A 72,089-nucleotide genomic window follows, 5' to 3' on the forward strand; every position below is an offset into this window, starting at 1 on the left:
GTTTGTTTAAGGATTCTTCGAAAGTATTTCGTTAGAGTTGGTTTATATAGAAAAAAAAATAAACAACTTTAACTACTACTTCCGGGTACCATTGATGGGGAAACTGGACTGGGATACATTCCATGCTTTTGTGCTGTCGTATAATTTCGCGACCGCAAACACGCGTCAGACGTTCCGCATTATATAGTTTACTCAGTTCAAACACATCAGGACGGAAACAAGAAAATTTATCCGTGCACTGTACCTCCTTTATCTGTAGTTCATAAATGGCTTCTTCGTTCCCTTTTTTTTTTTCATGTTTGTCCAATAGAAGGTACACACTCATGTTTCGCAGTTGAAAATCTCACGAGGCTTTCTGTACATCCGCTGATTACACGGCACGGCGAAACTTTACTTAAGGAAAGAGAAAAAATTCATGTCGCTCACTTTTATGAAAATAAAAATAAAATGAAAATAGCCAGAGCTTTTCCCCCAAGCGACCGACCACGTACGGTCTTGTATCGGACCACACAAACTGTTGTTGCGCCTCCTTCGATCGCTAGGAGGTATCCCGCCAGCTTTATTTTTTTTTAGCTCCCGTCTTCCCTCCTTCATTTCTATCTTCCTCTCGCTACCTTACCGCCGCCTCATGTCTCCTCTCTCGCGCGCTCCAGCATTTTCAGCCGCAGTGGCGCCATCTACATTCTCCCTATTGTGGCGTCAGTGTCGGGAAGGCGCTTGCTTAGTATGTGTCCCGTTCGTTGACGCGAGCAGAGTGTGCGCGGAGTGGTCGCTGTGGGTTCCCCGAAGGAAAAAAAAAGAAAAAGAAGTGGCGCCCACTGTTGCGGTGACTCCCCGGTATTGCGCTGATTTCGACCGTGATTTCAAAGAGCGTGTTGAATTGAAAGCAACGACAAGCATCTGTAGACTCCACGGCTCCGTCGGACTTTGGTGCACCACGTTGCGTGGGGACTGCCAAGTTCGAAAACAGAGGGGTGCACTCTGCGTGCAGTGAAAACTGTGTTGATTTTGACAAATCGAAAGTGTAGCAAAACTTGTCGCCCGTGTTCTCTGTTCTTGTGACTTATAATTGTGAGGCGTTGTCTCAGAACTTTCTCTCGGATATAGTTCCTTGTGAGTTTGACGATCCGTTCATTCTTGGCGAATTCGAAGTGACACGTGGTTTGAACTCTGTGCTACAAAGAAATGAGTGGCGCAGCCGTCCTCTGCTAGCCCGTGATTTGTGAAACACACCAGGTGAGATTTGTTGTCTTGTCGTGCATAATGGAAGCGTGAATATTCCGCAGGTTGCTTCAGACGGCCGTGCATCTGCATACGCGAGCTCAACATAACCTATTCCGGGGCCATACATAACGTCCAAAGTTTCAGCGATTGCTGCGTATTTGCAGTTAATACTCTCGCGGTATCTGTTTCTCTTGAGGCTCTACTGAGGGTTGGTATAACTGTGACTAAAATGTGTTGGGACGTTCAGTCCTTGTTGGCGAATTTCTGAAGAAACCGCAGATTGCGAAATTCAGAATTTTCGCGAAAGATTTCTGAAATAGAAACGCCATGTTTTCTTTGTATAATGTTGACATTCAGATTCCAGTTCAAATATTTTAAATTATCTAAGAATGCATAATGTTATCACCCCACGTTACTGCGGTACTTTATATATACGGTCGCTTTGCGTCTAATCGTTCGTAGAGACATGTCAAGAAATATCGGAACGCCCTACAAGGGCCCCCAAATTTATTGCACCGATGGGCATTGAAAATATTGAAAACCGTTCAAATACTAGCGTGTAAGCGTAAATGAATTCATGCGTGAATTTATAGGGGCACTCAAAAATTATCGATGGTCAAGCTAGCACAAAATGCGTAATGAAATATCTGAATAAATATCAATAAATTAGAAAATCAAAAATATAAAGGCTATCATGATCCCATAGCTAACAGCGCAAAAGAACGCATCTTATCAAATAATCAGCTCTGTGTTACTGGGGTAGCATGTCAGGCGAACAGCCAGGCAAACATCTCCAGCTTGATTAAAATGTTTATCTCTCTTTCTCTCTCTCATAAGAGAAGTAAACCTTTATGAAGCTTCCCCAATACCTGTAAACAATGTCAAAAACATTCTGATGCCATTGATGAAAGTGCCAAGGCGTCATTTTTGGGGGGGAGGGGGTAGTGACATTTGTGAGTAGTGTTTACTAAGCTACATCATGTGCGTGCACGGTACTAGTGTACGTTTGTGTCAAACATTAGCGGACACTATTAAGCGAGAACTTTTGAACTCAGCGAACTGAATACATTTTGTTAGCATTTTTTAATTTTGCCTTTGTATATTAACGAAGCAAATAAGGGTAGCCATAGCCAGGAAATGGGAACTTCATCATTTATTTTTATCTGATTAAAAAAGAAGCAGCTATATTATAAAGTTACTTACATTTTTCTTATTTCAGACGTGCCAATAATTTACGCCAAGAAGCAGCCTTTTTCCTAACTGGAAATGATATTAATCATCTCAGAGATGTGCATGGTTAGACACGTTTTCGCGGTAGGCCGGTCGTTTGCCCAATAGCGTAATTTAAAGCGGCACTATAGAGAAAAACAAATATTTTTCACGCATTACTAAGTTACTCTTTCGCAATTCTAAAGTCAGAGCGCTTACCGTGAGAAGACGCTTGATAACCTAGAAAATGCACAAAAAGAAAATCCTAACGGCAGCGCCACCTTGAAATCGCTGCACCAAATGCTGTGACGTCATAGATTTTGACGGCGTCCACTACGTCACGCGAAGTTCCTAATAAGTAAAAATGAAGTACAGTCACATCTGAGGGGTCATAAACTTAACATACCAAGTTTTAGAATATTTCGTTGAGCCAATGTTGCCAAAATACGAAAAATATGCTGCGAAGTTCGTGGCGTCACACGTGGAGATTTCGGCGTGAAATTTAAAAATGAAACATTGACTTTGATTTTCTCTTCTATTCATGAAGCTAGGCTCGCCAAACTAACGACATTGTATTATCAAAGCCCAATTTATCAATCAAAACCAATTCGTTGTTTCACTTTATGTGTCTCTTTAAAAATAATTGCTATCGCAATAAAATGCCTGTGCCCTTTGCGACGTTTTCCTCCAATATAGGACAGTGAATGTCACATGGCTTGCTTGCCTTTCCTTTCTCGAAAGCTCTGCCCATGCTACTTTCCCGGGAAGAATAAAAACATGGAGGATCCTTGAGCTTCGCCAGCAACAGCAGGACGCGATAGCGTGATTGGGCCCCGTGCGGATCGCCTTCGCAATCGCTAATGTGGCTTCTCTCCTACGTGGACACCTCAATCGCGCCGCAAGGCAAGGAACGTGAAAATTGGCGGTTTTAAATGTCCTAGAATTCCCTCTGCAAATTACAGTTGCGAAGTTCCCACTATGCCATAATTCTTTCTTTTTGCGATTTCAAGAAGTAGCCTACGCACTACGCGTCCGTAAGGCGACACGCGCACTCGCGCAGCTGTACACTTTGTTGATGCCGTTGCCGATAAGGACGATTAATTATGCTTGTGCTCTTTGTAAATGGTGGGCAGTTAAACCAACCACGTATTGCGCAGTACACGTATTTCGACGCCTGGTGAGATTTTACGCTTCTGTCACGCAATGTTACATGCTAAGGACAGTCGTCGGTCTGCATCACATTCGTATAGGTCTTTTTTTTTTCTAGAAACGTTCCAAGCACGGGCGTGGCTCAGTGATAGAACACCTGCTTACCAAGCAGAAGCCTTGGGTTTGATTCTCACTCGAAGGGAAGATTTTATCATTTTTAGATGCGAAGCAGCTTTTGCGCTGGGCTCTGTCCGTAGTTCCATTAGCGACCGTGCGCTTTCTACCACCTAGCATAGCCATCTGAGCGCGCGCTCGCGCCAAGGAGAAGTATTCTTCCTCTTGTTCTTCGAACGCCTTGATGATGATACGGGCAGAGCACTTTAGTGGCCCGGGCTGCCGTATGCTGTCCTAGCTTGGCGTAACGCAGACAAAACCATGCCTGCTGGCACGCGCTAGCGCGTTTGGGCCTGTGTAAGGGGATGGGTAAGACGCTGTGGCCTCTCCCTCTTACACTCTCTCAGCAATCACGTGATGGCGTCGCGGAACGAGATTCTGCAGACGCGCGATCAACCCGCGTGGCGTGCTCCAACAAGAGTTCGGGACGAGTAACAAAAACAGCAACTACCGCGAATTTATGGTGCGCTCAACTTGCAAGGACGCGTTAAAATTGGTGAAGCTGCCCGTGAGTAACAGAATTTTAAGTCGACTCATGCGCTGCTTCGCATCCCCACATGGTTCCCTTTAGTGGGAGATGGTGTAATTGATTTTTTATTTGCATCTATCTCGATTTTTACTTGACCGACAACGCTGACTTTTAGCTCACAACGAACGGCACTGACGCTGACACCGACAGCAGAATTTCTGCGAAATGAGCTGTTTAATGCTATGGCGTTAATATGTCCGTTTATGGCACAAAAGCTGTTCGTGACCTGCCGGTATATTGCACACACTCCGCTGAAAGTATAGATACGCAAGTCCGGTAGCAGTTATTTCTGTACATTTGTGGATTAAATACGTACGGAAAAGGAAGGGTGTCACTCTTTTCATAAACCTAAGAATGAGCACGAAAAGATTCTGAAAAGTTGCAGGCGATAAATTTGCGTATATAAAACAAAAACAAACATACACTGAAACCAGACCATTCAGCATACATGTTTGCAAGTCAGACAGCAAAAACAATCTGTACACATCAAAAACAACTTGTACGTTAGTCTAAATGCATGTGTGACTTTTATCGCGAGGATAATCATGTGGGAACATTTAGTTTAAATATGTTCTATTGATGTTCCGCCACAAATTATATGGTCGTTTTGCAAGTTTGGGCCAATGTTTGAAGAATGTCGGGTATTATGTCTAGCGAAGGAAATGAGAGAAACAGGAAGAGTTACCATTTTATCTCTTCATTGGGACTGAAATACATGGCGTGAAGAAAAAATTGTAGATAACCGCACACCACTTTTGGTAGTTTTCCGCTCACAAACCCTTCGAAACTGTGCAGGCCTGCGTGAAACTGATTTACAGAGCTCTCTTGAGCATTCAGTAACTATAGAGTAAGTGCCATACCTTCATTAAGCAATGTGCATTGTAAAAAAAAGTAAGACTATACATATACTGCATATGTCAACGAGCGAAACGAGATGCAGAGATAAAGTGCAATAAAATGAATAACCTATTACGGCAACTTGGTAGATTTCTTGAATAATGATGAAGTGCGCACACGAATTTATCAAGTAATATACATTCATTGCCTGCTTTCAATAAACAGATCTGACACAATTTTATGTGCCAAAGCCGAAAGCACGAAAAAATGACATTTACTAATTACAACCAGATATTGCATCTACAAATATTTTTTTTTTCTGTTCGTGCTGTGAATGTTACATTTGCACGAATTAGCGTGAGTCAGACAGCAAGCCCCGCGCCAAAAAACCTCTCCTGCCGTACGCTTCGGCACATAGTAAACTTGTTAAGAGGGGAATCATCCAAGCATGCTTGCACAACGCCCTTGTCAAGTCCTGCCATCACTCCATCCACGACAGCTTCTTCTCGCAGATAGGTAGATTGAAGGCAGCCGGCTATCCTCGCCACCTTCTCGTCTCTGTTGCTGATAAGCTGCGGGAAAGGTTCAAGCTGTCGAGCAGGTCTCCTGATCTTCAGGCACCAGCGAGAAATAAGGTGGCGGTTATCCCGTATAAGCATGCCATTTCTCATAAGCTAAAAAAGATAGGTGAATAGGCGGGTATCTCAGTCGTATTTTCGGCACCGCACAAGCTGTCCGAGCTGAGTGTCAGGACTAACCCTCTAAAACGGGATGAAAGCGCATGCAAAATTAACCACAAGAATAAATTCGTTGACTGCTCTAGTAGCGTTGTTTATAGCATTCCACTCTCATGCGGACAGACTTATATCGGCCAGACGGGCAGGTGCCTTAATGTACGTTTGCAGGAGCATAACCAAAAGGTACGCAGAGGGACAGAAGGTTTTCTTGCAATCCACTGTTCACAATGCGGGTGCACTCCAGCATTTGATAACACACAGATTTTAGCTAGGCATCGCCAGGACAGCACGCGCATAATCATTGAAGCTGCAGCCATCGCTAAAGGCAATTGTATCAGCAAACCTTCAATCGCCCTCACTGAAAAAGAAATAGATTAGCTAAGTTCATCCGGCCAGATAACCTAGACATACTCCGTTTGCTTCTCCTGACGTCCATTCGCGGTTTTGTGGTTTTTGCTTATTAATTGTTTGTTTCTTGGTTCACTCTCCATGCCTGCCGTCATGCGCAATTCAAATGAGGGGTGATCACGTGTGCCTACTTGTTCTCGTTTTTCTATGTTTGTGTTAATAAATTTCAGTTGGAAGTCAGCGCTAGTCCTCGTCGTTTCTTCGTCCTTGTGTATCCCACGCGCTGTTCACGTCAATATGGAATACCAACTAGCCCGGTCACACACCTTGCTTTAGCGTGAGCACCGTCGAAAGGGCGGTGTCTAGAATGAACAAAACAACCCCGCTTCTTGCTTAGGAAGATGGACTTACTATAATTGCGTTGTTTTGTGCAGAGGAAGCATGGCAAGGGGAGAACGAGTGCTGTTTCTCCTCTGCCTTGTTGCTAAAATGATTTAGTACGCTTCCCAAAACACAGGTACAAGCAACTGCCGTGTCGATGTTGCTTCCACCATTATATAACTTAGTGTCATTGATGAAGCGTGCTTTGTAGTCAGTAAAAGCATAGAACATTATTTGATTTTGGAAAATCCTAATGTACTTTACAGCCTGTCTGTAAGTGTATTTGCATGCTTGCGAGTTTCATTAAACGATGGCTGACTTTTAAGCGTCCGTCAGTGGTAGTATGTCCTAATATTTCAGCATATCGGAACGGTCTGCGCAGAGTTTTATGCACACAAAATTACAACAATAAATTGCGCATAAAAAGCCGAACCCGGCGGGAGTCTATCAGAGTGCACCTTGGCTGCTACGAGACCGTATTTCTAAATGTAGAAAAAAAATCCTATGTGGGTTAAAAAAGTTATGCTGTTATAACGTACAAACATCATTATTCCTCCAGTTTCACTAAAACTTTATCGTTTTGAGAGACTCCACGTGACAAGATTCAATAAAGTGTTTTCTTTTTAACTTCGCTTGCTAGCCGCGCTTCAACTTTGATACAAAGAACTACTATCGCTTTCCACAGAAGGTGTATAAATTTGAGAGTATTAACGGAAGCGCAGTGTAAGCTATAAATTTACCATCAAAATTTCTGTTCTGAAAACATTAGGAGAGAAGGAAAAGTTTTGAGGGCAAGCATTCTCATGTTTCGTCTTTGACGCGGAAAACTTTTAATGAAGTTGGGCCGAGAACTAAGTCTTTACACCAGCGCTTGCGCAATGTTAAAAATCGCAGGGACGGGAATGAAACCTTGTTGCTGACAGTTTCGCACGTGCAAGGTTTCATTACCTAGGTGACTCTGTGCCTTTTTCTTCTTGAAGCGATTTCCTTGATAAAGCGTGATTAAAAGATGTCTCCCTAGTTTCGCCTGCTATGTTTGAAGTAAACGCAGAAACTACAGTGCACGCGCGAAATTAAAGAGATATTGGAGTCAATTAAGTTGATCTGGAGTAAAAAAGATTCACTTCAAACACTTGAGGAAAGGTTTTTCCTAAAAAATGTACTATGCAGTTGAGTATGTCGAAAAGGTCTTCTTTAGGATAGCCGTCATCAGCCTGCGATTTTCGTTTTCGTTGTGTTACTCTACTTTTTTCGACCTTTAACATGGGGATGAGCATTTCGGTTGACACGTTGAGCACATGAACTACCGATGCACGTGGATTTCTCAACGCCTCTTCTTCTACTGACGCCTATTTTATTGCTAATATTGCGCTGATTCTGTAATGTCTGGGTAGTACCACACAAAGCTATCAGTTCTTTTTGCCAGACTTACACATTTTTCATGTATTTGTTGTGACAACAAGCACCTGATATTCATTATACGCAGGTGTTGTGTGTGCCAAACAGGCGACATTGAAGAATACAGAATAGTCGCCTCACGTGCAATAAAAGCGAGGAAATTCACAAGAACAAATAGAGTACATTTCATGGAATGAAATCAGAAGTCTTGCGACTGGTTGCGAATGGCAGAATAACCCCGCTGATGCGTTCTTGAAGGGTCCGTAGGAAATAACAGCCGGGAAACGCAACAGCTGAAGGACGGGAAAAACGAAGAAATATTTAGTGGCACAGAGTTTTATTTCAATACTTACGCTTGAAAAAAACCATGCAGCATTTACTGGTGCATTTAATCACGCCCAAACAGCACGAAAAGTTTTTCGAGCACCTGCAGTGTCACATCCTTCGAAAAAATATAGTGCCACCACGGCCGATACCTGGGCAGCGATCACTTTTGGCCATACTTTCGCGGGATTGTCATCGGATGCGTTGCCGTCTTCGAACAACAATGTAGCGTTGTTCGCATAGTGTAGGACCGCCGTGGCTCTCCGCATACAGTCGAACGCCTCGCGAAAGTTAAAGTACTCCCGAAAGCGATCGTCTAAGAAAGTGACCCTTGTTCCACCAATGTCTAGCTTCGTCACTGGTGCACTCAATGCCGCACTCAACCACGATCTAGTCGACGGATTGAACGGTGGAGCTGAGAACAGCGTGATCCACAGAAATGCAATCAACGTGTTTGATTATCTTGGTACCAAGAGTTGCAGGCGTCAAAGAACTAAGCACATCCAACGCGACCAGCGCGAACAGCCTGACCGCCAATTGTACGAGCTCCTCCGGCAAATAACGATGATGATGAGTCCACGCCAACGCCACGGCGGAAACCATAACAAATGCCACACTCAAATGCCTTACCTTCGTGAGCGCTAAAAACAAGTCTCAAGCCCATTCATCATAGACGCCTTCTTTGCAATACGAATTTCGAAGGTTATGCTTCTGTTCGGGGCGACCGAACGTACGTTAGGCGTGTTGCGCCACTCATGCGGCTAATATTACGGCCAAGCCAAGCCAAGCCAAGCCGCATGAAAAGTCAACATAGCCGCTCTCTTCCGCGGTTGCTCGGATGGATCAGAGCGCACTTCGCGACGTATGATACGGGAACGGTCCCGCATTTGCGACGTAACAGCGGGGTTGCCAATACATTATATCCTATGGGAGCTCTCACTGCAAGAACCGGACGTAACAGCCGGGAAAACGCAACAGTGAGGGACGTAACAGCAGGATTCTTCTCTACTATTCGAATCTCTTCTGTTCTACGTTCGTGATTGGCCCTCCGCAATTTGTAAATATTTTCGTGTGATGCCTACACTGCTTATATCTCTCTGTCATCCCAGTAACGTTAACTCCTTTGCTCTCTACTTGGAGCACAAGCAGAAAGAGATGCAGTGCGCTTAGCCTGTAGAAACACGACTGAAAACAACAGTATCGTCGGGCCCCTTCACTGGTAGTACCAATTTGCGGGTCTTCGGACAGCACCAACACCACCTTTCTGCAACGTGACGTCACACAATGACAAAACTTCACCCCGTAACAAGACGTTGCACACTGTTGCCATATGAAGCCTAAGTTTTAGGCACTACGGATAAGAATATGACTGCTTGTCGATGTGTGTCATGTTGGCTAGTCGTAAATGCAGGACAGATTGGACCAGTTTTTGCATGAGTGCTTTTCTTGCATTACAACGTGCCCGAAACCTTTCAGTGCGTCTGTGACACCATTCTCCCAACTGCCCTTCGCTAAGGATCAATAATATTTACAATCTGGTGCATGCTACTACACCGCCCACGAGCCGCCTTAATGCAAGAGGAAGCGGCGGACGAATCAGCGACGCCTGCGCAGATATTCCATCCTGGCGTTCCGCTTTCACTCCGTCGTATTTTCGCAACTAAACCAGTCTCCATTACACGAGTTCAGCGCTTCTTGTCAGTCTTTGAGATAACGGTAACCTGTCAGAGCAAAGGACGTAATTACTATTTGTCATGGAGGAATACATTGTGAAGCTCTTGCAAACGAGAATGCCGGCTCACTGGACCGTTCAGGAGATGAGGATTTTTGCGCATGCTTGCGTTGAAAGAAGCTGTAAACAAGGTATTGAGAGATTGGAATAAAATTATGGTGGCATTGTCGCAATTTTTACGCTCCAATACATCTCGTCTAATTGCAAATCAGTTCTGCGGAATCCCGCAAGGTGGCGGAAGGGTTAAGAAAGAGAAAATAGACAACCACCCGTTTGTAGCACGAAGCCACAAGGAAATCCATACGGATTTCCTTGTGGCTTCGTTACAGTGTACTAGAAGAGTGTTCTAGTACACTCTAGCTTCGTGCTACAAACGGGTGGTTTTCTATTTTCCCTTTCTTAACATCTCGTCTAAGTCGAGAGAAATCGCGATGTCTAAAGCGCACAGGAAACAATCAGTTCGTTGCTTCTGAAATAAGTGAAAAGCACTGCATTGAAAAACAACAAGAATTACGCCAGTTCTCAGGCCGTCAAAAATAGATTAGTATACAGATCCAAGTTATTAGCGGCACGATCGAGTCAGCTGTGACTAACAAAAGTTTGTTGTAGATAGCACAAATTGGTTGTGCTACTGACACATGAAATACCAGTTATTCTGTGAAAAAAGTGAATTACATCGAAAAATAGCTTTGTAAAACATGGTTGTGTATAGCTCTAACAATGCTAATGAACTCCATATTACATGAATTACCCGTTGTTTTATGAACGTTCACCAGAAAATAGCGATTTGCGTAAGAAACAACAGCGCTCTAAGATTAGTATTGTAAAAAAACTTGGGTGAGCTAGTAATGCATGTTGAACCACAGCGCACTCACTCAGACATAGTGAAGCTAATAACAAAGCCCGGATCAATAACGGTCAATGGCTTGGTTTCATGTTTTGCTGACTTATCATGCGTTTTTTTTTTATTTCTTCTTCAATGCCGCTTACATATGCGCGTTTGCGAAGAAAATAATCCTAGTCGTAAGTCAGCGCCTTGTTCGTTCATCTTCTTATTGTCCTCGTCTCGCTAGCTGCACTGTGGTTCACAGGTACTATAAGAATGGTGCTTGTTTGATGTACACGTAAATGAAGCCCTGCTAAGCACATATACGTGTATAAGAAAATCCATAATCTAAATTTCACATGTACTCTTCACGATTCCAATGCTACGAAATTTACAGAGGGCAATTCGAGTGAGACTACTTTCGATCTCCATAGCTTTGTTTTCGTTATAATTGTAACGTCGTAGCCTTTCATAACAAAATGATTTAGCAAGAACTGTGTTCTCTCTTGGGTATTTACTCTACCAGGACTTTGCACGCGCTATAGCAAGTTACTTATAAAAAAGGTAATAAAAATTCAGCTTTCTGCGGAAAGCGTCATCAAGCCTTCCTGCTGGGCCCTTAGCCTGGCGACAAAATGTTTGTGCCGTGAAAGCCACTAATGCTGTGCAGCGACTAATCATGTGCGTGACATTACTAACAGTTTTTTTTTTTTTAGTTTTGGTAGGGGGCGTTCCTTTCATGCGGGTTGTCAGGAGCCTTTAAACAGATGTTCAAGGGCTGAACGAGGCACTAGAATGTGTAAGGCATCTCCCCGGAAAATACCCCGCAGTGTTCCCAGCTGGTGATTAATGTTATTTGGTGCGAACACAAACGCAGGGCTGTAGAGAGGGGGAAGACGCAAGAGGTCCAGCCACTTTCACAGGAACGGGCATGACGGCTTCCTGTTTCGGAAAAAAGGATGGGACAAAAGCACGGAAGTTTATTACCGAACAAAAAAGTATTGAATAGGAAACATAAAAAGAGATGACAAATTTTAAAGGCGCGTGTAAATCAAGGAAAAAGTCTCTGTATGGGGTGTGCAGCCGTAAGGTATCTGACATGCGCCCTTCCTCACGGCTACATCTTTTAGCGTTTTATCGTTTTAGTTAGCGTTCGGTGACAGCGTTTGGTTTCATCTAGCGCTTGCTGCACAGGGATTCGTGTGTACGCTCTAAGAAAAACTGTCGTTTAACTTTTTTTTTCACGTCCTGACATGCCACGTGTATGACTCTCTTTCAAGAGACACTTGAATTCTTTTTGCGTGTCATTATACTGTCGTCGGAGAGTCGTGGTACCAAGAGAGAGTTCAAGTGTCTCCTTAATGAGAGCAATATACGTGTCCAGTCAGGACACGCCGAAAATATTAACACATAATCTTTTCTCCTTAGAGAGTATCACAGCAGCACGCCAACAAAAGCCATCCATTACAAACCCTGTCCAGTATTAGGCCAACGATAGTTTGCAATATATTAGCCAATAGCATCCAATCTAGCCAATATTATCTTCCTTGAAGCTATTTAATGGCCCTTGCAAGTCTTATGCTTCAAGCGTAAATCCGTGGAATGAATGAATGAATGAAAACAACTTTTATTCGGCTCCGTGGAGGGAACTTTTCAAATATATCTTTGTGTGAAAAAAAAAATAAATTCTACATTTTGTTTTGCGGCAGAACCTTGGCATGTTTTGAGAAGGCGAGGCAGACTTTGGATATATGTTACTCATATGGGTACTTGGAAAAGTAACCTTTGTCCACTGCTTTTATTGCAGGTGCGCTTTCTTGCGGACGTTCGATGCCGCTGAGCAACTTTCCATTTCGCCACCATGGCGTGCGTCGGACACACCACACCAGACTCGACCAACCAATCGATGCGGTCGTTTATGTCAGCGTATGTGTGTTCCCTGATATCATGCATGTATTACTGCTGACAACACACGCTGCTGCTATTCATTCGCGTGCTTTTAAGCAAAATAGCGGAACGCCAAAATAATATTAGGACGTTTTATGTACAGATTCCCGCTAGCTCCTGGGTACTTGCAAGTTGCTAGCCAGGAAACTTAAAAACAGTGTGTTAGAACTTTGCCCTGAACTTATGAAGTATATCATGGATCAGTGTGAATCTAATTTGCCAGGACGGATCTAAAGGCGTCCTGCATTTTACATTTAGCAGCTCGGTGGAGTGTACTTAGGCGGTTTTATCTTTTAAGTTTGCCTAATATTATTAAACCACATGCAGTGTTATAATACATATTTGCAGCAATCGCGTAATTTTCTTCTTTAATAATAATAATATCTTGGGTTTAACGTCCCAAAACCACACTATGATTATGAGAGACGCCGTAGTGGAGGGCTCCGGAAATTTCGACCACCTGGGGTTCTTTAACGTGCACCTAAAGCTAAGTACACGGGCCTCAAACATTTTCGCCTCCATCGAAAATGCAGCCGCTGCGGCCGGGATTCGATCTCGCGACCTTGGGGTCAGCAGCCGAGTGCCATAGCCACTAGACCACCGTGGCGGGGCGTAATTTTCTTCTTTGTAAAATAGCAGCGAGCTCAGAAGAAAAAATTTCTTTTCGCATGGAACACGATGAATGTATTACTGTTAGTGACACTCGCTGCTGTTATTTCTTTTGCATGCTTTTGAATAACATAGCGGAAAGCACTAACAATATGAGGATCTTTATCTAGACAAATTCCCAAAGACTCCTAGGTACTGTGTCATAAAGCGAGCTTAAGAATAGTGTGCCGAAATCACGCCGTCATGTTATGATGCACAAGTATAAACCTATATTGCCATCTCGGAGCGAAGGGCGCCCTGCACTTTACATTTAGGAGCAGGAATGAATGCATAAGTTTAAGGCAGTCTTAACTATTGATATTGCCTCTAATTAAAAAGCCACATCTAACGTTGTAATTCGCACTGTTAGAGACCATCTAATTTCCTTCACGTGGGAAGTACCAGGCAGCTGAGAAGGAAAAACGTTCTGTTTACATGAAAGTCACAATTTCTGCTTCAGGACAATACTACAGGTGCTAAAATGGGGTTCGTACATACTGAAAATACTGAAAAATTCCTGCCTACGCAACTGAAATCACTGTGAAAAGACAGGAGATTGAGGGGAGAGTCACTTTAAGGCAGAATGATCCAGTTTCCCGGGAAATATTTTTGTAAACGAAACATGTACAACGCGTTCAGTCAATGATGCACGCCTGCGGCATTATGACAAGAAATGAATGCGAAAAACGCTACTGAAGCGCGAAGTTTTGGCACTTTAGATGGCATCACGGAGGAATAGTTGGTTGATCTTTTCTTTTTAATGTTGTTTACATACATGATGGCTTACTTGAGTACCACTAAATAATGTTAAAGTGTCGCACAATACCTATACTCTCGTGTATTATTACGGTACATTTGTACGCAAAATGTCCACTGCACCTTCCTGATAGCTTGCTCAATCGGGTGCCACCGCTAATATTAGGTAGGGAGTTGTTCTTTTGTATTTTATAATCACATTTCTGGCGTATATCTAATTTAAAATCACACATTTTATTGCTGGAGGAAGAAGTGAAGTGGCCGATCACTGCATAGGTCTCTAAACCGCACATTTTTGCCTGTTTAAGTTTTGTTTGGTTTTTAATAAGCTTGGTTAATGCAAGCTGGTAGAGATGATACTATATGGGAATTAATATTCTGCGTTTGAGTGTGCATTTCTCCAAACCCGCCATAGGCCAACAAATAAGTCCACTTTCTTAAGCTATTGTACCGTAGGAACGATGGCATGAGTGAGATGTGACGACGCATGGACCTTCGTGCTTCCCCTGTTGGGATCATAATGTGTTCGTTCGTTAACAGGTTGTGTTCGTGCTATTCGCGGCCATCATCCTCCTACTGGTGGCAACCACTTGCCGTCGCTTCCAGCCGGGCGGTTTATCCAGCCCGCCAGAAGAGCCACCAGAAAATAACAGTGAACCACGGACAACGATAGTCAGGCTGAAGGACCACAGCACCCGTGTGTGCACCGAGACGCTGCCGACGAGAAACACTGTGTAAAAAGGGCAGCAATAACGTCCTCGACGTGGCGTGCAGTATCGACGTCGCTATTATTACCATTTACGGGGTAAGTTCCCGCAACTTCGTTGTGCCGTGTCGCTAATAAGCGGTGCTAAATGAGCAATGGATCACAGCGACCTCATCCTATGGTGCCCAGTTGGTTACGTTGCTTTCAGTGATTTCAAAAGTATCTCGGAAGAATTAGTTAAATCTTCGTGTACAACATAAAGTAGCATGCACGTTGAGGTAATGCGCGTGTAACATTCGACATCACTTTGTTCTACGCTATTGAATCTCTAGATGACTCAAAAAGAACTTTATCTTCAACTTGATATTAACCAATTTTTCGCTCCTTCCTACATTGGCTTTTGAAAACATTTTTATTCTTTTTCTCAGGATGACCGGCCCACCACAGGACTTCAAGACTACTCTTGTGGACAGGACCTACCTGTTGAGTATAGTGCCTTGTGGAACGAAGAAAAGTTTCTTTTAATTCAGTACACGAGAACGAAGAATTGAACTGTAGGTCATATCATTCAGCGGTGGATTGCGTATGCTCACGGATGTGATACTGTTCCCCATGTGGCACTGCTGCGTTTCTCACTGAAAATCTCTGCTGTTTACTTCTTCAGTATGCTGCTCGCAGTATTGTCTGAATACTGAACTTCCACTTATACATATCTCAATGCCCAGAAAATCTGATATAAAAGGTGTCAATCGGTTACAGCTTAATATGTAGTAACAGTTACCAGAAGATGTAGCTGTGTGAGGAGTGAGGAAAATAAGGCTTGTATGATTTTCAGTTTTCTCTTAGTAGGATGCTGGCGCAACATAGCCACAGCTGCTTTCTCGCCATGAAAAACCAAATGAACTAACTAACATAGTGGGGTAATACTGTTCGCCTCGCATTTAAAAAAAAAAAGTATGGAACGTGAATATCTGCATAGACGACAATGTCGACAACGAGACTGTCCTTCAGTAAATAGCAAATCGACTTATATGGAACAATAAAGGTGCGCGAGACACCACCTAATGCAACCAACGTACAATAAAGCGAAGGAAGGCATAGGGAACATAATTTATAGTTTCTGACAATACCGCGGTAACTATAGAAAATGGAAAGAAATTAAAGCAGGCGTCAAAACAACTTGCGTCGGTAGGGACCGCACCTACAACCTTCGGATCAAGTTTACGGGAATGTTGAATTATGGCATTAATGTACGGAACACTCTATACTGAAATTAAGTGTGATGTTGGTACAGGCCCGGTTGTTTCCAGGGCAGATAACTGGGCAGGTGGATGTCGCGAGTAAAGGCAGCTGCGTGAGCTTGCTGTAAATCGATAGCTCAGTTTATCCCATTTGTAAAATCCTGACGCCCGGTATATCAACTATCGAACAGTTAGAAACTAGTACATCAGTTGGTTGACATGGATGAGTCTGCTCAATGTGAAAGGGTGTTGATCTCGCCACTTCTGAATCGAATCAGCTACAAATCAGCTAATATCAACAATTCCTCGAGTGCATATATGTCTACAACACATAAATCGCAGAAAAATTCAACATAAAGGAAAGACAAAATAGTATTTCACTTATTTTGCTAAGTTATCAAGGACACCACAAAATGTGCAACTCTGGCAACGACAATTTTTTAGTAAGCCATGAAGAAGCAATAATACAAATCTTAGCGTCGAGCTAAAGTTCCAGCACTAACTTGCCGTGATGTTATTGATTTTGACAGGGTCTGCAAGGGCCTGCATAATTCTTGATCAGTAAAAGAGTTTTTATATTCTGTTATTGCGTCAGAATCTTCGCATGGTAAGAATAAAAAAAAAATTTGAGCCAATACGCTGAAAGTACTAAAAACAAAACATTGAAATGTTAGTTATTTGGTTAGTTAGTTCATTTGGTTTTTCATGGCGAGAAAGCAGCTGTGGCTATGTTGCGCCAGCATCCTACTAAGAGAAAACTGAAAATCATACTAGAAGACGACTTCTAGTTTAGATGCTGGTATTAGTAATAGGAGGCTTAAGGTTAGGGAATATGCTTATTTTTTAGTCCATAAGTAAGTAAGATGAATGGCAATCTACCACTATCCCTCAAGAGGAAGGTATATAACAGCTGCATCTTACCGGTACTTACCTACGGAGCAGAAACCTGGAGACTTACAAAGAGGGTTAAACTTAAATTGAGGACGACGCAGCGAGCGATGGAAAGGAAAATGATAGGTGTAACCTTAAGAGACAGGAAGAGAGCAGAGTGGGTCAGGGAACAAACGGGGGTTAAAGACATCATAGTTGAAATGAAGAAGAAATGGATATGGGCCGGGCACGTAGCACGTAGGCAGGATAACCGGTGGTCATTAAGGGTAACTGACTGAATTCCAAGAGATGGCAGACGCGTGAGGGGGAGGCAGAAAATTAGGTGGGTAGGTGAGATTAAGAAGTTTGTAGGTATAACGTGGCAGCAGAAAGCACAGGACCGGGTTGATTGGCGGAACATGGGAGAGGCCTTTGCCCTGAAGTGGGCGTAGACAGGGTGATGGTGAAGTAAGACTCAGCCGTTGAGCTGGCATTTTCATGGAAAAATTTACGGTTATACTTTCACGCTTTCTTTTCATTCACTTTAAGAATGAACGCACGGTGGCGCAATTAATGAAAAGCTGGTTCCTCGGGAATCGTTTATAGGCGTAAGAAAATTTAATGTTTCAGCACAGTGTCCCGTAAAGTATAGCAGAACATTTTTCAGCTCAGTGAACACTGTGCGAACATATGTTTATTTGTTAACAAGCTTTGTTCTGAACGTCATAATGTAGTATTGATAGAAGCTAAATTCCAGTGATTGCTACACAACAAATTCAAAGTGCTTGAGCCACAAGCAGGACAATACTACTGCAGACAGCCAACAGAAATTAATATTTATCAAAATTCTGAACCCAGGTGTAACATTATGAGCAAGTGGGAACGCCTGCATCTCCCCATCTTCACATATCCACGCACTGCGAATTCAACGGTCCAACCTCATTGCTACTTTCTAAGGAGTTCGCTTCCGACCATGCCCACTGCGCATAAGTTTGATCATCGGAAATTTTGAGAATTTAATATGTTAGGTCTATATTCTGGGTATGTTCCGATTCTAGCCAGCATCGTAGACAGTCTAAGCTGACAGTTTAGGAGACAGCATCAAGCCCTAGTCGTTCGCGTAATGGAACGCGCCTGCATGACGTCTGTGCGATATGACGCTACCTGACGTCCTCAAGAGAATGCTGATAAACAAACACAATTGTTACTTTTTGACTTATTTCGCGTTTGATTCTATGAAAAACTGAACGCAGCTTTCACTAAGTCCGCAGTAGAGCGTCTACTTATGGGCATACGAGGATGCAGGTAAGATCCAACCATTCTGCTCAGCGACCATCTTTATTGCACAGCAAAGTAGGCTGCAGCGTATCTGTCTCTACTGCCGCCTTCGCGAACCTGTCTATTTTGGTGGCGACGTGGGAATTGTAATGAGGCTTAACATGGCCGCTGTCCGCTCAGCTCGTTATTTTACCGTGTGAAGCGAGTATTGGAACACATGCGCTTAATGTAAAAAACGGCTCGGACGGCTTAATGTGAAAAAACGGCGCGGACAATAGATTGTGTGGTCTGTACACTTAATTCCCAAGCTAATCGTCATGAACTAATCGTCATGTCTGTTTTAGGATATTTATGGTTGTGTGCCTGTCAGAGCAATTTCACTGTGCATGGATGAAAATGTCCGAATATGTTCCTCTCCTGGTTTTCTGAATGAAACTTGTGGGTGCATGTAGTGAAATAAAACTCTCCTTGATTGATCAAACGCAATCATTTATGTGCTTGTCATTTCCTGTGTTAGTCTGTTTTATATAAGTATTCACTTCGTATAAGCGCACACTTATGAGAAAGTGGAACTCTAGGAAACACTGCCTCCTTCTTCCCGCTTTTCTTAGTGCAATTTGACTCGCCAAAGTATTCAAAAGTGATGGTCGGTGGATCACGTTATGCGTAATAAGATATAGGAACTCTCCATGAACAAACTAATATGAAACGTAAAAGCAGGCACCAGCTATGAGCTCAGCAGCATCAGGACCCAACATACGTCTATTACAGCGCGTCATGTTAGCATAAATCTTTAGGAACATTGCCTCTACGACACGGAAGCATCATCACAACGTCTAACAGTGAGTTATAACTTATTTTAACGCAACTGGTCAGAAAGCGAAATGACCTAACCGTTCATCTGTATGTGAAAAACAATTCTAGAGTCTGATGGCTGTGAAAGTCTGCTGGGTCGACGAGTTTTTCCCGAGGCAGCATGAAACGACTTACCAACAAAATGCAACAAAAGGCACAGAAGAGCGATTTAATGCCATCGATGGCCAAGCCAATGTTTAGTTCGGTATACTCCAAGAAAGAAAATATTTGCGGTGCCATTCATAGCGTTATATGCCTGAAGACCAAATCTGATCTGGGCTGCCCAGCTCGCTGAGTACGCCGCCATTACCCAATAGTTACAGACCACCGTCTACGCGGTGAATCCCCGTCCCCCCTCCTTGCTGGTGCTACACGAAAACTTTATTTGATTCTTCGTAACAGTAATGTCGTGCTTTTAAAGAAGGTATAACTTTCTTTCTAATATGAATAATTATGCTGAAATTCAAGTGGAAGAAGTTAAACTTTCATGCCTAAAAACAGATCACTCACGAAGATCAAAATACTCCCTCTCTAATGGAGATCAGGTGTGCGTCGAAACCTTTCTAAACGTTAACTACTTCCTAATGTTTCCGCTGTGTGCGGCTGGTATTTGCGGATATCCCGACAAGAACAAGCTAGAGCACTGGGTAAGGACGAAGGATTTCTACAGGCAAAAAAAAAATTGATAAGCACTTGCACGAAGAAAAGAAAGTATACATAAGTTGCAGGGAAAAGGAGACAAGCGACCACAGTAAGGTCCGAGATTGGAGTAGGGAAAAACGTTACCTAAAAGACAATACCAGCACCTTTGACGTACAACACTTACACAACAAAAAAGAAAAATACCTTACACAGACAAAACCATGGCATTGTCACACGTAGTTTACAATTCAGTATTTTTCCAGTGCACTGAACTTCTGGCTAAGGAAAGAAAAATACATCGAATTTGACGCACGACTGTGACATGAGCTATAAACACCTCTGCGCATTCTCTATGCAACGCTGTTGCGGATTTAGGCTTTAGTTCAACTCATGACTAACACGACCAGCTGATATGTGTCTTTTTCCCAGTACGGAAAAATAATAAAGTATTAGACATACAGCAAAGAATAAACTGAAAGCAGGGGGCCAGTTTTGCTGAGTCCACAATACTGCAGAAATTTTAGATTAGAAAAAAGCGCAATACAACAAAGACAAGAAATATCAAACAGGACTAGCGTTTTTTTTTTTTTCATTAGCGCAAGTCCTGTTTGGTCTTTCTTGTCTTTGTTGTATCGCGCTGTTTTCTACTATGAATATGTGCCACCCAGCTCAAGTTCGCACGCTTTTAATGAAAGGAATTTTAGTTGAGGCATATTGCACGTACATACAGTATTGAAATAAAGTTGCATTGACGTAACTTTCGACGGTCGTGCAGTAATATTTAGTTTCCGTGGTGTGCCGCCGCAGAATAAATAATTACGCTTATGCATATATATGACTGGTATTTCAGCGCAACTGACAATACACATCTGACGATGCGAGATACTTGAAGGTTATTCCATGGTGCGAAGAAACATGTGAAAAATAACAGCGGGTTGCCTCGGTCAATGTGCGGTTACGTGCTAAAACCACGAGAGGATTACGTGGCTTGCCGCAGTGGGGGGATACAGAATAACTTTGGCCACGTGGGGTTCTCTGACGTGTGCCTCAATCAGAGCATACAAGTGTACTTTTATTCATGCGCCATTGAAATACGGCCATCGCGGCAGGAAACGGCACCCGCTTGCTTGACTTTAGCTGTGCAAGGTTTACCCATTTCCTACTCTGGCCTGCTCCTGAGTGAGTTTAACCACACACTGACACACAAGTTCTTTTAAAGAAATTTTGACAAGCCAATTAGGTGCGTTGTTTCCGGCTTCTTGTTCATTGTGTTCAGGTTGGAAACTGGGACGTTGTTGCATCTGATGTTGGGACTGCCATGAAATAGGTGATGTTCAGCGCATCATCATTTTATAATCTCTCAGAGAAATAGTTAATAAAGGTGATAATACAAATGCACGAGCAAGCATACCAATCATTCTACTATTCAAGCCTCTATTGCATGTTGCCTCTAATACTGCGTTTAAAAGTACTGCAATAGTTTCAACAGCAAAGCTGTTAAAGCTGGCAGTAAGATGCCCGTTAACAAAACATCCCTGCTGCGTTGTTGCTGAAAATAGTCAAGCCGTTACTGCATCGAGGAGCAGCCGCCGCCGAGCCGACGCCGTGGCAACTGGCACAGTGCCTTGCGCTGTGGTTAAGGGACAGCGTTTTCAACACTTCATTGTGGCAAGTTCTACGCGAATTCGGGATCCGTCCATCGCCGTTTCCTGGCTGCCGCCTCTTCGCCCAAGCACGCTGGAGGTGGGTAGTGTGCGTCATATTTAACAAATGTAAGAGAACAGATTCACCGTCATCTCTAATGCTGGCAAATAAGATTCCAACATTAGCACAACGCAGGAAAATATCGAGACTTAAATTTTTATTCTTGCTTTATCACAACAGACTCAATGTGAATGTGCCATTTTTGTCGCGCATATCCACAAATCGGCATGCGCATAATGTACTTACATATCAAACGCGCATTAAACTTTTCGAGTACTCATTTCTCCACGTACCGTTTCTGTTTGGAATTCACCGCCTGAAAAAAATTGTTCCATAAGGATCTACAAATGCATTTGCAAGTACGCTACTTAGTGTTTTCGAAATGCAGTTAACCACCGAAAGCTCAAGTGACTTTTTTTTTACTTCTGTATTTCGTCACTTTTCGTCTACATGTTTTATTGACGCAGTGCTATTTCATCATCTGCAAATACTGTATGATACACCCGACGTATTTAGGGGAGAGTTCCTGCTTGCTTACTTTTTTCTAGAATTTCCTGTTGCTATATGTTTTGTACTCGATTATGGGCTGTATTTTGCTATCTAGGCAGGTTCCACCGGTTTCCTTTATTACCTCTAGATACACTGATACGTTTGCTTTGTTTCTCCTTTCTCTGAGCGTGTGTGCCTTAAGGCTTCATTTGTGCATGTAAATTTGCAATTGTATAGATTCCCACCTGCATGGTCTTCCATGACCGCAGCATAGAGGAAATAAATAAATAAAAATAAATAAATAAATAAATCCAACCACCATCGGCTGCAGCACGGTGAGCTGAGGATCAACCAGCTTAGCTGTGACAAGCTTTACGCAACTTAGTGCAAACTTCCGTCATTTTTTAAATTGTTTTGTTATCAAGAAAGTTTTTAAGCAGTTCCTCTTGATCTGACAATACACCTTGAAAACTAAGGAATGCCTTTTATAGAAACGAAGCAAGCCTAAGTAGCTGTCTTTATATAAAAAAAATTAATTTATTTTAACTGCAAATTGGGAACTTCTTTCGGCAACGATGCGAGAGTCTTTCTTGCAAAGCTATTTTTTTTTTCAGAGGCCTTATGGACTTTTCAGAGCTCAGGTCTTAGGCACCCATTCCTGCGCTGAGAGGCGTCGCCGTTGTTGGTGTAACCGATAGGCATGGAAAAATAAAATGTTAAAAAACATTCAGCATAGAACGGTATTTCAACCCGGGACCACCGCGTGGCAGACGAGTATTCTACCACAAAGCCACGCGGGTTTTTCTTTTGTTTTATTGCCTGTCTGCATAGGCTCCTTTTTGCGAATGACTTTGAAGAACCAGCGTGGCTCTGTTTTTATACGCCTGAGCCACGCTGGTTCTTCAAACTCGACTTGCAAGAAGACCCTACACAGGCGTCATGTCGGGCAAGGAATGGCGCTAACCTATGTAATATAGCGTGGCAGAAGGGCAAAATAACAACCAGTCATCACACAATGCTAACTGCACAACGAGTGTGTGGGTTAATGCTTCCCACCCACTGCAAAGTGCACAGCCATAAATATTCATAGTCATCAGCCACATACAGCATCATGATAGTGCAAATAATACCTTGCAGATGTGTAGCGGGTACCTCGCTTATCCACAGAAAGACGAATAATGACGTAGTTAGTGCTGTCCTACTTGATAAAAATTATGATTTATGGCGCAGTCTACACCTTGCGGAAAGCGAAGACTTCGAACACATTTGGCCTTGCCCCAACGCGAAGCTGCGCTCAGAAATCGCATTAGGCAGTATCTTAATAGTCGGTGAATTTTTTGCGTGCTTATCACTTGGCTATCTCACAGATGACAAATTTTAGTGCACATCGAACCATAATCATATATCAATCAAAATTCAATGTTTTAACACGAACGTGTTTTATACCGGGGTCCACCAAGACTTCAGTGACGTATTTCCGTCACGGAAATGAAGTCGAAAAAAATATGCACAATCAAATGGCAAAGAAATAAAGGTCCGTCAACGAGCATCGAACCCACGAACGCTCGGTCCGCAACAACAGAAGCCGGGCGCGCAATCCACTGCGCCACGGTCACAGACTCTAAAGGCTTTACAAACGCGCCTTTTATATCTACCACTCTCCCTGTCGACGGGGTGGTGTTGCCCTCTGGGAGCGGTAAAGTAATTCATCATCACTGCGGCCTACGCGATTAGCACCTGCAACGCGTTCCACGTCCCTCCCATTCGGCGCGTTTTCAATAGTTCAATTTTGTCAATGCCTTAACACACCGCGAGGTGGCCTCCTTAGCCAAGTGTCGTAAAAGCGTCGGTCTCGCTCATAGTTCTGCGACGCGCGCCTGCCTCACCTTGCTGTAACACCGCGTTCCCCGCTCACGCGCTCGCTCCTAGAAAAACCGCTGTAGGGCTACCGGGGCGGCACGACGCGCTCTGCGTTTCCCTCCAGTCCGGCCGTCGTGTTCAATCACATTTGAACATGCCGCGGGATGGCGACCAAGTGCTGCGTCCAATATGCGAGGCTCTTCTGGCTACCACACCTAGTTATCTGATTACGCTTTCACCGTTAACTACTACAGCTACCACAAGGGTTTGTTTAATCATTTAGCAGGGACGTTAGTCGTCGGGATGGAGATGTACCACCAATCATCAAAGTGGGCACATCCACGTTAAACGGTGCTATAGCTGCCAGACATCAATATACATTGTGCAAACTCTGTTATATCAATGTACAGTAAACATTCAGTTACTTCTGTAAGGGCACGCTTTACTTTCGTGTTATTCCGATTCATATGACGGAGGGATCAACCATGTTTGTTTCATTACTGTCCAACTGCATAGTTCACCAGAATGTTGCTTGCACAATCTACTGCAAAGGCAAAATACACTACGAATCATTCACATAGACAAAAGTAATCATCATTTTTCTGACGGTATTTTTTAATTTTCCGAAAGTCAAACATGCATGAAAAGACGTAATAAACATCTCCACAAGCTCGACATTTTGCAGATTCTTTCATGAGGCATTTTACAACAATAAAGAGCAGTATTGAATGAACACATCTAATTTTTATTTTTAATTCCTGGAATACCTGGTAAGGTACAAAAGAAGAATGAAGAACTAACGAGAATCAACAACAAAGTCTTCCTTTTGTGTCGTGCAATCACTAAAGCTATCCCAAAAATGCTTCCAGAAAACAAACTCCTTAATTTTTCACATTTGTTTAACCTGGTATTTGATAAAGTTTATTCTTGGAAGTAACGGAGGAATGCGAGCAGATTGTCGAGAAAGGCGTCATTTGTTACGGGTTTGCTTCTCCCAATGTACAGCCTTCGCCCAAGCGAGGCCCTTTCGCGTAATGTCATGCTCATCATTTTTTGTACGGACCTGAGCATATAGCTTCACTCACCGGCGTCAATTTGCCATTTGTGGGCTTCGTGTTACGCGCGACACGACGCCTTTTTATGAGCCTATAAAGTATAATGACTGCTTCCCTTGACGAGCAATGAAAGCTGATGCAAACGACTTCCACCGCTATCCCGACGGCGTGAAAAATCGCGTGCGCCATGGTAATGCCACCGTAAACCATTACTGTCGTCCAGGAAAATGAACCGCCACATGTAATCGGAATGCGAAGATTAAATTCTGGGTGCTAATTGTCTTTTAGAGAGAGGTATTCAAAATTTTGGGGTGCTTTTGGAAATGTAGAAAATATAAGGGCACGTATGGCAAAAAGGAGGAAATTGCACAGCAAGGAAGCGCAGCAAATAATATATATATATATAATATATACAATGTGGAACAGTTTTGCATAGGAGAGGACAGTCAGAGCAAAATTTCATGCCTTCAATATTCAACGCATTTTAAATGCGATGCATCTTTCTGTGAACCAAAGATGCCTTAGCCCTATCTATCTATCTATCTATCTATCTATCTATCTATCTATCTATCTATCTATCTATCTATCTATCTATCTATCTATCTATCTATCTATCTATCTATCTATCTATCTATCTATCTATCTATCTATCTATCTATCTATCTATCTATCTATCTATCTATCTATCTATCTATCTATCTATCTATCTATCTATCTATCTATGTATCTATCTATCTATCTATCTATCTATCTATCTATCTATCTATCTATCTATCTATCTATCTATGCACACGCATAGTTTGGGCGCTCTCGTGGTCGTTTCTCTAACATGGCATATACCAAAAAAAAAAAAAACAATAGCGCAGATAGCACTAAGTGGCGAAAGTCTGGGACACTGCAGAGCTGGTGGGCGGCACGTTCCCGCTTTTCTTGTGAACCTTCTGTACAGAATGCTTGGGCGGTGACTCACTGCGTGCCGAATCACGATGATGATAAATTTCTGTCTATGACACACGCCGAATCTAGACCATAACAGCTCTGCTGTAAAAAGTGGCATATGTTGCATGACAAGTAACATAGGTCTATTAAGTATGTCGCAAAACAATTTCCCGCAGTCACATTTGTGGTGCGCAAGAGCCTACCACCGCCAGGCGAATGCGCTTATGTGTCACACGTGCTGGTATTTAACGCTTAGAGTCTATATCTAGCCAGGAACAAGGAAAGTAGTTATTGATATTCATGCCCTGCCATGGTGGACTAGTGATTATGGCACTCGAGTGATGACCCGAAGGTCGCGGGATCGAATCCAGGCCGCGGCGGCTGCATTTTCGATGGAGGCGAAAATGTTTGAGGCCCGTGTACCTAGGATTTAGGAACACGTTAAAGAACCACAGGTGGTTGAAATATCCGGAGCTCTCCACTATACGGCGCCTCTCATAATTAAATCGTGGTTTTGGGACATTAAACCCCAGGTATTATCGTGATGATATCACATTGATATTTAATAAAAACGCAATTTGCATGCATTAACAAGAGAAGGAAATACCGTTTGTTTTTAATGTCGACATCATACAGACAAATATGCTGCAACGACCCTAAGCACGCAACAATCCTGTACAGATAGTAAATAAATGCATTAGGTCAGCCGTTGTGATGATTGTCTACCGTCTTTTCTTGTTGCAGTGCTGGCTATCGCCAGTTATAACAGTGTAATAAACATTACTTACGTACTGCTATGACTCAACAAGCGACATGCTTGCGTTGCTCGACACCGCAGGAATAAGCTAACGCTGCATCTTCTTTGATGAGCGCGCAGTAACGTTACGCGCAGTAACGAGGTTAGCGCGCAGTAACGTTAAGTACTCTTCGATGGAACTGACGTCTGTGCTTTAACCTAACTGCCGATGTTACATCGAACCATAACATTCCATTTAAACATCATGATATAATCGACGTGGCAGAAAAGCCTTCGTTATGCCAACAATACTGAGTTTACACGAAGACGTCGATCCGCATCGCAAAGCTTGGTTGTTTCTTTTTCTTTTTTTAGAAACCTCGCTCTTTTGAAATTGACTGCCATCACTGAAGCGATGATTACATATGTACGAAAACGTGAAAGTATTTCGTAATTTACAGCGTATACATAAAATTAGAGTAAAATAATGTAATGAGAGTGGCTAAGTTTTCTACGTATGCGAACGTGTTCTACGACCGTTCGGCAATTTAGTTGGTATGATGACTTCACTCATTGGGCGTATGATGCCATCCGAGTCATCCTGAAACAAAAAAAGGAAGAAATGGGATTATAAATTTAGAAAAGGAAAAGAAATCTTCTACAAAGGAAAGCTACAGCATTTTGATGCTTAAAACTTCTATAGATAATCTAATCTTGCTGTTCGTTCCTCAGTACAAACTCAAGTGGAAATGTGCTGGGTGGTGTATACATATATATACAGGCGCAACAAGGTTTTTTACGTTTCTGTGGAGACCCCTATGGGAAAGAGGACATCTAGTTTTCACCATAAGCGCTCTAGGAACATTGACAGCCGTAATTAGGAATATTCTGCCTGTCTCAAGGGTAACACTCATCTTTTTACGGCGCAAAGAAAATGTTATTACATTCAACAGCGGGAACTATGAAAAGTCACCCCTACTTTTTCCTCCAACTCATTAGCCAGTGCTTCGAAGGGTAAGTCGTTCAACAAGCAAGTTTCACTTCGTTGCTTACCACAATTCGATGGCTATTCTTAAGCATGATGGAGCTACCCACGTAACAACCAAGGACCATTTGGACACCCATAAATATGTTATAATCTTTAGTGCGTAGATACAGGCCACATCTTTTGGACTATCATTCTCTAGATCACTGTTGAGCGGGCGGTTTTCATTTTTGCGAGCTGCTTACATAATACTATATTTTCAATATTGTTTCTCGTTAGAAACTTCCTTTTTAAGAATTGTTAAAATTTACAGGGCTGAAATGGACGGGACGTGGCGTAAAAAACACAACACAAGCGCTTACTCGGGTTTCAGTATTGCTCCAAGTACCGCATACATGCAGAAATACACATCGACTGTGCCTGTCATGACATAAGCACGTTTATAAGAAATGTGTGAATATTCTCGGCATCGCTGCAATTTCAGTCACAATTGACTCAATTTCACGGCTCAACGTAGTATAAGCTCGATTTTTAATGGCTGAAACGGTGGTAAGATGGTACCCGGAGGCTTCACGTCACATGCTCACATCAAGACTGCTGCTGTTGCTTTCAAGAAGCTGATACTTAGGTGGCGTTCCGCGATTGACGCTTCGGCTGCACAGCAGCACTGGCCAGATGAAAAAGAACACCAGGTTCAGCAGGAACTCTCTCCGGTAGCTTATCACTCTCGTACGAAGCTTTCTGCAATATCAAAAATTTGTCATTCGGATTTCCTTTAAATGCCTCCGTGAAGGCAATGCTACGCGCCCATTACACCAACCCCATCACCGTATTGTTACTATATATTATGCAGGAAGAAACCCCTTTCATATATCTCTACTAATTCCTCATGTGAGCTAGCTTATTGCAAGTTATGCATGATGGTACAATGTGAATATATTCAACTAGGGCATGATTTTCATTCAGTGAAGTAACAGATATCTCACAGATGTGTTCCTCTCTATTTCCAAAACAAAAAAAAACAAAAAAACGTACAATCCTGTTCTTCCGATACCAAGTAATTCCATTAGCACATAATTTCAAATACCAATTTCAATTACTCTTGTACGAAAACGACTGGCGCAGGTGCACTTACAGAGGAGGTTGAATGTACTTTGTTTTTTTTTTCAAAAATTAAATAACAAATTCCCTTTGTTCTTGTCTGTACGAGTACGCACTCCCATGTGGTATGCATTCGGACTTTGCAAGTGTCATATATGCAAACAAATAGACAAATGAATAATTCGAAAGAACCCACGCATTGTGGGACTCTGTTTCATGCGAAGCAGTCAGCGAGTACTTTTATGCTGTGTTGAATGGCTCTGAGCCAAGGGTTATGAGGTGGATCGACGTGTTTTTTAAGTGTAGTGGCTGTGTGCACATCGTGGGCTTACCAGGAACGTCGACAACACTGGCGTTTTAAGGGTAACTTATGGTGCGACGTAACGTCAGCCCTCACATTAGAGTAAAATGTAAGTATTATCGCAACTAAGTAAACTTTATGTTACAATCATCGGAATATTCAACGTAACTTTCGTTAACGTATTCCTCCAAGGTACAGCAATGCTTCGATATAGCTTGCTGAATCATAGGAACAAATGTAATATTTATTAGACTGCTATAAAAGCGGAGCCAGCACTGGAACCACAGACGTTAATCTGATATGACGCCTTTATCGTAGGAGTATATATGTAGTGTTTATTGCTTTTTCTGTGAAATTAGATAGCCAGCACCACAAACACAATTCACGTTGCACCGTCATTACGCCTGCATAGCCTGCTTTTCCAAATAAGTTTATGGACCTCGCGTGGATCTGCCGTAGAATACCTGATTGCCACGCAGAATGCTCGTGTTCGATTCCTGCTGGGATCCTAATTTTTATTCTTTTCATTCGTCTGGTCAACGCTGCAGATGTCGGTTTTTCTTAACGCTCTCGCATTTAAATTACCAATGACTGTCCTCGTCGTTTCTGGCTAGATATAAACTGTCAATCATGTGTGGCGCATACCCGTAAGCCGCGGCCCGTGGTAAACGGGTATGTGCCACACGTGTCTGTAGGAAAGGGTCTGACGACGTACGCGACAGGATTTTCACGTTATTCATGTCATGACCCGACAGTCATATTCGTTATATCCTCTTACCCTCCCATGCCAATTTCGATCTACACAAAGTTAAGGAGGCGATCATGAGAGCACCCAAACGAAGGTGGCTAGATAGATAGATAGATAGATAGATAGATAGATAGATAGATAGATAGATAGATAGATAGATAGATAGATAGATAGATAGATAGATAGATAGATAGATAGATAGATAGATAGATAGATAGATAGATAGATAGATAGATAGATAGATAGATAGATAGATAGATAGATAGATAGATAGATAGATAGATAGAAACACTCAAAGTGCCAAAGGATAGCTAAGCAATGTTTCGCATTTAAAAGCACTCATAAACTCACAGTAATGACCGACATTATTGCACAAATTAGCACGAGTCAACAAAGTATGCAAAGACGATTGGCAGAGCTTGAAATGCTATTCTTTGATATCAGCAAAAAATCCTCTCACTTTCAAACGCAACTGCAACGTTAATTTGCACGACTTCATCACACCTTGCTGCGCTTCTCTTAGCAGCCGTGACGCGGAAAGGTTTGTGGTTCACCCGACATCTTTATATGTGCGATTTGACAAAACACTGCCAAGCCTATTTATAGAAAATTTGCACAAACCATCTTTTAAGGCAACCTGGTTGTCGATTCAGCTTTGCTATAGGCGCAAGATGTGTAGAAACGCATTTGGTTTAGTTATAAAGAAAGTAGTGTGATATGCAAATTATTTTTTTTTCTGTCGTTTCATTTTTACCTTACATTCATAATAAAGCCGCATAATCTTATTTCCTGAATTTAATGTTCATGTGGCAGAATTATGGTCCACCGCTTCTCGGTTACGGTATAGTTCAGCAATGTGACACTGCGAGAAATTCCGAGAAACTCACTTTTAGTGGAGCTACGTAAAAAGATTTGCCAGTAAGCGAGTTTATAAACGAACATGGTCGAAATATTTCAACGGAAGTCTGGGTGGTACGAAACTGTACAGACTTTCATTTCTCATAGTTCACTTTTTCTACATAATGTACGTGACTGTGAATGTGTTCCCGTGTTATTTTACATGCCATTTCCATGCCGCCTTTACCAACGCACAAAATTCGAAAATTCTAATGTGCACACTGCTTTGCGCAGCACACCAAGCGATGTTTTACATACGTCTTAGGATGTATCGGGTAGCCTTCGTTGTCGTGCTGCACTGTATATTTTGACAGGTCAGGCTCGTAGTATTGTTTCAAGAAGACTTTGCCGTAGATACACGAGTGTAGGCCATATTGCCCAACTCTTTCACAGCCGACCATCCCCAGGGAGGCCTTCAGAAACCCTGCAGTGCCAAAGAACATGAAAAAGAAAGAGTCATCTCACATGTTTCAGTTCGTTCATAGGCGCGAAGGGCGGGAATCGCCCAAATAAGCTTATTTTTTTCACCAGACAGGCTTTCGGGGTTAGAATATTGCATGCCGTGTGCGTGGAGAGTACAACGCGGCGTAAACTAATCAGCTGCAATAAGCGATGCCATTATTGCTCTATGTGTCGGTGCAGCGCTCGTACATTGTAAATGAAGAAGGCTTTTCCTTCATTATTTTCATTCCTTCGGAACCGCATTGTCTTTTCTGTGCTATCAAAGACCCTATAAAGTAGGATTATCATTGCAAATTGTGTTTCTCTGGATTGATGTTGATGCATGTATATAACGAGGTGCATTACACTGTCGTCATCATCATCATCGACACCATCCTCGTTCTCAGCCTATTCTATGTCCACTGCTTTACGAAGGAATCTCCCGACTATCATCAGTTGACCCCGTCCTAGCGATTTGATTCCGTTTTATGCCTGCGAACGTCTTAATTTTATCACTTCAACGAACTCTATGCCGTCCGCGGTTAGATTTCTCATCTCCTGATATCCATTCCGTTGCTCTAATAGGCCATCGAAATTGTGTGTGCTACGCATTGCGTCATCGGCCAACGTCCAATTTTTCGCCTGACTTCAACTAAAGTATCGCTAGTATCGCCTGATTGCGCAGCGCGAACAGCAAGGGCCATATGAAAGGCACGATAAGAGACAAGAAACACCGCTGAACTGTGAACTGAAGGTTTATTCTAAAAGTTGCGAACTTTATAAACATTGGCACTCATATTTCATGAAAAAGAGCACGCAAAAATAAAGAAAAAGGAAAAAATGGCTGGGGTTTAACTTGTAGAACTAGTTATTCCGAGCAAAAGGTATGTCTGGCTCGCTTTCGCGCAAACTGTGCACCAAGGGGGCAACTGCGGTGGCTTCGAGCTTGCCACGTTTCCGCGCTTCGTAATATTCTCTATAAAGAGCTAATCTAACCTCCCGTTACCCGGTGTTTCAGCAGAAAACTGCGCCTTTGCTTGTGATTTCGTAACTTGCCATGTAGCTATATTGGATGATCGAATTCAGCCTGCCGCTTACGCCGAAGCGCGCGCGCAGATAGCACAGCCGACGCGCGACCGAGCACCGGCGAAGCCGCCGTTGAACGTTCGCTAATCAAGTGACACCGCGCAGCGATGCGCCGAGCTGCTTCGTCCGAGCTGCCCGAGAGCCAACGGAGTTCTATTCCTCTGGCTCGCTTACCGAGCAATGTGGCTCTTCTTTTGTCAAGGGGTACCAGACGCACTTTGCGTTGCGTTGCGATGGCTCAAGGTCATCATTGACAGCATGAACACAATTTTTTTGTCAACTAAGAAGATTTCTGTACGAGAAATCCGTATAGATTTTCTTGTAGCTTCTAGCTACCAAATAAGTGGCTCTCAATTTTTGCTTTCTTAACATTTTTCGAGAGGTAAGTTGTTATCCTCCAAGTTTCAGCCACATAATTTGGTAACGGCAATGTGCAGCGATTGGGCGTCATTTTTGACCAACATATACATTGGGAAGCGCATATTCAGAATGTGTGCAGGAGAGTCGCGTGCGGATGTTACCACCTCATTAAAGCAAGAAAATATTTCCCCCGTGAAATACTCAAATCTCTATACTATGCGTTTTGTCATAGCCATATCAGTTATTGTATAGAATCATGGGGCGTAACTTACAAAACATACCTACAATCTTTACAAAAATTACAGAAAAGGGCATTGAAAATAATTAATCCTAACAGTAACAATGATATAATTCACGACATTTCCAGACACAGCAAGTGTTATCGCTTAAGGCTCTGTGTAATTATAAGATTTCAATTTCAGTTAATAGCATTATGAGCACTAACTTTCCTATTCCTCGTAATGTGTTCTGTTTTCCGACGCGCAGTACGAGACATGCTCTAAAAGGCAATCTGAATTTACCAAAATGTTATAATGTATACGGTGAAAGAGTGATCGAATTTAGTGGAACAAAAATCTGGAATGTCCTACCTTTGGAGGTTAAAACCGCACGTAATTTTAAGCAGTGTAGTAAATTCTTTTTTCTTGCGAACCAGGACCTTTAACATATCTGCAATAACTATTCGGGTGCACTTGTGAAAACCATTGTTCGTTTGTTTGTCTGTTAAGATATGTAATTGTATACCTAACTGTAAATAATGCACTGACCTGAATGTTTTATTATTAACACTGGACCGGATACTAGCCTTTTCCTGGCTATCGGTCCAGATATCTGTATAAGCATGAATGTAAGAAAAAATGAAAAATAAAAGCACTTGACTTGAAATGATTTCGGAATCGCTGTACACCTCCTACATGCAGACGCCCCCTCACCCTCACTTCTACAGCGCCGCACCGTGCTACCTTACGGGTTGTACAAGTAAGCGTCAACTTGAAATATAAGTCATCATTGGCTACTCATCTTGGAGCTCCCACGTTAATTGAATAAATGTGCTTCTCATCTTAAATACCTTCAAGAGTTTCACATTTCCAACTGTTATGCTTCTATATAATGGTGGTTGTGATGTTTAGGTATTAGCAGTACGTTATACACACAAGCAGTGTCGGTAGTTTCATGGGAACATGTGCAAGCGGAATGCTACAGCTTACCCGCGGCAAGGCTGATGAGGAGGCAGTATATAATGAACTGCACGGCGCGGTCACGGGATGTCCGGTCGTCACTGGAGCGTGTCGTGCGGCTCTTGTAGAGGCCCGCCTTGAGGGCGTCCAACTCGGTGATGAGGTGGCACGACAGGCTCTCATTCCCACACTTCGTGAAGATGCAAAGCGTGATATGAATGTACGAGCCAATCAAAGAGAAATAAAATACGGCGAAAATTACACAGAAGAAAATGCACGAAATACAATGGATGTACTGTCGCTATGGAAATAAATGCGAACAACGGAACGCGTGGCTGTCGGCACAGTCAGCGCAGCCTAGCGTCAATCCGCTATAGTCCGAGAGTGCGTGTCCAACTCCGCGATATGCTTTGGCTGTCGGTGGCCGAATCTTTGCTTCAGTCGGCGCAACGGTGCGCTGGAATCTTTTTTTGTTCGGCTGGCGCTATCGCAACCGCGTGTGTGTTCTGATGTCAGCCATGAGTTGCAGGTGATAAGCTTTCCTTGTGGCATGGCTCCTCGCCTATTGCCCCACGCACGCACCGCGTAATGTAGACGACGGAGAGCTGAGTCAGCGACAATTCTGCTCTCACTAAAAACGGTTGTTCTCTTATGCGCGTAATCGTCGTTACGGCGTGAAAGCTTGCCGCGTTGAGCTTGCTGGGCAAGGAAAGCTTATCTGTCATTCGTGTCTCTAGCGGCCATTGTCGTCTGCATCGGCTGACTATTAATTATGGCGCGCACAGGCGCACGTGCATGCGCACGCTCCTCGTTCCTCGTGCTGCGGGCTGCGAGGAAAAGAAAACGAAGAATAAAGAATAGTCTTCTTCTGCTCCTGCCATCGGTCTGAACGGTTCCTGGTTTTTACGCTCGCCGCCACCGCATTGTTATAGTGGACCTAACCTCAGTCGCTATAACGTGGTGACACGGACGTTATCGCAGGGCGAGCACTACATCATGGACGGGACCACAAGCGACAGACCGACGATCGGCGCAGAGGGCATCGCCACGGTGCAGATTCACCTGCCGTCGTTTTGGCCCCAGAATCCTGCAGCCTGGTTCACGCACGTGGAGGCCATCTTTGCCCTTCGGCGCATTACCTCGCAACAAGCGAAGTATCGCCACGCTGTCTCCGCGCTCTCAACGGAAGTGGTTGCAGAGTTTCACGACCTTGTGTGCACGCCCATGAAACCACACCTTATGACCACTTTAAAACGACGGTGCTGCAACGCAAGTCTGTGTCTGTGCGCAGGCGTCTCCAGCAGCTTCTCAACGAAGAGGAGCTCGGCGACCGGCGACCGTCAGAACTGCTACGTCGCATGCAGCAGCTTCTCAGTGGCTGTAAGTTGGATGTAAACAGCCCGCTGCTGCGAGAACTGTTTTTCCAGCGCCTGCCACAGAATGTAGTCCTTGCCTTGGCTACCGCACCTGACGACCTGCCCCTCGACAAGCTGGCGGAGCAGGCCGATCGCGTCGCTGACTATGCAGTAGGAGGTACTGTGGCTACTGCATCTAGCGTTCCGTTCTCGCAACTCGAGGACCGGCAGTCTCGCCTGGAGCAACTGATCGACGACCTCGCCGAGACTGTTAATGCCCTACGGCCACCGTCTCACCCCCGTCGACGAGACCGCGATTACCGTCCCAGATTGTCTCCAAGGTCTAGCTCCCGTTCCGGTCCTCGTCGACGCGTCTACTGCTGGTATCACAGCAACTTCGGTGCCAGCGCGCGTCAGTGTCGTCCTCCTTGCAGCTGGCAGGGAAACGTACCGCAGAGCCACTGATGGCGGCCAGTGACTCTTGCCATACGACAAGCCGCCTGTTCTACGTCACTGACAGGATTGCGGACATCGATTTCTCGTGGACACAGGTGCAGAGGTCAGTGTCGTTCCTGCCACACGACTCGACGGGCAGCGCTCTCCGCAGACTGCTCCCCTTCAAGCAGCCAACAACTCTGCCATCAATACATATGGTCAGCGCTCTCTCACCATCGATTTGGGTCTCCGACGCACCTTCCGATGGGTATTCGTTGTTGCAGATGTACGCATGGCCATATTGGGTGCTGATTTTCTGACCCACTTCGCCCTCAGCGTTGACCTCCGGGCACCGTCGACTCGTCGACACAACGACCAGGATGTCATACAAGGCATCCTCGCACCTCCAAACATATACCACTAGAACGGCGCCTCAGATACCGGTCATCTATGTTCGCCTCATTTCTAGCAGACTTTCCAGCCATCACGGAAGCCTTCCAACCTTGAGCTGCCTGTACGTCACAACGTCACGCATCATGTTGTCACTACTGGCCCTCCAGTATTTTGCCGACCCAGGCTGCCTCGCTGGGGACCGCCTTGCCATCGCGAAAAGAGAATTCGACCACATGCTGCAACTGGGCATCATCCGCCCTTCGTCGAGCAGTTGGTCGTCAGCTCTCCACATGGTCCCAAAGCGTGATCCAGGGGATTGGCGCCCCTGTGGTGACTATCGAGCCCTCAACCGCGCGCACCATACCTGATCGCTATCCCCTCCCTCACATTCACGACTTCTCTGCCAACCTCGCGGGAGCGGTGAATATTCAGCAAAATAGACTTGGTAAAGGCCTACCACCAGATCCGGTCGAGCCAGCGGACATTCCCGAAGACTGCAATTGTGACACCATTCGGACTTTTCGAGTATGTTCGCATGCCGTTCGGATTGCGAAACGCTGCTCAGACGTTCCAGAGGTTTATAAACGAAGTAACTCGTGGACTTCCCTCCGTATTGCATATGTCGACGACCTCCTGGTGGCTAGTGTTTCCCCCGAACAGCATTGCACCCATCGCGTCTGCTATTTTCTCGACTCCAGGAACATGCCTCCTCATCAACCCCGCAAAGTGTGTCTTTGGTGTCGACGATATTGAGTTCCTCGGACACCGTGTGACAAAAGAGGGAATCAGGCCGTTGGACAAGAAAGTTCAAGCCTTGCGCGACTTCCCTCGCCCAACATCACTCCGAAAGCTCCGCGAGTTCCCTTGGGTTGCTCAACTTCCACCGCCGTTTTCTTCCCAACATTGCCCGCATTATCATACCCGCTCACGGATCTCCTCAAGACCACCAAAGCTCCGTCCTCCCCACTGACTTGGACGTCTGACGCTGAAGCTTCCTTCTATGCTGCCAAGAACGCATTGGCGGACGCTACACTGCTGGTACATCCTCTGCACGTTGCACCAATGCGCCTTATCACCGATGCTTCTAGTGCGGCTGTCGGCGCAGTTTTACAGCAGTGGCAGCGCAACTCTTGGTATCCACTCGGTTTTTTCTCTCAGAAACTGAAACCGGCAGAAACGCGTTACAGCACGTTTGGTCGTGAGCTACTGGCCGTATATCTGGGCATTCGACATTTCCGACATCTGTTGGAAAGCTCAAGCTTTCACGTCCTTACGGACCACAAGCCTTTGACATTCGCTTTTCGCGGTAACCCCGATACTTATACCGCACAAGAAATACGGCACCTCAACTTTATTTCCGAATTCACTGTGGACGTCCGGTACATTGAAGGCCCAGTCAATGCGGCTGCAGATGCCCTCTCCCGTATCGACGCGATATCGGCACCCACCACTTGACTTCGAAGAAATCGCCACGGCGCAACTTACAGACGTCGAACTTCGAGACATCCGCTCATCCACCACATCACTGGTACTGTCCGACGTTCCCCTCCCATTTTCTTCCGGCACCATCACTTGCGACGTGTCACGGGGTCGAACACGTCCGTTTGTCCCACTCCGACTCCGCCGTCACATATTCAACAAGCTTCACGGCACAAGCCATCCAGGAGTTCGTGCTACGCAACGTCTCATTACGACCCGCTTTGTGTGGCCGAGTGTGAACTCCGACGTGCGCCGTTGGGCGCGTGAATGCGTGCACTGTCAACGCTCCAAAACGACACGACATACGAAATCACCAATTCACTCATTTCGCCCACCCGATGCTCGGTTTGATCATGTCCACATCGACATCGTTGGACCACTTCCGCCATCCAGAGGTGCTCGCTACATTCTCACCTGTGTGGACCGTTACACCCGTTGGCCTGAACGTTTCCTCTCACCGACATAACAGCACTTACCGTGGCTTCAGCGTTGTCAGTGGCTGGATCTCTCGTTTCGGATGTCCCAGCGTTGTGACCACCGATCGCGGCCGACAGTTCGAATGCGATCTCTTCCGCAAACTCACAGACCTGCTTGGCGTTCGTCATATCCATACGACCGCCTACCACCCATCAGCAAATGGAATGGTTGAACGCCTTCATCGTCAACTTAAAGCCGCCTTGATGGCTCGCCAGGCTCGTTCGTCTTGGGCTGAAGATCTTCCTCTCGTCCTGCTTGGCATCCGCTCGTCTTTCAAGGAAGACCTCGGCTGCACAACGGCGGAGTTGGTCTACGGTACAACGTTGCGTATGCCTGGTGAATTTTTCGCGTCAGCTAGTGCCGCTACGCCCGATCCAGACAGTTACGCTCAACAGCTTCGCTTCCTATTTTCTCGCCTGCGTCCTTGCCCTAGTCGGGATGCATCATCGACTGACGTTTTTGTCAGCAAGGACATGGCTACAGCGAGCCACGTTTTCGTCCGGCGTGAAGGAATTCGACCATCCCTTACGCCTCCCTACGACGGCCTGTTCAAGGTGCTCAGCCGGACAGAAAAAACTGTTACCATCGAGCTCAATGGGCGGGAAGAAGTCGTCGCTCTGGACAGAGTCAAACCCGCCTACTTGGCAACCGCCCCGCCATTATGCGCTTTCGACCACTAAGCCGCCCCTGCAACCAAGGATTCGCCCGGCCCTCTGACATCAAAGACATTTTCTTTGACGCCAGCGCTTCACCCCCCTTTCTCTTAAAGGGAGGGGGAGCCCTCTAGCGGCCATCGTCGTCTGCATCGGCTGACTATTAATTATGGCGCGCACAGGCGCATGTGCATGCGCACGCTCCTCGTTCCTCGTGCTGCGGTCTGCGAGGAAAAGAAAACGAAGAATAAAGAATAGTCTTCTTCTGCTCCTGCCATCGGTCTGAACGGTTCCCTGGTTTTTACGCTCGCCGCCACACGCATTGTTATAGTGGACCTAACCTCAGTCCCTATAGTGTCTGACACTCGGAACACGCACGCGGTGCGATAGCGTGCGTGTAGTCCCCGTCTTTGTGCGCTGTAGCCTTTAAGATGCAATGCCAACTAGCCCACCAAGTCATACTTGCGAGCGATAGCGCCAGCCGAAAGAACATTCTAGCGCTACGGTGTTGCCGACAGAAAGCACAAATTCGCCCACCGACAGCCAGGGGGGGGGGGGGGGATCGGAGATCTCTGTTCGTTCCGCGTTCGTTCTGGTAGTGTTACGTCACAAAAGTGGATGGTCCGCAGCTCTCTTCCGCCGAGAGGATGAGGACAGCCAATTGTCAAGCGGTGAGCGGCGAGCTTTCCGGAAGTAGACGCGCATCGTTTGTCCTCGGCAAGGGGACCGTATATTTCAAAACGAAGTGTTTCTCGCCTTCTAATAAATACAGTTGTTATACGAAAAGATATTGTGTTTCTTTCCAAGCTCAAACATTTTCTCAAACAGCAATAGGTTTGAGCGCTGATACTTATTGGTGTTAGTTTTTCTAACCTGCTCGCTATGTGAAGTCGCGCACGCGAAAAAAAAAAATCACAGCATATCCACGGAGTGAATGATGATGAGTGGGCGAAGCTGCGGAGGTTCATCAGTAAACCGTGAATCTTCCGTGAATTCTGCCCAGTACATCATCACCGACGTGAGATCGGGCGCGTTTATACTAAAGGTTCGATGAGTTATCACGACTTGCAGCTCACTTTAATTTTACATGTACGCTGTGAATTTTCATTGTTTAGAAAACCATTGCTTTAGAAAACATCTGGCGTCTTTCGTTAAGCAGCTGGCGTCTTTTCGTTTTGCTTTAGAAACATCTGGCGTTCTTTCGTTTTGCTTTTACAAAAACATCTGGCGTCTTTCGTTGGTTTATTTCATCAATCAACGGTGTTTTGAACAAAATTTTTATTGTTTATTCACGCACAGGAGAAATCTCACCAGGCACTACCTTGGAGGTAAACAATGGCTGCTAATGGGAATGAGAGACAGAAGAAGTCGGCTTTTAGCTAACACTTACACTTCTACTTCTACTAACGTTCCCTACTGGAACATGCCAATGGCTGATAATGGGGAATGAGAAACAGAAGAATTCGGCTTTTAGTTAACGCGCACGCTGCGAATTTTTTATTGTTCAACAACGCACAGGAAAAATCTCCCACCGGCACCACCTTGGAGGTCAAAGCGTAAGACTGGTTACGCACTACGACTACTACGACTACGACTACGAGGGACGAACGGGTGCCGCCTTAAGGAGCTTCGCCCCTAAAAGAGAAAAGTAGCGCTTGGCGCAGTTTTTCAAGATGTCGTCCCACCGGAATGTCTGGCTTGGCTCCCGGGTGTCGAATCGTCAAAAGGAGCTTCTGCTGGCTTTTAAAAAAGAGCAACCACAGATACCTACGCCGTCGTGCCCACTGGGGCCGTCTTTCACGAGTGAGGACCGGGACGACACGTGGCAGTAGCAGGTAGCGCTTTTGAACTAAGAAGTCCCTGCGCGTAAGACCACAGCCCAGTGGCAGGCCCGTTCATTTTGTTCCCACTGTTCGTTTCGAGAACAGAAAGCGACGCCGCACTCGTTCATGTCTTCAAACGCATCTCGCACCTCCAACCGCAAGAAAAGCACACGTCGCTAGCGCCATTTTCTCAAAATCAGCTGTTGCGGCAGCCGCAGCCGCCGCATCATGCCGTGAGAATCCGTTTGTTCGCTCGAGAGAACGCGTGCGAATGGTCTCGCGCTCCGTTCGGTTGTAGCAGACGACAGGCTCGTTATGACGCGGTATGACGTCACCAAAAAATAAAAGATCAAGCAAAAAGAAAAAATGGCTACGCCCCTCAGAGACGTGGTTTTTTCCGGCTTCGGCCAATCGCGTACGCCGCCAGAATGGGTACAGAACGAACGGCGCAGAAGAGAGACCTCCGATCACCCCACTCGTTATGCCGCGATATGACGTCACCAGACAAGAAAAGATCAAGCAAAAAAAAGAAATGGCGACACCCCCCGGCCTTGAGTGGCATCTCCCGCTTCAGCCAATCAGCGCGCTTGTTCTTCGCCAGGAGAACGAACAAGCGGAACGAACAGATCTCCGATCGCCCCCCAAAGCATATCGGAGTTGGATGCGCGCTCTCAAATTGGCGGGTCGACGCTAGGTTGCGCTGCCTTTGCGAAAAGCCACGCATTCCACTGTTCGCATTTCTTCCCATAGCGACAGTACATTTTTGCCCTTGAAGTCCAGCCTATGCACGGCTTTCTGCCTTCTAAAAATGTGTAACTGATATTTGTTGGAATATAACACTCCACTAGTACATAGAACAAGCGATAAACAGATCTACGGATCTCCGTTTGAGGTAAAGACAGCGCCGAAACAACGACGATAATGATAAGTACCTTAACATTTCTTGTTTAACACGAATATATGAAAAAACTGAAATTACTGCACCGCCGTACACGCCCAGTTATCGAATTCACGGCCGTTAATAGCACAAACTTCTTGTCTTTGTCGGTCGGCAGAGAAAACAAATAGCCCAGTCCAAATGCTTGTGCCAATTACTCTTCGAGCGTACATTTTGATGCCGAACGTGTACTCTTGAGTCAGACGAATCTGTGGACTTCGAGAGCGCCGCGTCAACCTGATGGAAGCATATGAAAGGCAGGATACGCCACCGATCACAGTGGTTATTCGAGTAGTCATTAGCCATCGAATAACCACTGGCAAAGACATTAGCCATCATTTCAGGAATACACAGCGCAGATGGCCAGTGCAAATCACTCTTAATGAGATATAATCAGTTCTGCAACTGCAATTATTAACGGCCGGGGTAGCTTCGTGGCTAAGGTATTTCGCTGTTAGCTCGCGGACGTGGGTTTGATTGCCGAAAGAGGAAGTCGCATTTCAATGGGGTGAAATGCAAAAACACCTGTGTACTTAGATTTAGGTACGCATAAAGGTATTCCTAATGCCGAAATTTAATCCAGAGCTCTCACCTACCACGCGCCTCATAATTGTACCATGGTTTGTATTTTTCGCACGTAATTCAAGAACGTTCTTCATCAAACTATACGTTGGAGGTGGACTTAGAATCGTTATTATATTTAAACACACTGCTATTTCTAAAAGCAAGAAATGAAACAGCAACATATTATGTACAACTCTCTCAATCACACTAGTTCCAACGGAACTTCGCAATTTACGATGATTGCGAGTCAGGGTGGTTCTAAGCCGCGCTGGTTGGTCTGTGTCTATAATGGTGATGAAAGAGAGACGCTGGCACGAGTAATAAAAGGCAGCGCATTGACTTGTTGCACTCGCCCAATCATCTGCACTCTTTCGCCATCAGCGTAGATAGTGTTTACACAGACATGACTGTCAAATGATCCAGGCACTCACGCTGCATTCGCAAGAGAGATAGCAGATGCACTGTTTGCCAGGCCTTAGGATCACCGACCGTGACGCAATCATTCCATACTCGGAATCGTGGAGTTCCACTGTAAAATCCAAACAAAAAATTGCACTTGAATGATAGTGAGAGTGAAAGATTACTCAACGGCATTTGCTTTTATCGGATTCAAAGTGGTCGAATATTGGTTCGCTGGTGAATGTAATGTGCTACTGTGTGAGCTGTAATTTTTTTTTCATATATCGGCACGTTTTTTTTTTTTAACATTGATGACCCATAGAATAATCACAGATGATATGAACAAGACCTCGCGAAGCAAATACACAACGGACCTCTTTATGGCACTGCATTACGAAGAAGGAACCGTCGCTCTATATTGAGGTCATTCGTACTGAAAGCTATGAAGACAGAAGCAGACGCGTTGGATGCGTACCCAGGTCAGATTTAAAATAAAAAAGAAAGACTGATACTGAAAGTATCTTATGATTCCCGCCTCAGCTGGGCTTGAGGCAAGAATTTACGAAGCCGTGTGCCCGCTGACACTTAAATTCTGCATATTGCGAGAAAAAAAAAATAAAAGCGAGCCCTTCCTCTCTCAGGAAAATGGGGGCATGGGAATCTTTGCGTGTGCTTGTCTGGTGCACAGACTTTCTTTCATTCATTATTTTCTATTTCTTTTGTTGCTCCTCCCTTCCGTTCATTCTGTCTTACTTTCGTTCTTTTATACATAACTTGCACGGGACGTTATGGACATACACGACGGCTCCAACATAGCGGATTAGATGGCGTCAAAGCAGTACAATCACGAGGCGATTAACCTGCTTGGGTGCGATAACGTCGGTGGAACGTTATTGGGCCTCTGTCTGTGAACAACGAAGGAACCAGCATGTGATGTACTGATAATACTAACGTGACATCACAAAGTCTACGTCCTACCGTGTTGGTGCTCCAACGTGGCTGTGCCAGTGACATCAGTGCAAGCCAAGCATTGCGCAAGGCTGCAGGCAACAACTACGGTCATGCATGAAAGAATGAAAGGCATCAATGAAAGGCAACGATGAACAGTTGGAACGTGAAACAACGAATGACCTCGATAAAAGATATGATGATCATATTACAAATGGCTGATCGCCGAGAAGCCCACCATTGAGAGAGCATCAATTATTGGACAACGACGCATAGAAATACTCATGTGAGCGGCACACATTCGAGGGCCTCAGTGGTGTATACCCGCATTTCTGTATACACTCGCTGCCGCGGGGTTTTTCGCGAACTGTGCTGCCACTGTTATACCACTGGAAACTGTTACTCCGATAAGGTTCGCTCGAAAATCATACTGGGGAGCAAAAAAAAAAAAAAATGAACGAGCGAGCACGACAAGTTCCGAACAGATTTTCCGCGCCGCAACTCCTCCACTCTTCGAAAGTGCTTTTTGAGTCTGTGAAATCAGAGTAACCTAATTATGCTGGCAATTGATGGCACAAATAAAAAGCTTAGGACAAGCTTCTAATTTCATTTTTGTAATCAAGTTTTGTAATCAAGATTTGTAATCATTTTGCAATGAATGTAACTGATTATGTGCTTTATACAGATGATGCGGAATACACTGCTAGATTTATTCAAAAGCACTAAAGCCTTGTAAATTCATAGTGCCGTGCTATAATTTCTAAGTTGTAGCATAGGTCATTGCTGCCGAATATCATGTTTGCTTGTCCAAGTTTCTTTTTTTTTTTACGGAAATGGATGGCCTTAGCCGAGGGACGTACTGTCTTTAGCTTTGTTTTATTGCATTTATGTTATACATGAACCGAAATAAATCTCTCTATTTAGCATTCGATCGTAGCCCTATATTCGACAGAACTGAAAATTTTATGCAGGCCCCGTTGAATTCGAATTTAATATCCATAAATAATGTGAGCTGCCATGGTTCATCTTCAGGAAACCTTGTCGCGTATGGTTTAGTGACGTTTAGATAATAAAGCTGTAACGGTATCACATGAAACGCGCATGCAATATTTGTCGAAGTGAGGATTGCCAGTAACAGAAGCAAACTGTACATGTGGTGTTTTAGCTTTGCACGTGATACGTCATGCATAAAACCAGCCTTGGGCAAATAAAGGCCTAGTATCAACCGAAATCACATTACACGCTGATACAACAAGTCGCAGACGTACGACTGAAGACATGAGCAGTTCTGCGCATAATAAATTATTAGTCATGCCTAATTGCGTAAAATCCTTTGTTGAGCCTCAATATATTTTTACCAGCTGTCGAAAAAGACACAAACACTCTTAAATGTGGCATTACAGGCAAAAATAAAAAAGAGGTTTAAAAAGTTCAACCCTTCCTAAAGTAGGTACTGCACAAGCGGACCATATGCTATATCTTTGTGAAATATAGAAATTTCTACATTGCAAATAGCACAAACCATGCGTTACTTCAATGTTATTCATTAGAATTACTGTATAAATTACCAGAGTTCAACGCAGAATCGGGATTTGAATAACTGGCATTTGAAATCGCGAACCGATGATGTAGTATCTGTCCGGTTAATTTAGATGAGAGGAGACGATAATAGACTATGTGAATCAGGTAACAGCAAGATACGTCCCGAAGCAACATAGCCATTAATAATACCATACATATTAATAATCGTGCAGCTGTGTTATAAATGTTGTATATATGCAAAGCGGGCCCGTGATTCTGCAACTAAGAAGCCGTTATCGCGGCTATCTTGAATGGGATCACCTGAAAGGACGGAATTTTCAGCACGCATCAGCAGATAGCGTACCGATAACTGTCCTAGGCATGCTACGGGACTTCATAGGTACATTTATATGCTTCGTCAATGACCCGTTGACCTCAGGCACAGCTGTGCCGATTGTGCAAAAGAACGTTTTAAAGTACATCATGATAAGCTATTTTGGCTATCAGAGCATGATTACTATCATAATGCTTAATATATATTATGACACATACAGTGTAAAAGCATGCCTACCCGTGCATTTGAGGTCGTCGCGTATGTCGAGAGCACCAAAGTGCACCGACGTCAGGAGCAGCAGAGTTCGCCGCGGCGTTACAAGCGCCGAATCGGTATCGCTGTTGGCGACACCGTGGCTGCACTGGGTAACCTGCACGCTGAAGATGGTGGTCAACTCGCCTAGGTTGGTCACCTCGATGCGGACCAGGGAGGCGGAGTCGCTGCTTTGAGCCGACACAACGTTGATTCGGCCTTTCGTGCTAATCATGGAAAGCAACCGCACGGAACAATTTCTTGCACTTCAGATCTTCTGTTGCTTATTGAATGGGCTAAGCATGTGAAGCGCTACCGGTAGCTGTTCGAACAAAAAATGTAAGCCACTCTCTCTCTCTCTCTAAAAAAAAAAGACACGACTATACACACCTGATATAAAGCGCCAACAAATCTCGATTTGATCCAGGGGTATCCGTCATATTGCGCCCTCTACGAGCGTATACATTCCATCTATATATTTAAAAGCACAGTACAAAGTTAATTCCTCTTCAAGCGGCGAATTCTGATGTCTCGTGCATAAACTGCTATGGCGCATGTGCGTCTAAACTCGCATGCTGTTTCTCAGACATGATTAGCAGAAATGTAGTGTTTTTCCTCAACACCGCAGAACATTCGAGTATATCAGTCTAAAAAAATGTCACGGAAGCCAAATGCATTAGCCATTAAATATTCCCAAGTGGCCAAAGTCAGAAAAGCACATAAAAAGATATGTGGTAAACATTGGGAGACCACAGACATTGCAATGTGTGTATATTTAGACTCACGTGGCAATACCGGCATGTCTACGCCAAGCAATAAAAATACCTCGAATCGAAATGAGTACCCTTGTCTGAGCAGAACTATGTCGTCGGCGTTGATATCAAGAAGGATGAGGCTAAGATGCGGGTGCTGGTAGATGAAACTGAGGAACCGCTCTCCACTTGTCTCGTTGAAGAGGATGGGAGATTCCGGCAGCTTATCCTTGAAGTAGCTCAGCAGGATCGGTGAAGGCGCCTCGCCAGAGGCCACTTTCTCCTTAAAAAGAAAAACAAAAATGCAGACCCGACGCTTGCACTGTTGTCATTCTAAAGAGGATGTTTTTCAAAGCAAATATAGACTATCAAATTCTTCAAATTCAGGAACGTGTTTACCGTATTAGCAATTTATTGTTGTTAGCTCCGAAGCTCAAGAAGACATGCAAACGCTCACGCCTGAGCCTTAATTGCCCGCTCGAGCAAGTACAGGGTGAACTACTCCCACAAGTCCAGCTTTTGCTCACGCCATCTGCAAGACAACTCTAAGTTAGTATATTCTGCACCAACTTCAAAGGCGACTCGCACTACTCGAAAACAGGTTGACTAAGCTATCGAGCAAACCCCGATAGAGGATGTATAAGTAGACATGTTCTGGTATGAAATACGCGCTTTAAAATACACTTTCTTCGAAGAAAATAATGAGGTACATCAACATACTTTTGGAGTACATTATGACACAATTTCGCCACACAATGCAATATTCGTCAGTGTAGTTGTTCTGTTATTGACGTACCTATATGGAACAGGGCCTCCCTCAGCAATACCGTAAAGGGCGTTCAAATGTGGGCTGCATTTAAGCCAACATCCATACACGGGTTAAGTTCTCTGCCTGAGCTATTTGCAAAGGCAGTAGCAGCAGTTGCAACAATTGTTGCCAAATAACGCGAGGATTGACTTACCATTTCGTTGCAGAACTCTCATATCTAAATAAGAAGACCAGCATTCTTCCAGCAATAGTGCTAACATTCTACATGGGAATCTCATGATCGGTGTCTTGTTGCCGACACGCTGAAAATGCTGTGTTTTTGTTACAGCTCTGAAATTATTTGCCGGATAGCGTTGTGCGTAATCTCTACAGGAATTTGCGGAGCTGGCGTTTTTCTTTCATTTGTCTTACACCTCAGCTTTACCAACTGCTGCGGTTTTACGACCCAAAACCACGATATGATCATTCCAGACGCCGTAATGCAAAGCACCGTAAATTTAGACCGCCTCGCGTTATTTAACGCGCACCTATAGTTAAGTACGCGGACCTCTAGCACTTTCTTTCTTCTGGCGAGCACCATAATCACTAGATCACTGCGGCGAGAATACCTCAGCTTTTTAGATGCACGGGCTAGTAAATGTTTGTGAAAGTCAAGTTTTGTATCGATCTATTGATATTAGTGCGCACGTATTTTTAGTTCAACGTAAAACTCTTTCAACAGAGAAGTTGTTTAAGCTCGTCGTAATTTGTCTGTCCGAAACAGAATTGATCATCGTCATGAGCCGGCACGTGCTCTCTACATTTTCTTCTTCATCTTCGTCCTCTTCTGCTTCGCTCGTAGAGCACGTGCAGTGATTTCTGCGGCGTGGCAAAACTGCGCGTCGTCTGCTACAGCACTTCCGGTTCACGGAACCTTCAAGGCTCAGCTCTTCGCTGCTTCAAGTTGTGTGCGGTTCAGTGTAATCGGGGAGGAGTCAAGATAACTGGTAACAACCGCGTCGCAGAAAGTACGTGTTTTGTCCCCGATTACACTGAACGGTACACACCTTGAAACAGCGAAGAGCTAGGCATCGAACCGGAAAATGTCATTTCTCTGTCCAACTATACCTTTATGGTCGAGAGAACGAGCACACAGAGAGAGAAAGAACGAGAGAAAGAAAGAGAGATACATAAAGAGAGAAAGAAACTCTTGATGAAAAAAATCCCTGAGCAGGCGCAATTCGACCCCGCGTACTCTCGATCCGAGGGCGAGCGTCTTAACCCCTCTGGTATCCAGGCACGAAAGCAGAGCATAGCATAGCCTTGTGTAGTATAGTGTAACAAGGGGGTGTGAAATAGAAGTGAGCATCAGGAAGAGAGATCTGATGCTGAGCAGGAGGGAAAGCAAAAGGGGAGAGCGTAAAGCATAGCGTAGAAAGAATGAGGAAAAAAAAAGAGAGAGAAATAAATGCAGAAAGAGAAAGAAAGGAATGTGAGAGGAACAAACATAGAAAGAGAAAGAAATAGAGAGAGGTAGAGAAAGAAATAAATGAATAGAAATAAGCACAGAAAAAACAAACACATAGAAACAACAGAGAGAAGAGACAAGAAATAAATGGAGGAAGAAAGAAAGAGAAAATTTGGAAATCTTAGCAAAAGAGAAAAGGCTAGGACTACCTAGATGCCTATCAGCCCCGCTGTCTCTTTAGCATTGCGCCTCCAGTGCGAGCTACGCTAATTTTTTTTTTCTTAACGAAGCACTGACGCCAGCATACGAGCTGATCACTTGAAAGACTACACCGAGTGCACCACTTTGTACTTACAGAAGGCCAAATCGCTGTCAGCCATGTAGAGCTATAGGCTATAAAATACTCACAAAACATAAACCGACAGATATGTTAAGCAGAACACTGGGAGGATTCAGATATTCTAAAGACTTCACGTTGAGTACACCATCAGGCACATTTTTAAACCTCGAGTAGCAAGTTCACACTGATCGGTCATATTCGACATTTGTGCCGTTTATTGTATACCCAGAAATGCACACATGACTGATGAATGATGACATGATGGAATGCCTGCACAAATATTTTTACTGATTTTCTTTTGTTTTTTATGACTTTTTGTGTGTTTATTTCAGAAAGAAAAATGAAGGGACACCTGCAACGAAAACTAAGTCACATTGCTTAACAAACGTGACGATAGATGATTGGGTATATACTTCACGACGTATGCATAACCCTAATACTTATGCACGCCGATTTGAAGATTACCGTGGTTTTACCGCAACGAAGTCATTGTTTGTTCGTCAGTCGATTAGTCTCGAGAAAAACAACTGCAGACAACAACAACTGGCTCAAGCGAAACCCCGTGTTGATGAATTTCTCATCCCTTGAAGCTAACTACAGATATAGTTACTTCCAGAGAAACATCTCGCATACCCCGCATACTTGTTTTTCATCCTATAGGGACGGGCAACGAGCCGTTGCCTCGTGAATAGGATAATCAAATATTTAACGCAGGTATTATTGCCCCAAGAATGCTACCCATACGGAACATCGAAATATGCTTTGTTTCGCTGATATGCGCTGGCATCATGAACATGGAATACAGAAATCAAAGTTATGCGTCTCACCTCTTCGTCGAGAAAGATATCATATGGCTCGCCCTCGAAGCACCTATGCAGCACAAAGAGAACACGAAAGATGCGCAATATGTCAGCGTTATTTTGAGATCATAAACTGCTGCATGCATGCAAATGAGCGCGTTATCATATCAACTGAGAAGTAATGTACACTACATAGTATATACGAACCGCCTGTACTAAAATATTTCTCGCGGCGAGTACAGAATAATGCTGATGGGATGTTCTTTCATTCTCCGGCTCCTACACCTCATAAATCAACATGGTAATACAGAAGACATATGCATGAGCTAGAGAGGACATCCTGGCATTCGGAAGTTTGCGAAACGTATGCGAAATGGCAGCGTTGGCAGTGTTTGGTGTGATCCGTGCTCGATTATGTGCACAAACAATATGAAATAACGAAGAAAGTACAACTGCGAGGTACAGTTGTTGCAAACACGCAGGTAGTATGCTTTCATTTGCATACATTACGAGATGAGAATGCTCAACGAATGCAAATGCATGGCTGATTATATGCCAGTAGAAAATGTCACATTCTTTTTTTTTCTGCTGCCAGCATACTGTATCTGTGTTACTAGATGACAGCAGGCATACAAAAATCACTTATGAATAAACTCGAAAACTAGTGATGAAATCGTTTGAAGAAGTTTAGCAGAGCTAGGAATAAGAACAAGGCGAAAACGCAACCTGTGCATGCGCTCCCGTACAAACAAGAGAGCCCAGTACGTGGAGATATCGCGTAATGAACAGGGCCTCTTTTGCGCCTTGTTGATACTATCGCAACATGTCAAAAATATTTTTGTCTGGTATGCTCTGCAGTGAGGCGTATAAAAAAACTGATTGTTACATCACGATATTTAAGCTCAACGTGTTCACTCTGAAGAAAAAAAACGTGTTTGAACGTCATGTTTATTGATTTTTGCGCTCTCCAATTTTCCCATCAGTTTATGTTCGTCTACCATATCTTTCTTTACATTAGTAGTAAGAAAGAAGAAATGCATGCAGCGCTGCCAGTATTACAGTCGTTATTTTTCGAATCACCTTGATTTTCTTTTCGCAGACTCTTACTTTTGATGCATTGGATGGCAGTGCTCCGATGTGTCGGCCAAGGATTTGTTTATACACTGCATCACGTCATCAGGCTTTGTCAAGTTACTTGGAATCAGCATAATACTGTCCGACCCTTTCTGCAATGAGCACAATTAAAACACATTGTCTATTCACTGTACGTCTACAGCCGCGAGGAACGTGCCAGCCTATTTCAGTAGCATTATCTTCGTTATTCAACGTTGTGGTGTCTGCTGTGTCAAAACATTCAAGTGCGGCAACATATCGTAACACAGAGCTACCCCGCCCTACTAATGTTCTGAATCGTGTTACAGGAACTAGCCATGTAATTATGAATTATACAGTGTATCCAAGCACTGCACCTTGAAAACATGCCAGACTTTGAAGCTTTGCGAAAGTGCTCCTGTAGAATATCAGCGATGGTATGCTTTACCCTGCAAAGTAGAAATTAAATTCGTTGTCTCTTGCCTTCTAAAGAAAATCTGTCCCTAGCTCATAGACGCACGCCCAAACATTGCCGAAAAACTAAGTTTACTTCTAACTGCTACTATGGATCTATGAAGTACTTTTGTTGAAGACTAGGCTCTAGGTGCGCAGGATTAAACGGTGCTAGCCACATGGGATGTACTGTATGGGGAAGCTAAGAACTCGTACGTTGATGCTTACATAGAAAAACTGAAGCTCAGTAGGCAAAATGTATCAATTTTTTTAATGGGAGCCTGCGCTCTGATACTGGGGGATCTGATAATGCGCGTCTAAAGAACCGAACAATATTCATTCAGCCACTACTTCAAACACAAGGCTATAGAAGTACCTAACAGTGACTCTACAATTGTCGAGCGATTGGCGGAGATTATGTTGTGGCAACGGACATTGAAATCGTCAGAAATAGCTTTTAGTGATGCTCACAGAGTACACAGATGGCAAATTCCCAACAGGGATTCCAAGTGGCGGGAATGGCACAAGGACGCGCAACTTCCGGTAGCCCTTTAGCACAAACGCCGATTCCGCGGCCTTCTCCGACAGGAAACTTGCTGAGACCTGCATTTATTGGACAAAACTATCCATGGTTAGGAGAAACCAGACCACTTGGTGGATTCACTGATGTTTGAATAAACTGATGATATAAGAACTGCCGATCAGCGTTTTGTCGGTAGGTGGCTGCTAAAATACCATAGCTCCTTTCCTTTCAGTTGTAAATAACCAGCTCGTCTAGGAAATTAGCAGACAATAAAACAGATAAGGCCAGCCTTGAATCAGCTTGCAATGTGAACAAATGCCTACCGAATTGCGGAAATACTTTGCCTAATCATTTAGGTTTATTTTTGGTTATCTACATATAAGTCCGTAGGTTCGAAAGCTCTCGAGAAAGAACAAAATGGCTACATTTACTTCAAATCTGGAAGGCTTAAAATATAGAAGCATTTCAAAACCGAGCATTCGCATTCCGATTTCAGAGCTGCAGCCTCGACACGAATAGTTTGCCTTGTTAGAGGGTTCCGCCTTAAGGCAAATTTGTGAAACATTACGGTGTGGAGATGCATTAAACACATGGGGTTTTTGTGTATTGCAGGCGACTGAGTTATGAGCCAGATCATATGTTCTCTGTTAGCCACATGGTTTAGCCTTGAGCATGCAACATAAATGCTCTGTGACGTGTGCCATTATATGCATGTAGCTCTTTTAGGAGGTCCCCCGAAAGGAATGCCTCTTGCAGGCCTTCAAGTGTGCAAAAATGTTGTAGGCATGCATATTTGGTTTATAATCGCTTTGGCTCCAGTTGCGTTAAACGCGTGTGACTCTGCATGCACAGCAAGTTAGGCAAAAAATAGAGCGGGTAAAAATGGTTATTTTTGGTGCATATTAGCGCAGCGATAATGGAGGTTATTGGTACACTAAAGTTAATTAGTCACGACGACGTGGTTATCTGCTGATCCACGTGTGCTTCTCTTTATTTCCAACATTGTGGATGTAAGTTTTTCGAAGTAATGGTTGCTCTAGTTCTGCCGCCAAAGGAAGAATAAAGACGATAAGTAAGGACATGATCTCAGTTATCTTTATAGATGTCTGGTGCAGTTTGAATAATTTAATAAACATTTCGCAATATTGAACATTCTTTCATCCTATAGATATGACCTGCAATATTTGGTGCGACCTTTCATCACTAATGAAAATAATTTGGCCCATAGCCTAATAAATAGCGAGTTTTAGTATAGCGGAAAACAGCAAACGCAAGGGTTTAGCGTTAGCGTTAGCGTTGCGTGCTCCTAACTGCGCATGAGCAGAACGTAAACGTAGCCCGAGCTCTTACGTACGAACGCTATTTCTGGAATATAGCGTTCAACGCTAACGCACGCAAGAGATCCCGTACGTAGGCAAGATGGCGGTGCCTGTGAAGCGAGAGCCGTCCACTTCGAATCTTTGTAGCCGTCGTCCTGCATTATTAAACTTATTCATTCCCTAATATGTTCGTGTTTGATTTAGATTTGAGTAATGAGGCTTCGCCAACCGTGTACCGCCGATAAAATAGCTCCGTTTTTTGAGATACAAAGTGGATTTGCGCTGCAGAAGGCTTAGCAAGATTTGTTTGCAAGGTTCGCTCATGCTTTCTGTAGCAGCGGCAGAGATGGCGACGCTGTTCTTTAGTCGCCTCTTTCCAAGATACGGCCACAAGTGAAGCAGATAATGTTTTGCTACCGTATGCTCATCAACGAGCACTCAGTGTTAGCTCGTTCATCGAATAGTACAAATTCTTTGTGAAATAAATGCTTTCTTTCTCTAAAAGAAATATGCGTTTTCCTCGCATCCGCGTGCTGGGGAATGTCAGATGATAATTTTTTTTTTCCCTGCGATGAGCATTTCCGCTAAACCTACTGCAAAATTACCGTCTTCTCGCTGTTGGCGTCTTCAGGGTGATCGGCGCTCAGCATGAGTTCCTCTGGGTATTCCGAGAAAGTGCGCCAGCGCTCCGGTAGCGTGGCGCTGTCCTTTTGAACGAATAGGTCGATGTACGTTTCTTGCTTGATGACGGGTGGTCCAAGGAGAGACATGGTGTACCTTGTAAAGATTCATATGTACACTGTGCCATTCTTATGAATGTGCGCTAATATGCACGAAACACTTCTCAAGCATAATTACTAGGCTATGTGAATGCACCGACGCAAGCTAAGTATCGAAACTACACCAGTATCGAAGTAGTTAATTTACCAGTCTCAATCTCAGTTTCTCGGTCATTAAACCTGCATGTGAATAACAGTGTCTCTCTGTTATTGAGAAACACCCCGTTAATCATGCTGATTATTTCTCTACTCCAACAGCGTAATTTGAACTCTTCAAAATGTTCCTTCTGAAGCATATGTTAAGGCTGGGGTGAGAAAACACGTAGGTATAACATTCGGAATTCTGCTTAGTTTCTCAAGTAAATAGAAACATGTAAGGACAGTTGGTAGAAAACGACATGGCGACAAGTATAGAAATTCTTTAGGGCCAATGCTTCAGCCTCAACTTGTCCTTATTACTTCTGTATCCATGACATCTGACATGATCAGCAAAAACGCTGGACAATTGAGCAGTTTTCGAAACATGCAGCGCGCGCTTTCCCCTAGCGACGAAGTTTGAGGAGAGGCGCTCCGGCCAGCAAACGTCCGTTGGAATTTGAAAGCGCTGAGCGCAATGAGGCTTGTTCTCGCATACTGTGGCTGTATGCTTCGGTAGTGTTTGGACACGCTAGTGCGTATAGTGTAGAACCGTAGGCAAGCGTTTCACGAAGATTTTACACCCTATAGCAGGTGGCAGAAGCAGACAAATGACATCTACCCAAACTGCTATCTGAAGTGCTACGCTTTACCGCCATGTGTACGCCAAGACAGGCATGGTCTTCAAGCCTATACGAGGAATATCTTACGCTCGCTCTTCTGATTATCCAAAATACTAACCAGAAACTTTGCAAATACTTTCAAAGCTGCTCCTTTGAGAATTGCTGACAGTTTTCTTTCAGAATGAAATATACTAATAATTAAAACGGGAAACTTCTTCTGCATGGTAAAGAAAGCATTAGCGATCAACTCAAGTAAGACTCCGCTCACCAAAGTGGGCTGTACTTCAAGCAGTGCACAGTACAATTTTCGCCGCTGTCGCAGTGGCAGCAGTAACCCTGAAACGGCGTATTTTCTATAAAAAATATTATGTCATAAAAGGAAGCATCCTATTATGTTCACTTGCCTTAAGAGCCTTATTTTTCTGTGTGTGGCCTGCGCAAACGGTCAATTCACACGTATCATGTACCACGACCTTCTCTGTGACTTTTCCGTTGACAGTCTGCCAGAAAATGAAATGAGGAAACAAAAAAAAAAACAACAAAACGAGTCAACATCTTCGCACAAATATGCACTGCACACATCTTGCACATTCAATCTTGATGACATTGTTGAAAAAATATAGCTTGGCTTAGGGTTATTCTCAATATATTTCTCTGCCGTTCGTAACTCAATTTCTTTTCAGTTCTCTTATACGTGGCCTGCTCGTTTTTCTTTCATTAAGCCTTCTTTGACTGCTTAAGTTCATTTTTAATCAATGTGCAATGAGCGTTTCTGAACGAAAGCTAAATTAATCAAACGAATAGCAGAAAAAAATGAACTGCTCTCATCGGATTATCTAGAGAAAATCAAGGAAACAGAGTATTCAAAAACCAAGGAATTAACACAGAATTAAATGCAGTCGAATCTAAACACTGCAGTTCCACTGAACTATGAACGATGCTTGACAAAAATTGTCTCGTAAACAATATACTTCCATGCAGCTCTTAATGCCGGCCCTGTGTGGTTCGAAGTATAATTTTCCTTATTGATGCTGTTCCTGACTGTGTTTATCTGTGAGGAACATTAACAGGCATTCTCATTTCTCTCTGCTTCCTTCAATTGCAGAAAGTATTTTCTTTGTTTAACTTTTAGAATTTGATTTGCAGTGCTCAAGAAAGCTTCATATAATGGCGCAAAAATTTAAGTGACAAGCAATCTCGCATTAAGAGCTTATGCAGTCTTGCCGCATGCCCTAATCCGAGAAAGCATTGTGAGGTAAAAATTGTTAAACTGTTTTCTACTACTTGTATAGGGCTGAAAAAAGCATCAGGGCGTTCGTATTCCTGAACATTCCCTACTCCAAGGGGCCCAGGCCTCACGTATTCGACTGCGTTGATCGGCAGTTGATACTGATTTCATTCTTCCGTGCAGCACGGCCATCTGACCCACACATGATTATCTCAGAGGACCCGTAGGATTCCGTGTTAAAATAACATTCCACGAATAACAGCTGTGTAATTGCTGATCGTATGAGAGAGTAACATGCTTATGGTATGAAAAACGTATTACCAAAGTATTCTACTCACCGCTACGTATTTCATAGGGTAGGCAAGCAGTAATTCCTCTTGTCGAAGCCGAATCACAATGGTATTAAAAAGACGGGATGTCCTCTCCATTTCTGGTTCATATACTTCGGTTAAGTGAACGTAGCCCTTTCCTTTGTTTCCCTACCAGGAAAAAAAATTATATATCATGAAATTCGGCATCATGACACACTTCTGTCATAATACTGACATTCTAATTTAGTAATAAGATGAAAGTTGTTACTGCGATAGCAATTATATGGACAGTCTCGGCTGGATTTTACCGTCGCCGTCATGCACCGTATACTTATATGTATATAAATAAATAATATATATATATATATATATATATATATATATATAAGCCCCAAAGAAAAGTAATTCAGAAAAATGCTTCCGAAGCGCGGAATCGAACCAGGGACCTCTTGCTCCGCAGCGAGTGGCGCTAACCACTACGCCATGAAACGCAGTTCCTCCACGTAGCTGGCGGAGAGCGTAATATACACACCCTGTACCGCTGAACGGACTCAGAGTCGGCAGACGCTTATAAGCGTTTCTTCATTACCAGCGAGATGGCGCTAGGAGCGCGACAGGCGCATTTAAAATTAGTCGGCTAGCTCACTCGCTTCTTCTTATATTTGCGCAGGGAGAACCTTGCCCTGTCTGCTCGCGCGGTTTTCTCACGGTAAGGGGAAGAGGGATGTTTCGAGCTTTCACCGTGATGTCCGCCCTCATGTTACGGAGCGTATCAAAGTCAGTCGAGCTGAAGGGACGCCGCTAAACGAACAAACAGAAGATGAGCGCAAAGTATCAAGTGTCACAGCTCGACACTTAAAGCAGGCTAGTTTCCTTCCCTGCTTCGGCCGCCTTTGCAACAGGAGCGTTGTTCAAATTGAGAGTATCCATTGGCGAGCCTCACTTCGTATAGCATTAGTTTCTTGCTATCGCATTCACTGCTTCGACCTTGCGGCGAAACTGTGACTTTTTATATTTATCCGAATAATTAGGATAGTATTACGTATAGTTCTTGAGGCACATCGAAGCACAAGAAAGGCATCAAATTACATTATGTGCACATTACTTCAACGTGGCGGTTCAAAAGTTCTGAAAGTATTTTTAGAACATAATTGGCATTAATAAACAAAGTAGGATATTATCGGGCATTCACACGCAAAAGCACACTTGCTAATGCTCTTTGGAGCTCAGGTCATTCATATTCATTGTGAAAACTGTCTCCTGTCAGCATCCCAGAATAAAAACTAATTTTCTTCACGAATGAACTCCTAAATGTCGACGGCGTGCGGCTTGTGCAAGAGGCAATGACACCTGATATTCCCTTCACATGAGCATAACCGACAGCTTACCCCAGGCGTGTTGTTGACAAGCAGCGTCACTTGTATCTTGTTCTTGCATTTGGTGAGGCCGTTGTGCACTTCATCCGGTTCGTACGCCTCGTTGTTGCATGGCGCCAGCAGCGCTTTCATCCGAACGTCGGCGAAAGCCAGCGCGCAAGGCGCAGTCACTGCGGCGATGACAAGGAAGGCGGCGACTGGGTTCATGGCGGGCCTCATCCGTTACTGTTCATACCGAGTTGGAGGTCCCCAGTCTTACCCGCCCCGAGCCGGAACCCCAAGTCGCATTGCCGCAGGACAGCGTGGCTTTATTTTGCTTGCACACTTGCCTCTTTTTGCATGGCGCCTGCCCACTACAGGGGATTGGCAAAGGAACCAGCGGTTAAGACAAACGGTGGTTAGTAAGATTTTTAAATAACGCAAAAGTACTATAAGAAATGGAAGTATGGACAGATTTTAGATATAATAACACTAAAGTGAAGATTTTTGTCGCTTTCACGGGGCATAACCTTCTTTAACATTTTTTTCGCACGGTATATTGATTTATATATATATATATATATAACATTTTTTATCACAGTGTATTCCCTTCCTGGTGTAATGCTGCGTAGATAATTGTGGACACTAGACATATTATAAAATACAAGAGTTACAGATGCCTTCTGCCCGAAATAACAAATAAAACGTTTCGGTAACTATGTGCGCTCAGTTCAGTATGTGCCAACAGGACACCTCCGGCATTATGACTAAGGGAATAAGTATGCCCCACTGCCTATGTATCCATTCTCTGCTAGCCAAAAACGAATAATTACAAGTTTCAAAAGGTAATCCAAACGAGAAGAATCTGTTAATCAAAGAGTAAGGGATTTAAGGGAACCGTACTTTGTGCTTGTTGGTATTCTATACAAAAAAACACAGCGCGACGGACGAAACCTCGGAGGGTTTTCGTTCAACGCTGCGTTCCTCTTGTCTTACATTAGCATTTGTTTTTTGCTGTTTCTTTCATGTAAGGAGTGTGTGGGCAGCCAGCCCACTTATTGCATGTAATAATGCATTCGTAGTCACGGCGTCTCATCTTACAGTGGTCTCCATCCTACTGACCTATTGATGTCGATGTCGCTGTGTAGTAATTATGTCGTCATTATCTTCATAGAAGGGTTAAACATTTGTTATGATATCGTTTTAAACTTTTCATCAGTGAGAACCTTCGCTATGGCCTTCTTACACATTACAAGGAAGCTTTCTAGCACTGATTGTCGATCCTAGAAGCCGTGAACGTAGCCTGTAACCGAAATAATGGCACTCTTACTGCTGGCAGTCCATATGAAGCATACCGACAGGCATGCCCAAAAAATACCCAAAAATGCAGTGTTTACTTCTAACTGCAACGGATCGGTGTTAAAGCCCTTATGAAATAAGCAATATGACTCTAATATCGCCACAACATTTTATAGGCATTAAGTTATCTTGTGGAATTTGGAGTACTACAGCAACTGCATTATACTAGCACTGTTGTGGAAGCAATGGTGAGGATGATTCCGCCAGATTGTTTTCTTTCATTTTTAATCTGTTGACATGTTTTCTCAAATATATTTTTCAGATTTCTATATTACGCCATCATGCTTCGTCACACAATATTATGCCATTTCACAGGTTCTTAACATCTTTCTCTTACCTGACATGAGGCAGTGGGTTTTGCCCATTGCGCAAGCTTCAGTCTGCCGCCCGCAAGCTGCGGACAATTCGTGGTCCTTTTCAAAATTTCGGCGCTCCGCTTTGCGGTGGCTTCGGCGCTAAACTGAGAAGGCCGAAGGCCGTCGACGCCAGTCATCGTTCCGTCCCAGGAAGCCGCGGGGAATCTGAAGTGTGAGCGACCATGAGCCAGGCCAAGCTGGGACAAGGGCCGAGGCGTGGCTCAGACGTGGTTGTACTGGTCAGCGCGTCACACACCAGGATATGTGGGCCGGCAGCCGCTGAACACGAGCTGAGGAATGCGGGTGCGGCCGCCATTGCGGCACCACCCTCGTCCCGCCGGAGGCTGTCCTACGACATGGGGCAGCTAACTGAGGTTAGCAATCGACAAGAACGGGCGAGTTAGGATTGATCCATAACTTGAGATATCTCAGGAGGGATGGAAGCACCAGAGTCTGTCATGTGTGCTTGTCCGTCTTCCGTTCCGGTTAGCGCGAAGTTTAGGCAGAGAAAGTGATTTGTCTTAGATTCAGCCCGCATGGTACTCGTAGTATTTCGGCATTTATCAGCCGTCCTTAGGCCACAGTTTACGCGAATCTCGCAGAATCGTTTGAAAGAACTATTGCCATTGAATACTAGCACACGGTGTTGTGATGCTTCGAACGTATTCTCCGACCAGCATCGATTACGGTTTCATTTCGTAGGGAATACGCGGGTAAATGCAGTTACATACGAGGTTACCTTGGTACCTTTACTCGCATTGATGAAATTAATCGAATATTCTTATTTCTCACATGTTTTGCCCGGCTAAACTTTACTACGCATTGTTAAGAGTTGTGAAATATTGATGTTGCTGACACGCTTTGAAGCGTTCCGTGTTCTCTAGTATATCGAATCATGCATATAGCGCTCATGGAAATCACAATTTTCCTCTTTACTTTTCCCTACTCCGTGACAGGATGCAGTGATTGCCGAGGAGGGCCATGGGCCGAACTTCGAGTGCGACATAGACTTCTCCGTGGACGAACAGGGCGTAACACCAGTGGTGCGCCTCGTTCACCACGGGCCTAGCTCGTACTTGGAAATGATCGAACGGGAGGCGCACGCGAGCAGACACGCAGTGTCCCCGCAGCCGCCTATGCTCATGAGCCGCTCGCCGTCACCACAAAGCAGGTCCGCCTCGCCTTTCACCCGCCCACCAACGCCCATCGCACGCCCTTTGTCGCCGAAATTCAGAGTCATGTCCCCACAGCAGGCGGCCAGATTGTCCTCGTTTAGGGCGACGACTTCTAGGTGCGAATATGCGCCGTAGCAATCTCTCTTAAAGAAAACCGAAACCTTTCTTAAGGATAGCTGTCGGCCTTGGTTCACGGAAACTGCACTAACCAAATTTAGGAGTCACTAGATTGCAGTACTTGGCTCTAGAAGCAGTTTTCTAGCATAACGCGGATGTGGAATCGAGCTCTCACAATAAATACGCATTCTATAAAATGCCTGTCTGAGAAAAAAATTACTGTATTAAAGCTACGACGAAAATATTCTGCATTTTAAAGTTTTCAAAACTGTCTGTTAGGGACTACAAGAATCTTGAACCATGGGGAATTTACGGAAATTGTTTCGATAGTGCTGCGCAGCAAGAGCTTCTGACGACATAAAGTTACATGGCCCCTCCAGAACGTTTCATATCTTTCTACAACAGCAGTGTGCACAAAACGTTCTTGGTACCCTTACTCAGCTAGAAAAATTCTAAATCCTCATTTGCCTCCTAAAGGTGGTCTGTTTTAGAAAAAGATACCGCTCCATTTATCTCTCCGTTGACTACGCTTTCTAAACCTGGGACAAAAATTTGAAGATATGTGTAAAAAATATGTAAATGTCTAGTGCGAATACGCAACGTGCTAGCGCTTACAATCGTTTTTCAAGGATTCGTTCAATGAAAGCTGCAGTGCCAGTTTAGGCTCTAAAGCCTTCTGCAGCTTGGCACGAGGACGATGGTCCGAATCCCGGCTCTTGAGGTCGTATACAAAAGGGGTGAAATGCAAAACCTCCCGTACAATTTTATAGAGGTGTACCGTGATGAGCCCAGTTGGTCAAGTTTAACTAGGAGTCCCCTACTACGGCGTTCTACACTTGAGTCCTCTACAAATGACGTTCTGAACAAAACCCTGAAGTTAGGTTTTTTGTGTGTTGAAACGCATGCATATTTTGTTGCAGTATCATCAGAAATCCCATGTCGCCACGGTCCGCACAGCAGGCGCAAGTTTGCCGGTACGCTAGTCAAAAGCAGAGTCGCTCGGGTTCGTGGCACCACGGGAGGTCACTACCGTCGTCGCGTCCCCAGTCAGGAACAACTCTGGTCAAGATAATGGAGGATTGTAGGCTTTGCGCCAAGAAGAGGAAGGCGATGGATGAGGTGCGTGCACATCACCTCGAATGTCCCAACGATTTGCAGGTACCATTTGCCTCGGAATTGCTGTCGTTGCCAGAATGGTATATTGAAAGGAATACTAAAAAAGTAAAGAAAAACTGACGAAAACAGCGAAATTCTACTCAGAAGACGAGACTGTTCCCATATACAGAGTTTATTTCACGCATTTTTGAAGAGTTGGCAGTAATTTTTAAGGATCGTCAGTGCGCGCCAGCAGCACTCCAGCGCCAGCCATGACGTCACATTCGCCGCGGGACATGCAGGGTGCCCGTTTCCCTGTTCTTCTTGCGTCTTTCTTCACCTTTCCTTTACATCTCACTCTCGCCCTTCAATGAAACGCAGGACTCTAGAGGCTTTACAAACGCGCCTTTTATATCTACCACTCTCCCGGTCGGCGGGGTGGTGTTGCTCTCTGGGAGCGGTCAAGTAAAGTAATTCGTCATTGCTGTGGCCTCCGCGAATAGCACCTGCTACGCGTTACACGTCCATCCCACTCGGCGCGTTTTCAATAGAAGTTCAATTTTGTCAGTGTCTTAACACACCGCGAAGTGGCGACCTTAGCGCAAGCGTTGTACGGTCATGCAGGCTCTCTAAAGCGTCGTAAAAGCGTCGGCCTCGCTCATAGCGTCACGCTAATCCAAACCAAAAAAATCACAGCATATCCACGGAGTGAAAGATGATGAGTGGGCGAAGCTGCGGAGGTTCATCGGTAAACCGTGAATCTTCGTGAATTCTGCCCGGTTATCATCATCACCGACGTGAGATCGGGCGCGTTTATACTAAAGGTTCGATGAGTTATGACGACTTGCAGCTCACTTTAATTTTACATGTACGCTGTGAATTTTCATTGTTTAGAAAACCATTGCTTTAGAAAACATCTGGCGTCTTTCGTTAAGCAGCTGGCGTCTTTTCGTTTTGCTTTAGAAACATCTGGTGTTCTTTCGTTTTGCTTTTAGAAAACATCTGGCGTCTTTCGTTGGTTTATTTCATCAATCAACGGCGTTTTGAACAAAATTTTTATTGTTTAATCCCGCACAGGAGAAATCTCACCAGACACTACCTTGGAGGTAAACAATGGCTGCTAATGGGAATGAGAGACAGAAGAAGTCGGCTTTTAGCTAACACTTACACTTCTACTTCTACTAACGCTTCCTACTGGAACATGCCAATGGCTGCTAATGGGGAATGAGAGACAGAAGAATTCGGCTGTTAGTTAACGCGCACGCTGCGAATTTTTTATTGTTCAACAACGCACAGCAAAAATCTCCCACCGGCACCACCTTGGAGGTCAAAGCGTAAGACTGGTTACGCACTACGACTACTACGACTACGACTACGAGGGACTAACGGGTGCCGCCTTAAGGAGCTTCGCCTCTAATATTGCTCTGCGACTCGCGCCTGCCTCACCTGGCTGTAAGGGCGCGTTCACACTGAGACATTCGGCGGCGAGAGCGCGCGGAATCCGCTTCGGCGGCAGCGAGATCCGCCGGAAAATCCCTTTCCGCGTCGATCGGTCCTGGACCGATTTTTGCGGCAGCTGTCGCCGGATTCTCTCACCGCGAACCAATCGGAACGCGAGTAGAACATTCGAAAAATGGCGGCGTGCTTGTGATATTGCAGTCGTCGAAGCCCGCAGCAACAGCGAAGTCTTCGTAATCATTCTGTAGCTCTCGACAACTGCCAAGTGTCGTCGCGATTAGCATCTTTGGAATACACCATCACGATCTCGCAGAACGTGTAGCCTTGGATTGACCAAGCTTCTCGCGTCTTGCAAATCAGGGCGAACCAACCACGACTGCTTGCGTCGTTTCTTCTTCGGTGAACGCATGTTTCTCCTCGTCAGACATCGCCAGAAAGTTCCTTTCCAGCAGGCCCAGCAGTTCCACGACCCTGCTCCTGTTTATGCGCTTCACCATAACGAAACGCGTACACAACGCAGAGCGCGTCGATGCCAGCGTTCCTTCGCGCGAAGGGACGATGATAACTAGGCGCCCTTGTTCCGGCGGCGCGGTTCCTATGCGGTGTGAACAATGTTGAATTTCGGCGGCGCGCGAATTCCGGTCGCTGTGGCCGGCGGATTCCCCAGTGTGAATGAGCCATAACACCACGTTCCCTGCTCACGCGCTCGCCCCGAGAAAAATCGCGGCCGGGCTACCGGGGCGGCACGACGCGCTTTGCGTTTCCCTCTAGTCCGGCCGTGGTGTTCAATCACATTTTAACATGCCGCGGGATGGCGACCAAGTTCTGCGTCCAATATGCGACGCTCTTCTGGCTATCACACCTCGTTCTCTGATTACGCTTTCACTTTTAACTACTACAGCTACCACAAGGGTTTCTTTAATCATTTAACATGGACGTTAGTCATCGGCATGGAGATGTACCACCAATCATCAAAGTGGGTGCATCCGCATTAAACAGACATCAATATACATTGTGGAAACTCTCTTATATCAATGTACAGTAAACATTCAGTTACTTCTGTAAGGGCACGCTTTACTTTTGTGTTATTCCGATTCTTATGACGGAGGGATCAACCATTCTTTTTCTGCTCATTCGATTGCATTGATCGCTCCGCCCTCAAATATTTTCAGCACCTTGCATGGTTTATTCACTACCTCTGGGATCAGAGGCATCGCAAGCTTTTCGCATCTCAAGTGCCGCCTGGAAGGGTCCACCTATGTCCAAGCGACGATTATGTGATAACGTCACCATGTGATGTCACGTTATCTGACGTCACAGTTCGTCATGACGACGTCACAAAATGCAATACGTGACGTCATCATCACGTCATCACGTGGCGACGTTACGCTATTTGAAAACTGGAAACTAAACTGTGAATTTCGCTGTCTACAAAACGACGCACCCGGGCTATGAAAACAACTTCACTATATGGTTAGAAGGCTCGTTTGCCCAATTATTTTAAGGTGATCTTCAGAGTCAATTGGAGTAATCACGTGCACTGCATTGGCCAGCGTTGCTTGGATGTGTCCTGCAAATCAGCGCACTGTTATTATTAGTGTCATCGTGATGTCAAAAGTGATAGGAAAGTGAGAGGGAATTGATAGGTGTAACCTTACGAGACAGGAAGAGAGCAGAGTGGGTCAGGGAACAAACGGGGGTTAAGGACATCATAGTTGAAATCAAGGAGAAGAAATGGATATGGGCCGGGCACGTAGCACGTCTGCAGGATAACCGGTGGTCATTAGGGTAACTGACTGGATTCCAAGAGATGGCAGACGCGTGAGGGGGAGACAGAAATTTAGGTGGGTAGATGAGATTAAGAAGTTTGTAGGTATAACGTGGCAGCAGAAAACAGAGGACTGTGTTGATTGGCGGAACATGGGAGAGGCCTTTTCCCTGCAGTGGGCGTAGACAGGCTGATGATGATGTCGAAAGTAAACTAAACTGAACAGATGGCGAACTGCACCAAGTGCGAATAACTCACAGGGTTCCTTATGCTTGCGCCTAAGAAGAATCGAAGTCGAAAGCCAGCGTCTTCTTCTTTTTCTTCACAATCAATTCAGTATCCCCCCGGCCCCTTTCGAAAGCTTTCTGCACCTAACGTGTTTTTCAACTGCCTCCAAGATTGGAGGCATTCCAAACATTCTGCACCTCAACTGGATTTGCACCACCTACATGATGGGACCACTTTTGACCAAGCAATCATGTCACCTGATGACTTCACCACGTGAAGTCACGTGATATGATGGCATAGTGGCGTCAGGATGACCACTCAAATTTCGAGAATCTGTGACGTCATGCTGACGTCATGTGGTGACATCATTACGTGGTGATGATGTTTTGCGTCACTCGTGTTGACGCCGACGCCGCCGACGGTAAATTTTCGTGTTTGATAAGGCACACAAGGATTTAGCCCTATTAAGACGTGCGTTTAAGCAGTGTGTCGCGTAGTTGTCTATTACCAGATCGGTACGTTAATATGCAGAGACGGGGAGAAGCCACAGACGTCGCACGCTCGGCAACCTCGGGGTCCAGTCGTAGTCCGTCAGCAGCCGCCGCAATCGTGGCCGCAGCTGCATCAGCGGCCGGCATACATCTGGAAGCCTACGGCAGCGAACTTGAGCCTTGCCTCGACTGCCTCGAGGAGTTCGTGCGCCGCGAGCGAGTGAAGAAAGGAGTAGCATCGGACACCTCTGTCGAACGCAAGAAAGGAGAAGTATCGGTCGCCTCTGCCGAGCGGCCGGACAAAGTTGACAAGAAAGCTGAGAAGCACCATCACCCTCCATCGCCTCCGCCAGCTTCAAATATGAAGGAGGTAGGACGAGAACTTTGGCATAACGCAATCGTACTCACATTCCATTGGCTACTTTTTCATGCTGACTAAAGGTAATGGCGTTGCTGTGAGCAGAGGCGTGCGCAAGGTTTTTCATTATGGGGTGAGGTTGAAGGCGTGCGAATGAGCGAACATCTCATCCCACTTACTGGTCAAGCTTAAAAAAAAGGTTCGCAATGCATGCGAAAATGAAAATGAAGGGCTAACATGCTTCTCGCAATGGCTTGTCTTTGGACACTGACCTAAATGACCAGACACAACAGTTCTTGCATGCAGCAGTAGGAGCCCTTGGTCGACATTTTCGTCAAAACCTCGCATGGCGATGACCTTTGAATATGCACAATGTCGAGACAGGTACGGCCGAGAAGAACTAGGGGGTAGACTGCGCTCCACTTAGAGGACTAGAACCATCCCCCCCCCCCCCTCGGATCCCAGGCATATGGCTGTGGGGAATTGAAATAGTTGTGTAAAACCATAGACAGGCGCTATTATTTTCAACCATTTTAAACGTCACATTCCCACCCACGTGCTTTACAATCAACACATGGTTACACATAATTAAGTTGTGTAAAACCAAAGACAGGCGCTATTATTTTCAACCATTTTAAACGTCACATTCCCACCCACGTGCTTTACAATCAACACATGGGTACACATATATATGTGCGCACGCCACATCATTTACCTGATTACATCCTTTTAGTAATGGTGGCGCTGCTCTAAGTAACAACGCACCATTTTAACAAAAAAAAAAAACTGTCTGTTAAAGCGATGTCATGAGTTCAAAGCTTCTTTTTTTTAGGCCGGGTGCCTTTGAATTTGAGATGGGCCCGTCGGAAACACACACTTGCCCATATTGCTCATAAGGTATCAGTACAAAAGTTATGCAATAGGCGAATTCGTTTATTCGCAGCTCGAGGTCGCGAGGGGTGGGCAAGAGGAAAAGAAGAAAAATGAAAAACAGCAGCAGTTCAGAGTTTCAAATGATGACAAATGGTTATTTGCGGCAGTTTTAAATTGAGCAAAATTAGTTCACATGGCGATGTGGGCGGAAAGGTCGTTCCAGTCTTGTACCGGCTGAAGGAAGAACGATTTCTGGAAGGTCTTCGTTCAGGTGCGTACGGAATCGCCCAACATCAGACGCAAAATGCCTAATTTTCAATATTATTTAGACAAGTGAAGAAAAACTTCAGCTGCTCCTCGCATGACCTGACGAGAAAAAAAGTTCATTGAATTTATGACGATGCTCTTTACGTTTTTACAAGCTTTTTCAATAATAGCTATAGGTTTAATGTGGATTGCAACAATTGGGTGGATCTGGTTTCTGGTCTTTCTTAAAGATGCCAATTTTCATTGCAGTCTTGGACCATGCCTAATTATATGATGGATAGTAACTTGTGTGTATCTGCTCGTTATGATGCACATGCAGTAGGCTAGAGTATAGGTTTGTGCTGTTTTCGCGGGATCCTCGGTACCCCGCCGGCGCTTTCGGTTACTTCGCATAGATTATGGAACAATAAATCACATAGCACTATATTGATACCTTTTTTCTGAAGAGTGCCATTCAATGCCACACTAAAGCAACATTATACTCCTACACAAGGTGCGTAATGATTTGAACGATTGCGTGTAAATGACGTTGATGATTCTTTTGTTTTTTATAAATGCCGACCACTGACACAAATTGCAACCTCACTGGGATCATGGCAGTTTGTTTTTAAAATACCTTTTGATTATGACTGATGCATCAGTGATTGGGTAGAATTAATGGAAACTGTAACACAAAAAACGCCAGGCCTGCGCTGAACCCGCAGCACAGCCACAGCGAAAGCTGGAAGAGCGGCGTTTCTCGAGCCCGTTAAGCTCTCTTGGGGCTACAGTACAAGTACACTAGAAAGGTACCCACTACGCCATAATCGCAATTTTTGTGAAGTTGGGAAGCACCTACTAAGCCATTATTCGTCACTCTGCGGAGAAGCGAGGCAACAGCTACACGTCTGTAACGCATTATGTGCACTTTGTTGACGCGGCGACTGACGACGATGAAGAATTATGGCTCAGCCCTTTGTAATGGGTTAGAATCTTTAAACGGCCCACCAGTTATGTAATTTGCATTGGGTGACGCCCGGTCGCTATTTCCCTCTCCCGTCATGCTGTATAACATACGTTGACGTGGGAGAGAGACGGGGGGGGGGGGGGGCGAAAAGTACTTTACTGAGACCCCGAGGAAATGGATCATGCGCTTATGGGCTTCCTTGGCAACCAACCAATACAAGTGTACTTGCGAGGAACCCACTACGCTATAAATCATTGTAATTTTACTGAGATCCCGAGGAAGTGGATCATGCGCTTATGCGCTTCCTTGACAACCAATACAAGTGCACTTGCGAGGAACCCACTACGCTATATATCACTGTAATTTTTGAGAAGTAGGGCAGCAGGCACTGTGCCATTTTTCGTCATTCTACGGAGAGCGTTGGTACCTACTAATCGCATGTAAGGCATTATGAGCACTTTGTTGATGCTGTGCCTGATGAAGAATTATGGCAGAGCCCTCTGTAATGCGTTAGAAGCATTCAACAACCTATTCGTTGAGCAATTCGGATTGTGTGACGCCTGGTTACAGAATTCGCGTTGTGCGACGCTTGGTGCTTATTTTACTCTTCTACCACGCTATATTGCATATGCTAATGTGGTTCCTTCCCGACATGAAGCTTGTATAGGACCTTTTTGCAAAGCAGTTCCAAGCACCGGCATGGCTCAGAGGTAGGTTGAATACTGGGCTCCCACGCAGAGGGCCCAGGTTCGAACCTCGTTCCATCCTGGAATTTTTTTCTTATTTCGTTTTTTTTTTCTTATTTCGAGCGACACTGGTTACGGACACCGGCGGCGGCGGCGGCGGCGGCGGACAACTACGGCGCCGAAAACGGCCGGTGAAATGATCTCATAACAGCTTTCGCTGTAAAAAATTGACGAAATTGCCTCAATTGACGTTCTGAAGCGCTACAAAAATGTGACCTGTTTCAACGAGCACCGGTCTTCGACTTTATAATAACAAATAAACTTCATATACTGGAAATTGTCACCCCGCCACGGTGGTGCAGTGGTTATGGCGCTCGACTACTGACCCGAAGGTCACGGGATCGAATCCCGGCCGCGGCGGCTGCATTTTTAATGGAGGTGAAAATGTTTCAGGCCCGTGTACTTAGATTTAGGTGCCCGTTAAAGAAGCCTAGGTGGTCGAAATTTCCGGAGCCCTCCACTACGGCGTCTCTCATAATCATATTGTGGTTTTGGGACGTTAAACCCCAGATATTATTATTATTATTATTACTGAAAATTGTCAAATCGCTACAGCCCGAAATCACTAGATGCGAAGTAAATGCTGATCCAATTACGAATGCTGGCTATCTCGCAGGTTCTGAAGACCACTCTCAGCAGTGACGGATCCACAACTGAGATCGCGGTGTCGACGAGTACCGCTGTCACTGAAGGCACCTCTGCAGCGAGCACTGCCCACACCTCGCGGCCCGGTCACGCCTCGCCACACGGGCATCACACCTCACCACACGGGCATCACACCTCGCCACATGGTCATAACACCTCGCCACCGGGTCATCACACCTCGGCACCCGGTCATCACACCTCGGCACCCGGTCATCACACCTCGACACCCGGTCATAACACCTCGATAAACAGTCACACCACGCCACCCGGTCATCACTCCTCGCCACCCGGTCATCATACCTCGCCACCCGGTCATAACACGACTCCACCCTGTCATAACACGTCTGCACCCGGACATCGCACGTCTCCACACGGCCATCACTCCTCGCAACACGGTCACGCCTCGCCACACGGTCACGCCTCACAACTCGGCTGCACCGCGTCGACCGACTCTCAAAGCACCGTGTCCACTTCCGCGCAGTCACCGGCACCGTACCGCTGTCCAGTGTGCCACGCCTGTAAATGTTGTGGCACTGTACCACCGAACTCGAGGATGTAGAGAAGCTGAAAATTTCGAAGTCTGCTGAAGGAGCAAAGTGCTTCAAAATGCGTTTGACACAAGCGCGTGTTTTCCCGTCAAATTTTTCTGTTCTCTGGTTGCTTGCACCGCATAGATAAACCGGTAATTGTTGTCAATGAGAATTAGAAGCTGAGCAGATGGATCGAAAAATCGAGAACTTGAATGCGCATGAGACTGATGCGTGAGGACTGAAATACACGTGCGAGTTTGGGGTTGAATCGGCGGAGAAGACTACTAGACACCCTGCTTGGTACTGTCAACAAACTGCTACCTACGAATGGACGTGTAAGGCGCTCTTGGCATGTCCTCTGCCGAAAGGCAACAAAAGGAAGAAGTGTGAAAATTAAAATAATTGGAAGCTATGGTCTTACATGCGGTATTGACTTCATTTCCCGCGTGCTATCATCGACATATCGAATGCATGTATTTGTGTCGTTTTATAAATGGCTGAAAGGATACCTACCTGTCTGAAGTGTATGTGGGGGCGGGCACCCTCGTCAGGCTCGCAAGTCTTTAGTCCTCGCCGCCCTCTTGATCGATCATAAATAAACAGTTATTTGAAATTTAATTGAAACAAACGGATCAACAATTTCAGAAGTTCTACGTAGCTTTTTTCTCAGTTGCTTTATTGCAAGCAATTGTTATCCTTTATTTATGCTCGTCTGTTGATACACAACGCATACGCAGCAGAACAACCTGAGGCGCAATTAAACACCTTTGCTTCTTTTTTCTATAATTTCTTCACTGTACATGGCCCGTGCTGCACAAAAAAAAACTCATATAAATTTCTTCGCTGTCGAGGAACTGCGTCTGCCGCAAGTTCCTCGACATATATATATATATATATATATATATATATATATATATATATATATATATATATATATATATATATATATATATGCTTAAGCGCAGCACACACTCCTACTCCATTAAAGCAGATGACATTTCTTCTAAATGCATCAGATAACCCCTAAAGTGAAAAGAACTCAGAAGCAGAGAGAGCGTCTTCACCATATTGACCAAGCATGATCAAACTAGGTCTACAGCGATATGGTAAAATTCACATCCACTGATGCTTCTGTTCTTTTGTTTGCCTCGCTGTTCTGGAACCTGCGCAAGGGGAGTTGTTGCACGTTTGTAAATTTTACTTTAATTTATTCCTGATGTCAGTGATCTTCTTATTCATTTACTATAGGTTTAAGAACAGGCGCAATAGAGTAAAGAACTGAAGTCGAATACGTTCCATCTGAAGAGCCGCGCACTACTCGAGCTCTCGAAATAAATCTGAAATGTTTCTTTTCAGCGAAGCCCTCTGTAGTTGTCCAACTTGTGATCGAACGTACTAGACACTTAAAACATAAGAGATGAGGAACGAAGTCTTCTCAACCTTTTTCAGCAAACTTAAACTTCAAGAACCACCGGTCGAACTAAATGCATTCTACATGAAACGAAGATATAGTACGGATATTTTTGATTGAAGTATATATGTTGGGAGATAGTTTCTAGTCATTGTAAGGAGGCAACCACTACACTTTATAAAAAATACCTAGGTCGGTAAGCATTCGTTCGCAAGTTTCTGTGGGTGCATCTTGTTTTTACTTTCTTTCGTCCTCACTCTTTTTAATGACACTAATAATGACACTAAAGGAACACGAGGCTGATGAATTTTTAGCCTACAAAATTTGACTTGCGGATGTATAGAAAAACAACTTTAAAAAACACTCGAGAAAGAGTTCTTGCATTGTGATCTTGAAAACTCAAAAGCAAATCTGCCAGCATGCCATTGATAGCATTGACAATGAAAGATATACCTTTTCTTAGTACTCCGTAACTAGTTTGCACTACGCTTCCTTGACCCGCAATTGAACGTGATAGTGTTTCTTCGTTTAGGTGTCGTCGTTTTTTTATTCACTTTTTTCATATTTGTCGCGTTTTGCTATCAATTATTACCAAGCTGAAGGACAAGGCTGTTTTGTCCATTTTTGTGCTTCCTCATCTATATTCCGTTTTTTTTTTTTTTGCATACATAAACTGCATTAAGAAGACCATTTCTGTATCGAATCAAAGCTCCTCTGTTGCAGAATTTGTGCTCCCCTTTTTCCTGATTGCGCTGTAACTCTTGTATGAACTGAAACAAAGTGCCTCAGATAGCCTGGCCGACGTTTCGATGGGCGTACCTATTTTCGGCAAAGGGGGCCTTGTCATCGTTGGCGCGTGAGGCTAAAAAATGGTTAACCTGTGATGTCACGCCACGGGGTGTCTCTCTTGGTACTTGCTATTTTAAGTACCTGCGGCGACAACATGTGGCGTGATGTCAGTGACTACCTTTATTAAAACTAACGAATCAAGGATGACAAGATGCCTTCGACAAAAATATGTGTCAGAAAGTAGAAAATGAATACAATAATGAAATATAACTTTCAAACTATGCATTATA

The 72,089-nt window shown here is 44.5% G+C and overlaps 1 protein-coding gene and 1 long non-coding RNA gene across 2 annotated transcripts; one reads left to right on the forward strand and one right to left on the reverse strand.

Moving 5' to 3' along the window:
* Positions 1 to 729: 729 nt before the first annotated feature.
* Positions 730 to 18,754, forward strand: LOC119373625 (uncharacterized). Its single transcript, XR_005179922.2, has 5 exons — positions 730 to 1,236; positions 12,676 to 12,794; positions 14,760 to 15,024; positions 15,354 to 16,839; positions 16,941 to 18,754. It is a non-coding gene; the product is annotated as an uncharacterized LOC119373625 (long non-coding RNA).
* Positions 18,755 to 28,154: 9,400 nt separating this feature from the next.
* Positions 28,155 to 53,528, reverse strand: LOC119375081 (hapless 2-like). Its single transcript, XM_049411152.1, has 8 exons — positions 53,362 to 53,528; positions 51,386 to 51,517; positions 46,106 to 46,296; positions 45,247 to 45,488; positions 42,239 to 42,336; positions 33,722 to 33,881; positions 30,885 to 31,050; positions 28,155 to 28,320 (listed from the first exon to the last, which is right to left on the reverse strand). Exons 1-8 carry the CDS (start codon positions 53,524 to 53,526, stop codon positions 28,155 to 28,157), a joined length of 1,320 nt encoding a protein of 439 aa, XP_049267109.1. The 5' UTR covers positions 53,527 to 53,528.
* Positions 53,529 to 72,089: the final 18,561 nt, after the last annotated feature.

Source organism: Rhipicephalus sanguineus, chromosome 11 (assembly GCF_013339695.2).
Source record: "Rhipicephalus sanguineus isolate Rsan-2018 chromosome 11, BIME_Rsan_1.4, whole genome shotgun sequence".
NCBI classification, from domain to species: Eukaryota; Metazoa; Arthropoda; class Arachnida; order Ixodida; family Ixodidae; genus Rhipicephalus; species Rhipicephalus sanguineus.

What these genes read in the sequence shown, in the direction of transcription:
- LOC119375081 (XM_049411152.1), bottom strand. Translation starts at nt 53,526, where the DNA reads ATGTCTCTCCTTGGACCACCCGTCATCAAGCAAGAAACGTACATCGAC. An exon ending in ATAGTTCTGCTCAGACAAGG is followed by an intron (nt 45,489 to 46,105) that starts GTACTCATTTCG and finishes TTCCATGATTAG; the next exon opens with CACGAAAGGCCGAATCAACG. An exon ending in CCTCATCAGCCTTGCCGCGG is followed by an intron (nt 31,051 to 33,721) that starts GTAAGCTGTAGC and finishes TTGGCACTGCAG; the next exon opens with GGTTTCTGAAGGCCTCCCTG.